Source organism: Arachis ipaensis, chromosome B3, assembly GCF_059453495.1.
Source record: "Arachis ipaensis isolate K30076 ecotype BB chromosome B3, ASM5945349v1, whole genome shotgun sequence".
NCBI classification, from domain to species: Eukaryota; Viridiplantae; Streptophyta; class Magnoliopsida; order Fabales; family Fabaceae; genus Arachis; species Arachis ipaensis.
In genome coordinates this window covers 36,709,831-36,781,919 of record NC_142438.1, presented here as the reverse complement: position 1 = coordinate 36,781,919, position 72,089 = coordinate 36,709,831, and the positions used below count along the sequence as shown (strand labels likewise).

General features: G+C 37.6%; 3 protein-coding genes, 1 long non-coding RNA gene and 1 other non-coding gene across 10 annotated transcripts; 4 read left to right on the top strand and 1 right to left on the bottom strand.

Annotated features, from left to right (window-relative positions):
- Nucleotides 1-11,865: 11,865 nt before the first annotated feature.
- On the top strand, nucleotides 11,866-12,411 carry LOC148570311 (uncharacterized). Its single transcript, XM_088506967.1, has one exon. The coding sequence runs from the start codon at nucleotides 11,866-11,868 to the stop codon at nucleotides 12,409-12,411; it is 546 nt and encodes a 181-aa protein (XP_088363093.1).
- Nucleotides 12,412-20,558: 8,147 nt separating this feature from the next.
- On the top strand, nucleotides 20,559-21,203 carry LOC148570310 (uncharacterized). The gene has a single exon (XM_088506965.1). The coding sequence runs from the start codon at nucleotides 20,559-20,561 to the stop codon at nucleotides 21,201-21,203; it is 645 nt and encodes a 214-aa protein (XP_088363091.1).
- Nucleotides 21,204-36,540: 15,337 nt separating this feature from the next.
- On the top strand, nucleotides 36,541-40,714 carry LOC107634374 (uncharacterized). 5 transcript variants are annotated; one of them, XR_015907571.1, is made up of 8 exons: nucleotides 36,541-36,839; nucleotides 37,021-37,259; nucleotides 38,456-38,567; nucleotides 38,923-39,034; nucleotides 39,322-39,403; nucleotides 39,521-39,574; nucleotides 39,717-39,786; nucleotides 40,365-40,714. It is a non-coding gene; the product is annotated as an uncharacterized LOC107634374 (long non-coding RNA). The 5 variants fall into 5 exon arrangements; XR_001618870.3 differs by lacking the exon at nucleotides 39,322-39,403; XR_002359193.2 differs by having other exon boundaries at nucleotides 39,322-39,574.
- A 6,493-nt stretch (nucleotides 40,715-47,207) lies between these two features.
- On the bottom strand, nucleotides 47,208-47,315 carry LOC148570309 (small nucleolar RNA R71). Its single transcript, XR_015909051.1, has one exon. It is a non-coding gene; the product is annotated as a small nucleolar RNA R71 (small nucleolar RNA).
- Nucleotides 47,316-62,869: 15,554 nt separating this feature from the next.
- Nucleotides 62,870-66,805, top strand: LOC107634372 (uncharacterized). Of its 2 annotated transcripts, XR_015907136.1 has the most exons (5): nucleotides 62,870-64,837; nucleotides 64,956-65,052; nucleotides 65,308-65,366; nucleotides 65,548-65,642; nucleotides 66,129-66,805. XR_015907136.1 is itself a non-coding variant. In XM_016337889.3 (4 exons), the coding sequence occupies exons 1-3, from the start codon at nucleotides 64,623-64,625 to the stop codon at nucleotides 65,359-65,361; spliced, it is 366 nt and encodes a 121-aa protein (XP_016193375.1). In that variant the 5' UTR covers nucleotides 62,872-64,622; the 3' UTR covers nucleotides 65,362-65,366; nucleotides 65,548-66,805. The 2 variants fall into 2 exon arrangements, 1 of the variants encoding a protein (XP_016193375.1); XM_016337889.3 differs by having other exon boundaries at nucleotides 62,872-64,837; nucleotides 65,548-66,805.
- Nucleotides 66,806-72,089: the final 5,284 nt, after the last annotated feature.

The window sequence follows — 72,089 nt, the reverse complement described above, 5'->3', positions numbered from 1 at the left end:
TAACACATGTTGCAGACCAAACTTACTAATTCATGAGTAAATTAAGGGTAGGTTTCTTAAACGAATTTTTTGCAACTCAGCTTTGCATGTTAGTGATTTTGCTTCCATTAATTTCTTTTAAATAACTTAAATAGATGGATGTACTTAGCCAGACATTAATATATAGTGCATAGTTATGTTGTAAATCTTACCAACTATGTGGTCACTTCATCAAAGTTAAGTTTTCGAGGATAGTGCTGTAAGTGATGCATAAATTTTCTGTCTTCTAAGTTAGTCACAAAACGTGAAACACACAACATGTATTGACTAATAAAGCACATAATCAATTGAGAAACTAATGAGTGCACAAGGTTCACTCATAAAGAAGGTTATTGGAAGGAACCAATGGATCCGTGTGGAGTTTTGAGCCAACATGCATGCAAGAAGAATTAGCACTTGTAAACAAACCAAAGAAACATGGTTTAGGCATTAAGTTCATCCAAGTTTGTAAGTGAGTTGGAGTTTGCTTAGACGAGTTGTGTAAAGTTTTTGGACTCATGTCATCAACCACGGGCTTCTTAGGCTCCAGAGTTCTAATAGCACCGCTGGTAATGGCATAGTGTGGGTTCAGAACAAGGAGTTTGCTATAATTTTCAACGTCATTCAGCATGATTTATTTCGATAAAATCCAACATGAAGTAAAAAATGAATGGCTATAACAAAATGCATTAAAGCTTACTCTTTATCAAGTTTTGTGTTTAATATGTACGCAACAACGCACAGATCAAGCCCAACAATCTTCATGTCGTTAGTGGTGAAGAAAGTTAGCACCATACCCTGCAATGAAATTCATGCATGTCGTTGTTAACATTAACATAGAATCCATTACAAGTTTTTAGTGCATACGAGTTACTATAATTAAGCTATGCTTGTGATTAGTATCTACGCAAGGATTTTTTTTCCCAATCTCCTTCCCTCACTAGCTCCTATCGACATGCCGAATTTGTAGGAAGTTTGGTTGCTCTGCATATTGAAGTCCTGGGATAGAGCTTCTACTAACATAAGTTTTTTCTCCCTTGTTTCAGATCACTCTGGAAAACAGCATCCTCTTTCCCCTAGGCTTATCCCCCTTAGTGCTTGGTGTCGATCTAGAATAGGTTCAGTGTTGTTGTGCTTGAAACAAAGTTTGCTGCCTTTGGGACTAGAAGGTGGCATCAGAATCGACAGGTAGTCGAGGTCATCTGTGGTTGTGATGGGGTTAGTTGTTTTCTTCTACTTGTAGGTCCTTAAGGTGGCTTTTCTTTTTCCCATGTTCCCTTCAGTTGTGGTAGTATTTCTCAATTTCGGAGAGTTGCTTCCAATGTGGGATGATATAGCTTGCTGGTTAATAACCTCTTTCACTAGGCACATATATTTCTCATTCAAGAGCTTATAGTTATGAATGATAGACCTCACATCTGCGATCACAACATGGATTTTACTGACATGTTTGGCCAAACACGCAATGCTGTTTAGGTTAGAAGCTTCCTATGACCCTTCCCCCTGCAACAAAACCAGGGTTCCAAAGTTAAATTATAACAGATGTGTTTAATAAGTTAGGGTATATTGACTGAATCCATGAAACAGAATATATAATTTGATGCTTACTTGTTCGCTGGCCCTCCAGCAAAGTTGTGCGGCGACTCTAGATGGCCTGGGCGATGAGCATGCATCGGGAGCAACCGGAGCCGGCGACAAAGCAGGGTTCTTGATATGTTCAAAGTCCATTTGGGAAGCAGCGTATGTAGTTAAAATTCTTGCTCAAAACAACCATGACGGAAAAATTGAGAATGTTATTGGAATTTGCTAGTATTCGGCATGTCTTGTGGTTAAAAGTGCGGTAGGAATATGCGTTTCCACGACAGATCAACATCGCTAAAAAATACAAGATCACAAAAATCCCAGCAAATGAAACTATCACAGCAGCTACAAGTTTTGAGCGTGATAGCTGCCAGCGGTGACGAGACACGGCGCAGAAGCACATCACATCCCTAGAAGCATGTCATTCGTTCAAATAGGGGAGAGATTTTCTTAAACAATAGGATTGGTAAAAAAGTTCTCCCATCGTGTGTTGGTGGGGTTAAGGGGTTTCAATTGTTTTATCTGGGACACGCAAGAGAATAAAAACAAGATATAAGGTTATAAGGTTAAAGACAGGATAATCTTATGCAAAAAAAAAAAAGGAAAATATATGTGAAACAATTTGGTAAGTTATTAAAGAGGGATACCCTCTCCTGAGCCACAAGCATTACAAAAAAAGGACTGAGACCCACCATAATAATTTGGGCCCAACTTGACATGAGCTTTAAGGGTCAGAAACCATCATTCGAGACAGAACTTTAGAGACCTTTGATTATGATATTAGTTACCTAAAATAGCATACAAGTGAACCGTTTAATATTTCCTTTGGTAAGAAAAAATAAGAGTTACTGTGAAATATTTTGGGCATGGCCGTAAGAGACACAGTAACAATTTGTTGAAAAGATACACCCTCTCCTGGCCTAGAATTAGAAAAAAAGATCGTCGAAATTAGTTCGACTTGCACATTCCAGTTGGACCATTATGACTAAAAAAGCCCAAAACAATGTGCAGCGTTAACAAATATGAAACGAAAGATTAAAAAAATTATAAATTTTTTCTACAACATTTTCGGTCCAAGCTAAAACCATCCTTGAGACTCAACTACATTCGTTCGGAAAAAAAAAGTTAGAATTTTTTGCATACTTCACCAGTTCAATGGTGCCGGAATACGGTTTTATTACCCCCCAAAATTTTATCAAATAAATATTGACAAAAGTATTTTTTAAGATTACACATGCAGTTAATAGGACATTAATCTGTGAGATTAGTTAGAAGATAATGGCTATGCTTTTGATATTTGAAACTAAAAAAATAAATGTAGGTGAGGCATTTATTGTTTTCATCCGAAAAAGGTACCGATATACAGATCTGAAAATGTTATCTTACAATGCAAAGCCAACATATTAAATGAAAAAAATAAATGTGGGGCTCATTACAAGGATGCTAGTGTGACCTATCAGTTGATGTATGTCCCACCATGGGTAAAAACAGAGGGTGTTCGGGAAAAGAACACAATAAAGCTATCATTCTTTGGCATGAGTATCCTTTGTAGTCAACATTCTCATAATGCAGTTGTCAAAATACTAGTAAGATAGAATGCATGTAGGCACCTATTTGAAGATGGGGATTTGTTAGGCTTGGCTATCACAACCTTCACGGGTGGACCTAACGCGTAATGTGGTAGATCACATGCTCTTTGTGGATGAAAGGGAATCGAAACTTTCTTCTGATGTTCACACTTAGAGAAAGTACTTGGGTTGTATATATGTAACCACATTGTAGTGTAAATCCTTTGGAGCGATCATTGGTTGAGAAACTCCATAGCTACCACTAAGGAAATGAAATAGTGTGAATGCTTGTCTCTTCTTTATTTACTTATGGCTGAGAGTTTATTACAGCTCTCTAGTAGGGGTGTTCGCGGCGTGGTTTGGTTCGGTTATTCAAGAAAAATTCATCTGATCCGATGTTATATTAATTCTGTGTTTTAGTTTGGTTTGGCTTTTTTACCAAAGCCAACCAAACCAAACCAAACCAATTAAAATCCATTTGGTTTGGTTTGAGTTTTCGATTTTCAATTCATTAAAAAAACATGTCTTACTTATTCACAAATGGAACCATAATCAACCAGACTAAAAAAAATCAAGACACAACAAAAAAAAACAAGAAGAGACTGAATTAGAAATAAAATCAAAATGAATCAGAAAGAACAAATAAAACCAGAACAAAAAAAATCAAAAGAGAACAAATTCAGCAAAATCAGAATCAACAGAATCTAAAGTGCTGGTTGATTTCAGCAGCTACATTTCTTCCACCTTTCACCTCCTTCCCCCAAATGCACTTGTTGATTCCAAGTTCTGAAAAAGCAAATCCATTCAAAACAATAAAATTATAACAGAATCATAAAAATCTTCTCAACTCATAATGATAACAACAACATATGATCAAGGAAATAGAACCGTACAGATAGAAATTAAAAAATCATAATTATAACAATAAACTTACAAACATAACATCAAGAATTATTGAAACAGAAATTCAAAATAGAATTGATAAAATAAAACCCTAATAAACAAAACAAAAAATAAATAGAACAAAAATCAAACTCTGATAAACAAAACAAAAAACAAATAGAACAAAAATCAAACTCTAATAAACAGATAAAAAATCAAACCCTAAATCATCACTACAATTTCAAAAAAAATAGAATCCATCAATGAAGAAATAAAATAATAATAATCAACAACAAATACTCAATAGATTTAACAATAATCAACAACAAAAAGTCAACAAGAAAATAGGTTGAATAGAAATCGAATCAACCTGACCGGGAGGCTCCATTCTTGAGGAGTTCGTGATGAAGATAGAGAGTGGCTGAGCTAAGTACAGGACGACGGCGTCTAGTGCGTGCTGCTGCGATTCGTTAAGGATAATGGCAGTTGATGGTGCGTGGAGGAGACAGCATGCTGTTGGAGAGGTGGTGTGCGGAGTCGTTGAGGATGAGGGAGAGCGAGAAGTACTACAAGCCTACATGAAAGGGAAAAGGAGAGGAAAGGACCGCGATGGTACTGTCCGGCGGTGTCGATGGCAGAGAAGAAGGAGGAGGTTCGACGCTAGAGAGAAGATCGAGGGAGTTAGGGTTCTGGAGTGGTTGCGACTAGTTTATGCAATTTGGTTTAAGGACGGGGGCTATTTTTATATTAGGGTTCTTAAGAACACTGGTTCAATTTGGGTTTTTTTGTTAGAACCGAAAATTAAATTGCAAAAAACTGCAAAAAATAATTTTTTTTCGATTTTTTGGTTTTTATTTTGTTCGATTATCGATTTTTTTTGTTCGGTTGGTCGATTTTGTTCATATTGGATCGGTTTTGAACACCCTAATCTCTAGTGTGGAAAAACCTTAGGATAATCCAATGTAGCACATTAACATCCAGTCACTAACATTATCCGACTGTGGAGAGAATACAAATTGATGTGATATTAGCGAATAACAATTGCAAATGAGTTGATATGCTCTTGAATTGATACAGATTCCTTTGTCATAATTGTTTCCGATTGTTATCGAATGTTCCATCGAGAGATCCAAGCTTTGAATATAGGTGCATAGTACTTTGTCTCTCTTCATCAGTGATAGCAAAGAATTATTTCTATACGAATGGTTAAACTTTCACTATCAATATAGTTACATTTATCAATCAAATCTTACAAGCAAAAGAAGAACAACCCAATATCGAGCACAAAACCCTAGTATCTCAACATGAATGAAGAACCCTTAGGGTGAGGACAGGCACGGACCCAGTAAGAGCCATGAGGGGGCACTTGCCCCCACTGGGTTTTCTTTTTCTTTTTTAAAAAAATAGTTATATATAATAATGTATCTCTACTTTAAATTTTAAATGATCCTATTACAAATAAATTACACTCAATTGGTTAAAGTTCCAAATTAACTTTTTTATTTTCTATTATTTTGACAATTATTTAACCTAATTAAATTTAATTTTTGTATTGTCACTCTTTTATTTTTATATTTTTAACATTTTTTTCTATTTCTTGTCTAGTAGTCATCTTCTGTTCATCAAAAGGTAAATTTTAAATTCTCCATATTTTTTTTATATAACTTTCTATGATTCTATGTATCTTCCAATTTCATTATTTTTATTTTTAATATTTTCAATTACAAATTTTAATTCAAACAATTATAGTTTAAGTATTAATCTAATATTTCTCTTCATGACTTTATATATTTTATTTTATTCTCAATTTATTCATCTTTATTACTTATTTTTTATCTTTTGTTCTATTATATGTACTTGTATTGCATATAAAATTTTAAAATAAATTAATTAATTTACTAATTTAGAATATATTTTTATTTTTGAAAATAGTAAAGACAAAATATTTTAATTATAATACATAATTAAACAAATGAATAAAATCTTTCGTCTAACATTATATCAAAATTAAATTAAAAAATATATAACAAATTTAATTATTTTAAAAAGAAAGAAAGAAAAAAATTGTAAATCAAAGTTATATTATTTTATATAAACATACTTTTATATACAGATTTAATTTTTTTAGTATTTATATATAATTTTAGTGTTAAATTATAAATACTAGTGTGTCATTAGTTGTTAATGTGTCAATTGAGTTAATTTTTTATTATTAAATGTGTATAAAAAATTAGTTAAAATAACAAGTTATCTATAATTTAATTAAAATATTTTAAGTTCAACTTTTAAAAAAAATATATTTTTTATAAATTATATATAAAGAATAGTATTTTAAGAATAAAAGTGTTCATTAATTTTTTTTAATTTTTATATCTTTATATAATTAATAATGTTTAACAAAATTTATTTTAGTGTATATATTTTTATCTCCACTCCTAAAATTTTATGGATCCGTCACTGGGTGAAAAAATACTTCTTACTTATTAAATGGAATAGTGCCATTCACGATGGTCTCATTCATCAGTCTAGGTTGTCATGTTACATAAATTCTATGTACGTTTCTATCTTCAATTTATACTAAACTTTGTTTGCTTTGCGAGATTTAAAATTTGAACATATGAATAAAGAAATATTTAATATCACATTATGCTTTCATTTTACTTCAATAATAAAAATTGTCTGTTAACTACATTCCATGAAAAACCAACACTATATATCGTCGTATCAAGAGGTTTTGCTCGTGCGAGTATAATTAACATGAGTAAAATTGGAATAAAATTGTTAATTTTTTAATTTAAGAATTTTAAATCGTTATTTTTTTAATTAAATATTTAATTAACTATACAAGTATGTAATATTATAGTTAAATCTTTACAATAATACACGTATTTTAAGTAGAGTGGAATTAAATTCATTATGGTTATATCTTGGATATTCACTATTCAATTTATGCACAACTTTTCAGTTGTGTCATATTTCAGGTACACATGGGGTATTTTTTTTAACTTATATAATATTCTGGGTATACAATACTCAATTTGCGTTTTTAAAAATTTCTTTGTCACATTTCTGAGATGTGTACGCATATTTAAAATTATAAATTATCTACATATTACACATTTTGATAAATATTGTATTTATTTAATTTAAATAAAAGAATTAGTCATTATTCGTCCATTCAAATAGGAAAAAAACGTACCGAGGTATACCCTCGCAAAAATCACAGGGTATTGCTACACATCAACAATACAGTGCCTAAAGTGAGAAACAAAAGGGGATAACCCCTTTCCATAAAACTCATCTTTCTCCATTGGGCATTAACCTCGTTGTGAACCACATCCAACCATCTGCCCCATATCATGTCTTTCAACCCTGCCCAAATCGAGAAGGCAGCATCCATAGACCACATCATGTACCCCAAGGATCTGACAACGCCATTCACCAACAAAATGCACAATCAAATGCTCCAAATGATGACATGTGTGCACTCTCCTTAGCTGATCGCCACGACAACGATAAACTGTTCATCTCCCTTACGTGATAAGTATAAGTAATACGTCCAATGCCGGCGAGTTGTGTTGACTTTCTTTCTTTTTTCTCTTCATTGTTGATATGTGTATGCCACATGTTCAATTTACTACAGGGATGCAGTTTGTGCTTGAACATGATTGGAGTCAGGTCGTTGTTTGGAAGATCCGGCAAACGACTCTGCGCCTGCTTTTTTCTGGCCTACATCATTCACAGCCACAATACCAGATGCAGACATGAAACTCAGAATCTAGGGGCACCGTTCATTGATTCCTCGTGGCCATCCCTTTTGGGTCACGAACTGGCTACATTACTGCTGTCGGGAGATATTCCACAGAGGAGGACTTGGCGCGATAGGATGTGGTGGCACAACTAATCCGAAAACTAGTCAAGGTTACCGGAGCAGACATCAACCATGACATGTTGGAAGACTTAAGAAGTCTCAACTACGAGCTCCAATGGGAGGTCGACAACCTAAGAAGTCGCTACCGTGACGTGTCTAGCTCATACAAGTGTTTCCACTGCCTCCGCTATGGGCCGGACTGGGTTTTGTCAGACTCGGATAGCCACAAGTGGCAAGTTGATGTCAGAGGATTATATCGGTTCGGAATTTCTCAAAATAAGAATTTCTTCCATTCCAAGTATAGTCCAAACCGACAATGGATCCTCCCAATCAAAGTTTAATTTTCAAATAAAAATAACTGAGTAATTAAACCTCGGGTTGTTCTCCCTAGGAACTAGTGACAAGAAGAGTACAATTTTGGTTGTGAAAAGCAAGGAGTTTTCAATGATTGAATAAACAATTAAGAAATAAAAGAACACTCAAAATTGCAATGAATATACTAATAAAGGAATAAAAGAACTATGTATGTAATATGAACAAATAAAAGCTTAAAAAAATGGAAATGTGGTTCAAAGCATACATGGAACCTTGACTTGGGATGAGTTATGGAATCCTTTCTTTGTCAAAACCACAACTATGATAATTATGATGGATTAATCTCACCTAGTCAATTCTTAACATCGAAGAGTAAGTCAAGTGAGCATAATTGTTATTAATCCACAAATCCTAGCTAACTTACTAATTATCTTAGTAAAAAGCTAGCGTTAGTGGAAACAATAACAACTAACAACCCAAGAATTATCACTAAATGTCAGATATTATGACTCTAGTATTCCATATACTCATTTTCCCAAGTCAAGGAATGAAATTCTACCTCATAATCAAAATTGGCATTTCATCAAACACATGATAGGCATATTCACAAAACATGAAAAAATTGTAAAAATACTCAAAACTATGAACAACCAAGGAACAAAATCAACATGGCAACTCAACAAACATAAAATAACCATCAAATATCAAATTCATTAACTCAAACTCGAAATTGCAAAACTATGTATATATTGACAAAGTGCATTAAAATGTAAGAAAGTGTAGAACAAGTAATGTAATAAAAGAGGAAATTAAGAAATACTTACAAAGGAAATAACTAGAATCCAAGATCAAAATTGGGAATTGTAAACTTGAAATATAAACCATAACTAAACTCTAAAGAATTGAGAGAAAACCTAAACTAAAACTACCTAAAACTACCCTAAGTGTGTTGTATGGTCTATGGTATTTAGTTGGTGTTGCTTGCCCCTTCATATATGCTTCAGCACCTTCAGAAATGGGCCAAAAAGCACTCAAAATCGCGATCCCCGTGACTTTTTAATGAAGTCACGCGCAGGGACTTGTGCGTACGCACAGAATGTTGTGCGTACGCACACGTAGCTGTGTGCTTCTCCTTTGTTTTCTTCATGTTTTCTCCCAATTGCATGCTTCTCTTCCACCCTTATCAAGTCATTTCTACCTATTACACCTGAAATCACTCATAAAATATGTCAAGGTATCGAATGGGATGAAAGTGGAATAAAATTGATTAAATTAGGCACAAAATAGCATATTTTTACAATTAGGCACAATTTAGAGAGAAAACACATAAGTATGCTATTTAGGTGAATAAATGTGGGTTTTTATGTTGAAATCCACTCAAATCAATCTAAAATTTATCGTCAAATGTGGATTCATCAATTCCCGCACACTTAAACAATAGCATGTCCTCATGCTAATAACAATCAAAGGAGAAGGGTAAAAGGGCAAGCAACTTATTTAATGCACTATTTACATGCATGCAACTATGCTAACTGCTATTTACCTATATCTATACTATGGTTCTCTATTGAGTTTGGAAAAAACAAACAAGAGATTTCCAATTAATCCAAAATAAATCATTAGGGCCAAGAAAAGGAATTAATGAAATATGATCAACATCCAAATATTTGATTTGAAATTTTCAAAAATCAATTCCACAACTTGCAAGAAAACCAAGATAAAAGATGGAAACATAGAATCGAGCAATCGAACCCCTCACCGGATGTGTATACACTCTAGTCGCTCAGTGTTTAGGGCTTAATCACTCAATTCTCCTTTAGTCATGTTTTCTAGGATTTGCTAGTGTTCATACACCGGTCCGAGCTACAAGGTCCGAGTTAGCCAAAGACAACATGATCGACCTCTTTGAAAGGTTGGCCCATTACCGACCTCATCACAAAGAGTTCGGAAGATTGCAACAGAGGCCCAAAACGAAGGATCACCGCCCAAATAAAAGCGGCTGACCAGAAAGATAAGGATCTCTCCCACCAAAGATAAAGATAAGATAACCAACTTATCTTAAAGGAAGATCATCAAACACTACTATAAATACACTGGAGCACCCAGGTATAATTCATATTCTAATTCTACAAAAACTTGCTTAAAACCCGTACTGACTTAAGCATCAGAGTCTCTTGTAGGTACCACTACCCTTCGGTGCCCAAGGAACAGCAGCATCTCCTGCGCCAACAAGTCAGACGCGGCAGCCCAGTCCAGATCAGAAGATCTCATTCAAGATCGACCTCTCTGTTTCAGGTAATCCTCGGAACATTGACGCCATTGCTGGGGAACCTAGAAGTCATCCTATCAACATGGAAAGCAACCATGTCAACGACCATAACACTGGATTGGAAGAAGGAACGCCACTTAAGAACACGGGTGCCACACCAACCTCCCCAAAGGACGCACACCAATCCAAGGGAAACAAGCAACCTCAGAATGCAGAAATCTTAGATGTCATCCGTGAACAGTAGGATTGCCTCAAATAGCTCGAACAAGAAGCTGAACGTCAGCGAGAAGCCGAGCGAGATCTCCGGAGAGAAACAAGACGACGTCGAGAGTTGGAAGACAAGCTCCTAAAGTTCGAAGCCGACTTCAAAACTAAGACCTCTCATCGTGAGGATAGCCCTCACAAGGACCAAGATCCGTTCACAAAGGAAATCATGAAGGCCAAAGTCCCAAAGGACTTCAAAGCTCCTGACATGACCCTATATGACGGAACGTCCGACCCAAGCCATCACCTCAGCAACTTCAGAAGTTGGATGTACCTCACGGACACCTCAGATGCAACTCGTTGCAAGGCCTTCCCGACCACTCTGACCAAGACAGCGATAAAGTGGTTCGACAGTCTGCCTTCAAGATCGATCACAAGCTTCGATGACCTTGCCAAAAAGTTCCTCGCCAGGTTCTCTATTCAGAAGGATAAAACCAAACATGCTCCAAGCTTGCTAGGAATAAAATAGGGAGATCAGGAAAGCCTCCGCAGTTACATGAAAAGATTCAATAAAGCATGCCTTGACATACAAAGTCTCCTAACAAAAGCGGCCATCATGGGACTCATCAACGGCGTACGAGAAGGACCCTTTAGCCACTCCATATCCAAAAAGCATCCGACATCTTTGAACGAAGTACAAGAACAGGCTGAAAAATATATCAATATAGAGGAGAATTCTCGATTAGGAGAAGCCTCCAAGATCGGATTCTCCTACCCACCTCGGGATAAGGATAAGGAGTCTAGGAAGAAAGAAGACCAATCCACAGAGAAGCCCAAGAAATACCATAACTATACCCTCTTCGGGTATCCCTTGTAGATGTCTACCGAGAAATATGCAACACTGAGAAGATCACGCGCCCTCGCCCGATTAAACACAAGAGAGGAGGAAGTCGGACAGAGTGTTGCGAATACCACTGAATCTTCGGGCATCCTACCAACGAGTGCTATGACCTGAAGAATGTCATAGAAAAACTGGCCCGAGAAGGGAGACTAGACAGGTTCCTAGCCAATAGAGCAGATGAACCAAAAAAGAGAAGAAGGGATGAAGAGGGTGGACGAGTTGAGCGCCCCCTCACACCCCTGAAAGACATGTTCACATGATCAGTGGAGGATTCATAGGAGGAGGGATCTCCAAATCATCCCGCAAAATACATCTTAAAGAGGTTTACCACATAGACGAAGGGGACAGGTCACCCGACCTCTCCACTATCACCTTCACCAAAGAAGATGCTGCGGGCATCATCCCCGGGCATGACGACCCCATGGTCGTTACCATCATACTCGCTAATGCCAATCTCCATCGAACATTAGTCGACCAAGGAAGCTCCGCGGATATCCTGTTCAAATTTGCCTTCGACAAGCTCGATCTGCAAGAAAAAGAGCTCAGAGCATACCCGAATAGCCTATTCGGGCTCGGAGACACCCCAATCCAGCCCCTAGGTTACATCCCAATACACACAACCTTTGGAAAGGGAACCCGCTCCAGAACACTGAGCATTGACTACATTGTAGTTGATGTAAGCTCCGCATACAATGCCCTTATAGGTCGGACACTTAATCAGCTCGCGGCAGTAGTTTCCACTCCGTACCTATATATGAAGTTCCCCACTCCAGAAGGGATAGCCACCATCAAAGGAGACTAAAAACTGGCACGGCACTGTTACAATGAAATCCTGAATCTAAAGGGTGACCCTAGAGGAAAAGAGTCCAATACCATTGAACTCGGCAGAGCCCGGGCTCGAGAAGAATTCCGTCCGCAACCAAGGGGTGAAACAGAGGAAATCCAAGTCGGGGGCACCGAAGATAAAACAACAAACATAGGTGCAAACTTAAAAGGAGACCTAAGGGAGCTACTCATACAACTACTAAAAGATAATGCCGACCTCTTCGTATGGAAGGCTACGGACATGCCCGGCATCGATCCCGGACTAATATACCCTGGATCTTGGCCAGTGCAATAGAAGCATAGGAAGCTCGGCTCGGAGAGATCGCAAGCCGTAGAGGAACAGGTATAGGCCTTGCTAGAGGCAGGTTTCATAAGGGAGGTAAAGTACCCATTATGGCTAGTCAATGTCGTACTTGTCAAAAAGTCAAATGGGAAGTGGCGGATGTGCACTGATTACACCGACCTCAACAAAGCCTACCCAAAAGATCCCTACCCACTCCCGAATATAGACACACTAGTCGATGCTTCATCAGGATATAAGTACCTCTCCTTCATGGACGCTTACTCGGGATACAACCAAGTCCCGATGTATCAACCCGACCAGGAGAAAACCTCATTCCTAACTCCAAGAGCAAACTACTGTTACGTAGTCATGCCCTTCAGACTCAAGAACGTAGGGGCTACAAACCAAAGGTTGATGAACAAAGTTTTTGCCATTCACATCGGAAATCTGATGGAGGTTTATGTAGATGACATGCTGGTAAAGACACAAAGAGAGGAAATGTTATTATCCGACCTCGCTGAAGTGTTCGACACCATAAGAAAGTATGGGATGAGACTTAATCCCACAAAGTACACTTTTGCGGTAGAAGCTGGCAAATTCTTGGGCTTCATGCTTACCCAAAGGAGGATTGAAGCAAACCTGGATAAATGCCAGGCCATACTCAGCATGAAAAGCCCGACCTGCGTCAAAGAGGTACGACAACTCAACAGAAGATTAGTGGCTCTATCTAGATTCCTAGCCGGATCAGCCTTGAAATCTCTCCCCTTCTACGCAACACTAAGGAAATAAAGGAAGTTCGAATGGAACCCATAATGTGAACAAGCCTTCCAAGACTTCAAGACATTCCTGGGACAACCACCCATCCTAGCCCGACCCCGGCAAGGAGAGGAGCTTATCCTATACCTCGCCGTGGGAAGCCGGGCGGTAGCCTCAACCCTAGTTAGAGAAGATGAGAATAGACAACAACCCATCTACTTTATCAATAAGGCTCTACAAGAGGCTGAACTAAACTACCAAAAAATAGAAAAGTTCGCATATGCCCTTATACTCACTTCCCGACGACTCTGACCATATTTTCAAGCCCACGCCATCAGAATACGGACCAACCAACCCATAAAAAGTATTCTACAGAAAACTGACTTAGCTGGAAGAATCCTACAATGGGCAGTTGAGTTGTCCGAATTTGATCTTAAGTATGAAGCTCGGACAGCCATCAAGTCTCAATACCTGGCCGACTTCATCACAGAATACACCGATACTCCAGGCACCTCCGCTAACTGGAACATCTACGTTGACGGCTCATCAAACAAAGCCAGGAGTGGAGCCGGAGTAATCCTAGAAAATAATCAGGGGACCCAACTCGAGCTCTCCTTAAAGTTCGAGTTTCCCGCATCGAATAACCAAGCCGAATACGAGGCCCTACTGGCTGGTTTGAGGCTGGCTAGGGAAGTTGGAGATCAAAAGCTTACCGTCTTTAGCGACTCGTAAGTAGTCACCTTGTAAATAGAAGGGAGCTATCAGGCTAAAGATCCCACCATGAAAAAATACCTAGACAAGACTAAAGAGAAACTCAGGAAATTCATGGGATACGAGATCCGGCAATTACCTTGGGAACAAAATGCCCGAGCTGACGCACTCTCAAAACTAGCCAGCACCAAACCAGGGGGCAACAATAGAAGCCTCATCCAAGAAACATTACAAAATCCGTCAACTTCGGAGGAACAGAAGGTCCTAAACATATCGGACCAAGACCAAGGATGGATAAATCCCATAATTAACTACCTCAAATCTGAAATACTTTCCACAGACAAGAAGGAAGCAAAAAGGCTCATAAGGGAGGCACAATACTACACTTTGGTAGACGACACCCTATACAGAAGAGGGATCTCAACACCCCTCCTCAAGTGCGTCCCGACCTCTGCCACAAAAGAGGTCCTGGAGGAGGTTCACAGCGGCATGTGCGGCAACCACCTTGGGGCACGAGCTCTTTCCAAAAAGGTACTCTGAGCTGGTTTTTACTGGCTGACTTTACAAAAAGAAGCAACAGAGTTCGTCAATACGTGCCCCCCATTTTAGAAGCACGCCAACTTCCATATATCCCCACCCGAAGAACTCATCTGTGTCACTTTACCCTAGCCATTTGCAAAGTGGGGGCTGGACCTCCTCGGACCATTCCCCAGGGATCAGGGCAAGTCAAGTTCCTCATTGTAGGTATAGACTACTTCACAAAGTGGATTGAAGCAGAGCCATTAGCCACTGCCACCGCCCAAAGAATTCGGAAGTTTCTATATAGAAACATTGTCACAAGGTTTGGAGTCCCATGCTCCATCACCACAGACAATGGCACTCAATTCACCGACACGGGCTTCAGGAACTTGGTAGCCGACCTGAAAATCAAGCGCCAATTCACCTCTGTAGAACACTCACAAGCCAACGGACAGGTGGAAGCCGCTAACAAAGTCATATTGGCCGGGTTAAAACGGAGGCTACAGGACGCAAAAGGAGCTTGGGCTGAAGAGCTCCCGCAAGTCCTCTGGGCATATCAGACAATGCCACATTCTACCACCGGGGAGTCACCCTTCCGACTTTCTTATGGAATAGAAGTAATGATCCCCATAGAGATAGAAGAAAGATCCCCTAGGGTGGTCCTTTACAATGAAGACGCCAACTCCCAAGCACAAAGGGAAGAGCTCGACCTACTTCCAGAAGTCAAGAAAGAGCTCGGATTAGAGAGGAAGCGCTAAAGCGTCGAATGGCTTTAAGATATAATCGGAAGGTAATCCAGCGAAGCTTCACCACCAATGATCTTATCTTAATCCGAAATGATATCGGAGCAGGTCGGTCAGGAGAAGGGAAGCTAGCAGCCAACTGGAAAGGGCCATACCGAGTTACAGAAGTACTAGGAAAGGGTTACTATAGGGTGACCGACCTTGAAGGGCGGGAGCTACCAAGGTCATGGCATGCCTGTAACCTAAGAAGATACTATAGCTAAGAAAAAAGATCTTAGGCCAAGGCACACTCTTTTTCCTTAAAGGTTTTTTAATGAGGCGCCATGCCAAGATCTAAAAGCTGCCCGAGCTAGAAGGGTAAGCACTCACATGTACACACTCTTATTTATATTTTTATCTCATTACTTGAATAAAATTTGTCGATTCTCTAAAAAAGTTTCCTACCAAAGACGCATTAATTTACACTCAAAAACACAAAATTCAACACCCGACCAAAAGAGGTCGACAAGGTAAAGTGATAAAAGCTCGAGTTAATGCAAGAAGTTATAAAAAATAACCCATATAAAGTGACCTGACGAGGTCATACTAGAAATGGGATTACTAAAAATAACTTGAGAAGGCCTGACAGAGAAGTCGGACCAATGAAAGGATCACTGAAAGGGGAACAACACCATACAAAGGCCAAAAAGGTTAAAAAACCTAGGCCCAAAGTGCTCAGCTAAAAAGGTAAAAGCCCTGAAAAGGAGCTACTTAAAGCAAGAGCACGATCTAAAGACGGAGCTAAAAAGTTGTCCAAACAAACTATAAAGAAAAGGTTCCCCATGGGAACGCTACCTAAAAAGTTCTTAGAAACTGACTAAAAGCCCGGATAGCAAAGGAATAAAGGTCGACGTCAGCTAAAACAAGGCACGATCCAAGAGACAAATACTGCCTTGAAAAGGGGAACAAACTAAGGAATCCCAGGGTATAAAGAACCCATGAAGGGATCACGTCGCTAAAAAAAAAAAAGCACGGAGACTATATAAAGGTTGAAAGAACAACCTCCAAATAAAAGTACCTCATCACAAGCTAAACCAAAGCATCACCCAAACAGACTGAAACGCAAGAAATTAAAACATTAAAGGCTTAAAGGCTTTCTAAACAACAACCCAAGAGTTTAAAGTGTTTTTAAAACAAAAGTTGCCAAGAAGCAACTAGGAAAGTATCAGAACAGTCAGCTAAAAAGATTTGCAAATCCAGAATTTAAAAGGTCCACAGGCCGGACCACAACAATACATAGTAAAGAGAGATACAAGAGAAAATTATAAAGGATCCAAAGTTGCGTCAGCAGCTGCATCCTGAGGAGAAGGAGGGATCGTCGAGATAGGGGTGGCTCCAACAATTCCATCCGGGCCACTCAGGATCTCCAGGTCAGGCTCAGGCTCAGGAGGGACAGATAAACCCCATTTGTAGAGTTTATCTTGTGCTTAATTTATGGGATTTTATGACCTTTTACCCACATTTATTCAATGAAATAGCATGGTTTCATGGTTGTCTCCTTATTTGTGCTTAGATGTGAAAACATGCTTTCTAGTTCCTTAATTAGCTAAATTCAATTCACCTTTGATTCCACTAGATGCCTTGATTTGTTTGTTAAGTGATTTCAGGTTGAAAAGGCTATGAATGGATCAAAGGAGTGAAGAGGAAAGCATGCAAAGTGGAGAAATCAAGGAAAAGCAAGGATTTGTGATAAGATCAACGACGCGCACGCGCAGCAGACACGCACGCGCAGCAGACGCGCACGCGTGGATTGTGAGGTCGCATGGCGACGTGTACGCCAACATGACGCGTACGCGTGGATGGAAATTGGTCATTGCCAATTCTCATGTTGTGGTTAGTGATTAGGATAGAGATCCTTGACCACCAAACCTTGCCAAGGCCTCTTTAGTTGTTAGTTTATTTTCATTTCCATTTACTTTTCATGTCTCTTATCCCAAAAACCCCCAAAACATACCTTATAACCAATAACAAGACACTTTATTGCAATTCCTAGGGAGAACGACCCGAGGTCCAATACTTCGATTTATAAATTTAGGGGTTTGTTTTAGTGACAAACAATTTTTTGTATGAAAGGATTAATGTTGGTTTAGAAACTATACTTGCAACGAGACTTATTGTGAATTCTAAACCACACAAAAGTCTAATCATCAAAATGGCGCCGTTGCCAGGGAGTTGCAATGGTGTTGTGTTATTGGTTATTGTATATATGTGAATATTGTGAATATGTTTGCCTTTTGCTTCTGTTCTGAGGGTTACCTGAAACGGTAGGTCGATCTCGGATAAGATCTTCTGTATTGGTCGGAGATGACGTGTCCGGCTGGCTGGTGGCGGCCGGAGCTGTTGTGTTCGACTCGTTGGACTGGCTGCACTTCTGATCCTTGGTCACCGGAGGGTGGGGGGTACCTGCAAGAGACTCCGATGCTTAAGTTAGCACGGGTATTAAGCAGGTTTATTGTAGAATCAGAGGATGAGTTATACTTGGGTGCTCCAGTGTATTTATAGTAGTGTGGGCTGACCTTTCCAATAAGATAAGTTAGTTATCTTATCGTATCTTATCTTTGGGTGGGGTCAGCTTATCTTCAAGGGAACCGCCTTTACCACTTTAGGCTTGGACTGCCTTTGGATTTGGGTCGTGTTCCTCTATTTGGGCCCTTTATTGGGCTTTCCCGTCGATTTGGCCGACCTCTTTGAGAAGAGGTCGGGTAGCCTGACCTGAAGAGGTCAGTCGCTTTGTCGCCAATCATCCCAGGTCGGATAGCTCGACCCAGGGTGTGAACAGTGCCCCTGCTTGAGCTCGGTCTTTTTTGCTGAGGTCGAGTTCTTGACTTCGGTCCTTCTCTAGTGAAGCCGAACTCAAGCATTTTGTCGATTCCTTTCTTTGTAGAGCCTTTTTGAATGTGGAACGTTTTCCTTTAAAAGCGCGCGCTTTTATATCGGCGCTTTGGGAACGTGCGAGGGTTTAATACCCTCATTAATTGACTTCAAATGCCCTGTTTCCCATGGTTTTTATTTTGAACTTTGCCATCAGAAACGGTTTCTCTTCTTCGTTCCTCTTCGTAACTTCTCCCTTTACTCTCTCATTTTCCGTTTTTCCCTAGAGTTTCGCAGTTTCTTCCTGCGACCCCTGCTCTACTACCGCTTTCTATAGAAAAGGAGTGATTCTGAATTTCACCCTCCGTCTTCTTCCGGCAAGTTTTTTCCATTCGAGGGGTGGCTCTGTCGCTTCTTGCTTCTTCAACTTTCTTTCGAGGTTTTCTTCTATTTTCCAGGTTCGATTTTTCCTCCTCTGTCATTTTTTATGTCTGAATTTGATTTTGTTTGGAGAAAGTTTGGATCTTTCTGCTTTTACTGCGCCTGATTGTTGCGTGTTTTGGAGTTTCTTCGTCTTTTGTATGAATTTTTTTGTCTTTCCTGTTGCTTGATGCTTTTAGGGCTTTTGCATGTTATCACCATTTCTGCTTGTGCTTTCGATGATGGTTTTTGTTTATTTCTGGAGGAAAGGCTATGTTTTTGACGATTCTCTGCTTGGCATGTTTGGTGTTGTCGAAGCTTTTTGTAAAAAGATAGTGGCTTTGATGACTTTTTGTATATTTTTTATTTGGGGGATGTTGAGACGTAAGCTATAGATTTTTCCTGAGAACCTTGCTTTGTCACTGCATCCAAAGGATGCCCCAGGACTTTGGTTTGAGTCTTGGGATTTTCCTTTTCTGTTTATTCGTCTGTATCATATTAGTCGAGTTGCTTTGCCCCTCCTCCGAGATATTTTTTAGTAATCCAATCTTCTTTTCTTTTTGTAGGATTAGTTGGCCTCATGTCTTCTCGCAATAACATTGTAGAGATGTCTTCCAAAGTTTCCGAGGGGATGTCCGATTGGCTGGACTCCCTTGTCCTAATGTGTGTCTCTGTCGTGGATGCTGAATTTTGTGTAGAGCTGAGGAAACGTCATAGGATCTGTGGTAACAGTGCTCGGGAGAGGGATTATGAGCTTGTAGCTCCTGACTCTGATGAGAGGGCTTGTTTTCCTACTTTCGTCGAGGGGGAGTGTCCCTTCTTCTACGCCTATGAATATTTCTTCATCCAGTTGGACGTTACTTTTCCTTTTACTGCTTTCGAGACCGACTTGTTGTGGTCATGTAACATTGCTCCATCCCAGCTTCATCCAAATTCCTGGGGTTTTATCAAGATATTTCAACTGCTTTGCCAAGAGTTAGGCATAACACCTTCTCAAACTCTTTTCCTCTATCTTTTTGTCTCGGCCAAGCCCGGAGGTTCTTCCAAAAAGAAAGCTTCCTGGGTTTCTTTCAGATCGGCCCAGGGGCATAAAGTTTTTGCTATGTATGATGAGTCTTTTAAAGATTTTAAGAATTATTTCTTCCGAGTCCGTGCTGTTGAGGGGGTCCGCCCCTTTTTTCTTGATGAGAATGACGAGCCTGCTTTTTCTCTAGAGTGGCAAAAGAATGTGAGAGTGCCACGTTATACATGGGAGATGCTTAATGAGGTTGAGCGGGCTTTTGTAGTTGTTCTTGAAGATTTGTGGGGGGAACCACCCCATCTGGATACAAAAAAAATTCTTGAGTGATCCATCTTTGGTTCGAACTGCTTTGGGTACTGTCTGACTTGTTTCTATACTTGTTTCTGAGTTTTTCTTCTCATATGTTGTAACTCGTCATTATGGTTGATTCTGTATTTTTAGAGATGTCGAAAAACAATGATTCCATGAAGGCCTACAAGAAGGCAAAGAAGGCTGCTGCTGCTCAAAACATCTCGGCCAAGGCGGCCAGAGAGGGATCTTCTCAAGTTCCAGTGAAGCCGCTCGTGCCGAGTTCTCCTGGGCCAAGGAAGGTGATCCCCGCTCCTCGAGTTCGTCTGACTGATCCTCCATAGACTTCTGCCATTACTTCTGGTACTCCTCCCAACAAGAAACAGAAAACAATTGAGGCCTTTAACCTTGACGCCCCTGATTTTAATGCAATCGAGTTCGTAGATCAGCAAATCGGTCCCTACGGTACCCTCCCCATGGATGATGTGTCAATCCTTCGCCATATGGATTTTATGACCCAAAACAGTGTTAAAATGGCATATATGGGGGCTGCCCTATACCGAACTGCTCAGAATCTTCCTCTCCATGCCACCAAAGAATTTATGGAAGAGGCTAAACAGGAGTTCGACCAGATGAAGGGCCTAAAGGAAGAGCTTGAGGTAAAGGTAGCCAAGTTGGAGAAGGATCTGGAGAACGAAAAGGTGAGTTCCCTTGCTCTGGCGGCTTCTGTGCGGTTGGCCGAGGACACGGCATTGAGGCATAAGGACAGTTATGTGACATCTTATCGGGAGGTGGTGCGCCTGAGGGAGGAGTTGGAGAATGCCCGAGCTGATTACTCCGAGCTCCAAGGTCATCTTGTTGGCAGCGTAACTGCTGCCTATGAGAACTTGAGGGAGCAGGTTCGGATTATTGCTCCCGAGGCCGACCTTACTCTTTTCAGCCTGGACAATGTTGTGAGGGATGGTAAGATTGTCCCTGATGACCAGGATGATGATGATGTTGAACCTCCCCCTGTGTCTTCTGCCAAAGTGTCAACCTTTTCAGTTCCTCCAGTTGTGTCTGATCCGGATTGCCAGATTCTGAACCGGGATGATGGGACCGTGGATGCTGTGCCTATTCAGACTCGCCTTCCTTCTCCTTGTACTGATGCTGTCGAAAAGGCTCCCGATCTTTGCTGATTTCTCTTGGATATTTTGTGTAAATACCCCGACTTGTGGGCTTCTGAGCTCTTTTTTTGTAGTTTGAATATTTTGCTCAACTGTGGATACTCTTTTGGGTTGCTTGTTTAGCAACTTTGTTTTTGAAAAACAACAAGTAGTTTTCAAGCTTTTGGGGCTGACCCTGAAGCTCGTTATAATATTGTATTTTATATCCTGCTCGTTTGCGCTTGTCTTAGCACTTTTTGGAGATGTTGGAGCCTTGCTTCTCGGCCTCTTTGGATCGCTTTGCACCTGTTGCTTGCGGGTTGACTCTTTTGAGGTCGTGAATGGGCGGGTCCAACTTGTTTCTCGGTTTTCTTGCTCTTGCTTGTATTTCTAGCAATCCATAGCCGATTTCTTTACGTTGGTCCTCATCTTAGCTACCTTTGTAGTCCTCTTTTTTGGACCTTTGCTAGGTCTCTTTCAGGGACTTCTTTATAACTTGTTTGTGGGAGGTTGACTTCTTTACGTCATCTTTTTCTAAGTTATTTTTATAATCTTCTTTCTTGGACCTTTGTCAGGTCTCTTTCGGGGATTACTTTTATAACTTTGCTAGTTGTAGGAGATCGACTTCTTTGCGTCGTCCTCTTCTAAGTTATTTTGTAATCCTCTTTCTTGGACCTTTGTCAGGTTTCTTTCAGGGATTACTTATATAACTTATTTTGTAGGAGACCGACTTCGTTAGGTCGATCTCTTCTAAGTTATTTTGTAATCCTCTTTCTTGGACCTTTGTCAGGTCTCTTTCAGGGATTACTTATATAACTTATTTTGTAGGAGACCGACTTCGTTAGGTCAATCTCTTCTAAGTTATTTTGTAATCCTCTTTCTTGAACCTTTGTCAGGTCTCTTTCAGGGATTACTTATATAACTTATTTTGTAGGAGACCGACTTCGTTAGGTCGATCTCTTCTAAGTTATAGCAATTCCTTTTTTATAGGGTTGGCCAGACCTCTTTCCAGGGATTTGCTGATAACTTGGGTTGACTTGGTCCGACTTCTCAACATCGGCCAGTCTTTAAGTTTATTATTTAGCAATCCATAAGACCTCGTCAGGTTCTTTTTTTCGGATCACTTTCGATAACTTCTTGCATTATTCTATGTTCATCTTTGCCGATTTGTAGAAGGTGGTTTCTGTCGACCTTTAGATGAATCACGTTTTCATATTTATTGGTTTTTTATCGTGATCGTGCAGTGAATCTATTTTTCACTTTCTGCCGATCTGTTGCTTTATAATCGGACGATGAATGCTTCAGATTAATGCGTCTTGAGAATTTGTAGAATATCTAAAATATTTTTTATTCAAAAGAAAGCGCAAATATATACATGTTGGAGTTTTTCATCCTTTTAAGTCGGATAATATCTGGATCTCAACTTGGTGCCTCATTAAAAAACCTTTTCAGGAAAAAGAGTGCATCCTATGATGAGATCTTTTACCTTTTCTAGCTATAGTACCTTCTTAGGTTGCAGGCGTGCCACGATCTGGGAAGCTCTCATCCATCAAGTTCGGACAGCCTGTAGTAGCCCTTCCTAAGTACTTCTATGACTCGGTAGGGTCCTTTCCAGTTTGCTGCCAACTTTCCTTCTCTGGGTCGAGTTGTTCCAATATCATTTCGGATTAGGATGAGATCATTCTCCACAAAACCTCTTTGCACTACCTTTTGATTATATCTTGAAGCCATTTGGCACTTTAGCGCTTCTTCCCTGATCCGAGCTCTTGGATTTCCAGAAGTAGGTCGAGTTCTTCTCTTTGAAGTTGCGAGTTGGCTTCTTCATTGTAGTGGACTACTCTAAGCGACCCTTCCTCGACCTCTATTGGGATTATTGCCTCCACTCCGTATGTTAATCGGAATGGTGATTCGTTTGCGGTGGAATGTGGCGTGGTTCGATATGCCCATAGGACCTGTGGAAGTTCTTCAGCCCAAGCTCCCTTCGCATCTTGTAGTCTCCGTTTCAACCCAGCCAATATGACTTTGTTGGCAGCTTCAACTTGCCCATTGGCTTGAGGATGTTCGACGGAGGTGAACTGGTGCTTTATGTTCAAGTCGGCTACTAATTTCCTGAAGCCTGCACTTGTGAATTGAGTGCCATTGTCTGTGGTGATGGAGTATGGAACCCCGAACCTTGTGACAATGTTCCTATATAGGAATTTCCAGCTTCTTTAAGCAGTGGCGTTGGCTAGGGGCTCTGCCTCAATCCACTTTGTGAAATAGTCTACTCCAACTATGAGGAATTTGACTTGTCCTGATCCCTGGGGAAAGGGTCCGAGAAGATCGAGTCCCTATTTTGCAAATGACCAAGGCAAAGTTACGCTGATGAGTTCTTCTGGCGGGGCGATGTGAAAGTTGACATGTTTCTGGCATGGGGGACATGTCTTTACAAATTCTGTAGCTTCCTTTTGTAGAGTTGGCCAGTAAAATCCCGCCCGGAGTACCTTTTTGGTGAGATCTTGTGCACCGAGATGATTGCCACAAATACCGCTGTGTACTTCCTCTAAAACTTCCCTTGTGTTAGAGGTCGGCACACATTTTAACAATGGTATTGAAATCCCTCTTTTGTATAGGGTGTGGTTTATGATGGTGTAGTACTGAGCCTCCCATTTTAACCTCTTTGCTTCCTTCTCATTTGTGGGGAGTGTTTCTTTTTTGAGGTAATTAATTATGGGGGTCATCCATCCTTGATCCTGACTTGTTATAGCTAGGACTTTTTCTGCTTCCGAGATTGACGGGTTCTGTAGCATTTCCTGGATGAGGCTTCTATTGTTGTCCCCTGGTTTGGTGCTGGCTAGCTTTGAGAGTGCATCAGCTTGGATATTTTGTTTGTGGGGTATGTGGCAGATCTTATATTCCCCGAGTTGTCCGAGCTGTTCTTTGGTTATATCCAAATGCTTTTTCATGGTGGGATCTTTAGCTTGGTAACTCCCTGTTATCTGTGAGGTGACTACTTGTGAGTCGCTGAAAATGTTGAGTTTTTGAGCTCCAACCTCCTTAGCCAGCTTCAAACCAGCTAGTAACGCTTCATATTCTGCCTGGTTGTTTGAGGCCGGGAACCCAAATTTGAGGGAAAGCTCAACTTGGGTTCCTTGGTTGCTTTCTATTATCACACCTGCGCCGCTTCCAGTCTTATTTGAAGACCCGTCCACGTAGAGATTCCATTATGTGGGGGTTTCCAGGGTATCTGTGAATTTTGCAATGAAGTTGGCCAAGTATTGTGATTTGATGGCTGTCCGAGCTTCGTATTGGAGGTCGAACTCGGATAACTCGACTGCCCATTGTAAAATTCTACCTGCTAGATCTGTTTTCTACAATATCCCCTTTATGGGCTGGTCGGTCCGAACCTTAATGGTGTGGGCCTGGAAGTATGGGCGAAGTTGTCGAGATGTCAGTATGAGAGTGTAGGCGAACTTTTCTATTTTTTGGTAGTTCAGCTCGGATCCCTGCAGCACTTTACTGATGAAATATACAGGCTGTTGCCCTTTGTCGTCCTCTCAAACCAGTGCTGAGGCTACTGCCTGACTTCCTACTGCAAGGTATAATACGAGTGGTTCTTCCTCTCGTGGTCGAGTTAGGATAGGCGGTCGTCCCAAGAAGTTTTTGAAATCCTGGAAGGCTCGCTCGCATTCTGATGTCCATTCGAACTTCTTTCCTTTCCTTAAAGTGGCATAGAAGGGGAGAAATCTTATTGCTGATCCTGCTGAGAATCTGGATAAGGCTGCTAATCTCCCGTTGAGTTGTTGTACCTCTCTGACACAAGTCGGGCTCTTCATGTTGAGTATAGCCTGGCATTTGTCTGGATTTGCTTCAATTCCTCTTTGTGTGAGCATGAAACCTAAGAATTTGCCCGCTTCTACTACAAAGGTGCACTTTGTGGGATTGAGTCGCATGTCATGCTTCCTTATAGTGTCGAACACTTGGGCCAGGTCGGACAATAATGTTTCTTCGCTTTGTATCTTTATTAACATATCGTCCACGTAGACTTCCATGATTTTTCCGATATGATCTGAAAAGACTTTATTCATTAGCATTTGATAAGTAGCTCCTGCATTCTTGAGGCCGAAAGGCATCACAATATAACAGTAATTTGCTTTTGGCATTAAAAACGAGGTCTTTTCTTGATCTGGTGGATACATGGGAATTTGGTTGTATCCGGAATATGCATCCATAAACGAGAGGTATCTATATCCGAAGGAAGCATCTACCAGGGCGTCGATACTTGAGAGTGGGTAAGGATCTTTTGGGCAGGCTTTGTTGAGGTCGGTGTAGTTGGTGCACATTCGCCACTTCCCATTTGATTTTTTCACCAAGACAACGTTAGCTAGCCATAGTGGGTACTTGACTTCTCTTATGAATCCTGCCTCCAGTAGTGCTTGTACCTGTTCTTCCACAGCTTGGGATCGTTCTGGCCCAAGTTTTTTTCGTCTCTGCTGTACCGGCCGAGATCCTGGATAGACCGCCAACTTGTAACTCATTAGCTTGGGTCTATGCCTGGCATGTCTGCAGCTTTCCATGCGAAGAGATCGACATTATCTCGTAAGAACTGTACTAGTAATTCTTTTGCGTCTCCCTTCAGGATCGTATCAATATTAGTTGTTTTGTTCGAGGTATCCCCGATCTGAACTTTCTCTATTTCTCCTTCGGGTTGTGGACGGAGTTCTTCACGTCTCTGAACTCCACCAAGCTCAATTGTATGGAACTCTTCTCCTCTACCTCTGAGGTTTAGACTTTCGTTATAACATCGGCGTGCCATCTTTTGATCTGCTTTTATCGTAGCTATCCCTTCTGTAGTTGGGAATTTCATGCATAGATGTGGAGTCGAGACTATTGCGCCGAGTTGATTTAGTGTTGTCCGACCTATTAGGGCATTGTAGGCTGAACTCACGTCGACCACAATGTAGTCTATCTTGAGTGTTCTGGATTGGTTCCCTTTTCCGAAGGTTGTGTGTAGCGACACATATCCCAGTGGTTGTACTGGGATATCTCCCAGTCCGAACAGGCTGTTCGGGTATGCTCTAAGCTCCTTTTCTTCTAGGCCGAGTTTGTCGAAGGCAGTTTTGAATAAGATGTCGGCAGAACTCCCTTGGTCTATTAATGTGCGGTGGAGATTGGCATTTGACAGTATGATGGTGATGACCATGGGATCGTCGTGTCCTGAGATGATACCGGATGCGTCTTCTTTGGTGAACGTGATTGCAGGGATGTCGGGTGCTTCCTCCTTTCCTTCGACATGATATACTTCTTTGAGGTATCTTTTGCGGTATGATTTGGAGATTCCACATCCTGCAAATCCTCCATGTATCATATGGACATGTCTTTCTAGCGTACGAGGTGATCGCTCAGCTCGTCCGACGTCTTCATCTCTTCGTCTTTTTCTTTGTTCATCATCTCGGGTGGCTAGATACCGATTTAGTTTTCCTTCCCTTACTAACTTTTCTATGATGTTTTTTTAAGTCGAAGCACTCGTTGGTGGAATGTCCTCGGACCCGATGATATTCACAGTACTCGTTCCGATTTCCTCCTCCTTTTTTGCCTTTGAGTGGTCGAGCTGGGGGTATCTTTTCTGTGTTACAGACTTCTTTGTAAATATCCACAAGGGACGCCCGAAGAGGGGTGTAATTATGATACTTTTTTATTTTTTTGCCCGTTCGATCTTCCTTCTTCTTGGATTCTTTATCTTTATCTCGGTAGGTGAAACCGGATTTCGAGGCTTCTCCAAGTCGAGAATTTTCTTCCATGTTGATGTACTTCTCTGTCCGCTCCTGTACCTCGTCTAGGGATGTGGGATATTTCTTTGATATAGATTGGCTGAAGGGTCCTTCTCGTAGGCCGTTGATGAGGCCCATGACGGCAGCCTCTGTTGGTAAGCTTTGTATGTCTAGGCACATTCTGTTGAATCTTTCCATGTAGTTGCGGAGACTTTTCCGATCTCCTTGCTTGATACCTAGTAGACTGGGGGGCGTGCTTAGCCTTGTCTTTTTGGATGGAGAATCTGGCCAGGAATTTTTTGGCCAGGTCGTCAAAGTTGGAGATAGACTTTGGAGGTAGGTTGTCGAACCATCAAATTGCTGTCTTCGTGAGAGTCGATGGAAAAGCTTTGTAGTGAACGGCGTCTGAGGCGTCGGTGAGGTACATTCTGCTTCTGAAGTTGCTGAGGTGATGGTTGGGATCTGAAGTGCCATCATACAAAGTCATATCCGGAAGTTTGAAGTCTTTGGGGATTTTAGTCTTCATGATTTCCCTAGTGAATGGATCCTGATCTTTGCGAGAGTTGTCTTCAGGGGTGGTCCGGGTAGTCTTTGCTTTGAGATCGGCTTCAAGTTGTAGAAGTTTATCTTCTAATTCTCGAGGTCGCCTTACCTCTCTTTGTAGATCCTTGCCGACTTCTTGCTGGCAGGAAGCTTTCTTTTTCGAGTTGCTTTAGGCGATCTTGAAGGGCTTCTATTACTCCCGGATGTGATGAGTTTTTGTCTCCATTAGATTCCAGAGTGTCCTTTGGTGTGGCACCCATGTTTTTGTGCGGTGTTCTGTCCTCTAAATCTGAGTTGTGGTCGTTATCCTGTTCGTCTGCCATGGTGATGGGATGACTTCCAGGTTCTCCGGCAACGGCGCCAATGTTCCGAGGGTTACCTGAAACTGTAGGTCGATCTCGGATGAGATATTCTGTACTGGTCGGAGATGACGTGTCCGGCTGGCTGGTGGCGGCCGGAGCTGTTGTGTCCGACTCGTTGGACTAGTTGCACTTCTGATCCTTGGTCACTGGAGGGTGGGGGGTACCTGAAAGAGACTCCGATGTTTAAGTTAGCACGGGTATTAAGCAGGTTTATTGTAGAATCAGAGTATGAGTTATACCTGGGTGCTCCAGTGTATTTATAGTAGTGTGGGCTGACCTTTCCGATAAGATAAGTTAGTTATCTTATCTTATCTTATCTTTGGGTAGGGTCAGCTTATCTTCAAGGGAATCGCCTTTACCTCTTTAGGCTTGGACTGCCTTTGGATTTGGGTCGTGTTCCTCTATTTGGGCCCTTTATTGGGCTTTCCCGTCGATTTGGCCGACCTCTTTGAGAAGAGGTCGGGTAGCCTGACCTGAAGAGGTCAGTCGCTTTGTCGCCAATCATCCCAAGTCGGATAGCTCGACCCAGCGTGTGAACAGCTTCTTTGTTAGTTCTTGCTAGTTTTAGGATTTAATTTTCTTGCTTCTTATTTGATTTTATTTTTATTTTCTCGACAAATCAAGATGATGGAGAATCGACAAATCATCAAGAGGAACCTTGCCATAAGGGGCAATCAGCTCTGTGGCAAAGGCCACACCGTCAAATTCCTTGTCATCCAGATTATAAGGGCCAACAGTCCTCGGCTTCTTGGGAGGAGGACCAGCTGAAGTAGGAGAGGAGGTCGCACTAGAGGTCACCACAGGTGGATCCGTAGAAACCATCCGAACTCGAGGGGTCGGGATGATTTTCTTCGGCCCCATGGGGATCAGATTCCGGCTTCTTCGGAGGCAGTTGTGAAGACCCCTCCCCCGACGTCTTCTTCGACAAGTTCGACGCAGCCACTGCCTTTTTTGCCTTACGGAATAGTTTCATTGAATCAGAAGAGCTCACCATTTCTGAAAGGAAGCCAGGAAAACAGTTACATAGTAGAAAAAAGGACAAAGATCACAATCAATAAAAGAAAATTCTCTATGAAAAAAGAGGTCGGACACTACCTAGCTCAGAACGGAGAAGAGTAGGATCCCCTAAAAACTTCTTAGTGTCTAGATGAGGAGGCTCCCCCCCAATGCTCCTCTAAAACACCCAAAAAGGCCTGTTCTACTTCATCTAAACTCTCCCAGGGATACTTGAGGACTACAGGGTCTTTTTGCCACCATAAAGGAAAGGTCGGCTCATCATTTTCATCCAGAAAGAAAGAGCGAGCACCCTCAACAGCTCAGACTTCAAAATAGAAGTTCTTAAAGTCACGAAAAGAGTCATCAAATATTGAAAAAACTTTCTTTCCCTGGGTAGCTCGGAAGGAGATCCAAGAAGCCTTCTTCTTGGCCACCCCGGGTTTGGTCAACACAAACAGGTAAAGAAAAAGGGACAAGGTAGGTCGGACACCCAGCTCTTGCACAATAACTGAAAAATCTTCATGAAAGTCCAAGAGTTCGGATGAAGCTGTGACGGGGCCACATTACAGTTCCACAAAACTTTAGTCTCAAACACAGTAAAAGGAAGGGTAATACCTAGTTGGCTAAAGAAATAGTTATAGGCATAGAAGAAAGGACACTCTGCCCGAATTAAGGGAGGGAAACTAACTCTCTCCTCAGGATCGGGCGACACCAGCTCGTAATTCTTCTCGTCATCCCTACTACTACAGATTCTGTGAAATCTCCTAAGTTTCTCACAATACTCTGGGTCGGCCACAGTAACACACATCAACACTATAGAATCTAACCAGTCAACCATACCAACGGGGACCTTCATAGACATTTCAACAATATTTCTACGTGAAGACATAGAAAACTACACCTACAGAAAGAAAACGGAAGAAGGGTCACTACCAAGTAATTCGAACAGAATCAGAAATACAACAGCAACTAACAAGCGCAATAATAAAAAGGGCACCCAAGGCTCGGGGATCACCACTAAACCCTAGGGGCACCCTTTGGAGGCAATGTAAATACAGAAAGGAAAGAAACACAAGGAAAAGCAACAGCCCTAACCCTTCCAACAAAAAATACAAACCCAGAAAAGATCCAACCTTTTCAAAAAGCTCAGCAAGATCAAAACTTTGTGCAAAAAAGAAAAACATGCAACAGTTAAGCACAAGGAAGAACTACAAATTAAAAGCGCAAAAGGGTGCGAAACAGAGTACTGATGAGCGGATAATTTATACACTTTTTGGCATTATTTTTGGCATTGTTTTTAGTATATTTTTATTAGTTTTTAAATAAAAATCACATTTCTGGACTTTACCATGAGTTTGTGTGTTTTTTTGTGATTTCAGGTAATTTCTGGCTGAAATTGAGGGACTTGAGCAAAAATCAAATTCAGAGGTTGATGAAGGACTGCAGATGCTGTTAGATTCTGACCTCCCTGCACTCAAAGTGAATTTTCTGGAGCTACAGAACTCCAAATGGCATGCTCTCAATTGCGTTGGAAAGTAGACATCCAGGGATTTCCAGAAATATATAATAGTCTATACTTTGCCCGAGTTTAGATGACGCAAACTGGCGTTCAACTCCAGTTCCATGCTGCATTCTGGAGTTAAACGCCAGAAACAGGTTGCAAAGTGGAGTTAAATGCCAGAAACAGGTTACAAATTGGCGTTCAACTCCAAGAAAAGTCTCTACACGTGTAAAGCTCAATGCTCAATCCAAGCACACACCAAGTGGACCCCAGCAGTGGATTTCTGCATCATTTACTCATTTCTGTAAACCCTAGTAACTAGTTTAGCATAAATAGGACTTTTTACTATTGTATTTACATCTTCGGATCATCTTTAGTTTCATCTTTAGATCAAGTTTGGGAGCTGGCCATTCGGCCATGCCTGAACCTTCATCACTTATGTATTTTCAACGGTAGAGTTTCTACACACCATAGATTAAGGTGCGGAGCTCTGCTGTTCCTCATGAATTAATACAAAGTACTATCATTTTTCTATTCAATTCAAGCTTATTCTGATTCTAAGATATTCATTCGCACCTCAATATGAATGTGATGATCGTGACAGTCATCATCATTCCCAACCTATGAACGCGTGCCTGACAACCACTTCTGTTCTACCTTAGATTGAATGAGTATCTCTGGGATTCCTTAATCAGAATCTTCGTGGTATAAGTTAGAATCCATGGACGGCCATTCTTGAGATCTGAAAAGTCTAAACCTTGTCTGTGGTATTCCGAGTAGGATCTGGGAAGAGATGGCTGCAATGAGCTTCAAACTCGCGAGTGCTGGGCGTAGTGACAGACGCAAAAGGATCAATGGATCCTATTCCAGTATGATCGAGAATCGACAGATGATTAGCCATGCAGTGACAGCGCATTGAACCATTTTCACTGAGAGGACAGGATGTAGCCATTGACAACGGTGATGCCTAACATACAGCTTGCCATAGAAAGGAGTATGAATGGTTGGATGAAGACAATAGGAAAGCAGAGGTTCAGGAGGAATGAACGCATCTCTATACGCTTATCTGAAATTCTCACCAATGAATTACATAAGTATCTCTATCTTTAATTTACGTTTTATTTATATTTTAATTATCAATTCACTATAACCATTTGAATCCGCCTGACTGAGACTTACAAGGTGACCATAGCTTGCTTCAAGCCGACAATCTCCGTGGGATCGACCCTTACTCACGTAAGGTTTATTACTTGGACGACCCAGTGCACTTGCTGGTTAGTTGTGCGAAGTTGTGACAAAGAACTAAGATTATGAACGTGTGTATTGAGTTTTTAGCGCCGTTACCAAGGAATGGAACCGTCACGATTTCCGCGCACCAAGTACCAACCTGCAAAGAAGAAAAGAAGCGACGACGGATGCACAAACAAGACACGAAAATCCCACCAACAGAGCACCTTGAAGCTCCAAAGGAAGGAAGAGAGACTGGGACAAATCAAAGAAAGCAAACCAGAAGAAAGAAATCCTCTTTCCAGAAGAATGAAAACGAAATAGAGGAAGGCAGAAGAAAGAACTGAAAAAATCAAAATCTCTTTGATTTCAAATGAAGGAGGGAACGAAACGGCAAAAAAGGAATTAAAAGCCATATTAAAAGGCTTTAAAAGTGCTCGCTTAACCCCAAAACTGACACACTCAAGAATGACGCGGCATTTAAAGCAAAAAACGCTTTGCATTTTGAAAGACATTACAGAAACACGAAAGCTATCCGAAGTTGGAGCAGACCGGACGCGATGCTTGAGCACGACTTCCCCCAAAGAGGTCGAAGCTCAGAAACAAGCACAACCTCACGGAAAGATCGAAGCTCAAACAGGGGCACTGTTCATACACCGGTCCGACCTACAAGGTCCGAGTTGGCCGAAGATAACATGACCGACCTCTTTGAAAGGTTGGCCCATTACTGACCTCTTCACAAAGAGTTTGAAAGATTGCAACAGAGGCCCAAAACAAAGGATCACTGCCCAAATAAAAGCGGCTGACCAGAAAGATAAGGATCTCTCCCACCAAAGATAAAGATAAGATAACCAACTTATCTTAAAGGAAGATCATCAAACACTAGTATAAATACACTAGAGCACCCAGGAAAGCTCGTACTGACTTAAGCATTGAAGTCTCTTGCAGGTACCACCACCCTTCGGTGACCAAGGAACAGCAGCATCTCCTGCGCCAACAAGTCGGACGCAGCAGCCCAGTCCAGATCAGAAGATCTCATCCGAGATCGACATCTCTGTTTCAGGTAACACTCGAAACAGCTAGTTATCTAACAATCAACAAATACTTGATGCATGAATGCAAATATCATGAGGTCTTTGGAGGGTTGTAATGGGGTCAGGGTAAGGGTAGGATTTATATGGTTAAGTGGACTAGTAAATTGGACCTTTGATTAGCTCAAGTATCCCACTTAATCCTATATCAACTTATTTACAAAAAAGAGAACAACCTAACTTCTCATTTTTCTCCTATCTTACATTCACTTATGCATCTTCTTTCTATTCACACACATATGCATTCTTTATTTAGCATTATTATTACCATTCATTCCTTTTTTTTCTTTTTTTTCTTTTTTTTCTTTTTCTTCTTTTTTTTATATACACCAAAATTTCTCTTTTCTTTTATCATAAAAAAGAGATGCATATGTTTTAAGTAATGAATGCATGAGTGTTTGTCCATTTTTCCAAATTTTCTCAATGAACACCCAAAGAAAACTAACTACCAATGTTTTTCCACAAATCTTCTCCCACACTTTAGTAACACATACTACTCAACCCAAACTAATCAAAGATACAATTCATGGACATTAATGGTCTTTTGCTTAGGACAAATGGTGTGCTTAATATTAGAACAAAAGAGGGATAAAAAGGCTCAAAAGTGGGTTACAAAGGTAAATGTAAGGGTTGGCTATATGGGCTAAGTGAGTTCAATTTCAAAAATGGCCTCAATCATACTAAATGCATTCAAAACATCAAATATAGGACATAAAGATTCAAGCAAATCTAAGATCGCAACCGTTTAACAACTGACACACTTCATTCGCTGATTTCAAGTCGCTGATTAGCGGGCGAAATACATTTGTCGCTAAGTTGTCCCAAGTTTAATTTAGCGAGCGACTTGGCAACTACAATCTTATCGCAAAACAAAAGCTATATCCTACCTATTTTGTAGAAAATTACTCGCTAATCTCGTTGAAAATCTGTCGCAGAGTTATAACAAATCCAAAGCTAACCGAGAAAATATTAGAAGTAACTGGTCGCAATTGAGTCACTAATCAAAAGCTTATTTAGTGAGGAATTAGCGACTGCTTAACAACTGATAGACTTTCCTCACTTATTTCATGTTGCTACTAATTTGTGAAAAAAAATGTTAGTCCTTATTCTGTCCTTATTTCATGTTGCTACTAATCACTAACATCTATATATAATCCATAGAAAATTCATGAAAAGTTTGAACCAAATTTGTCAAGCACGATAATATAATTTATTACAATTTTATCACTAATCTAAATCTATTTTAAACGAGAGAATAATTAACGTCCCAAAGTCGTGGATATTTGACTCTAAAATCAAACTCGTAAAAATGCAAGCCTAAGCGACTTAGCTTGATTAACCAGAAAAAATAGTGAATTAAGTTGGCTGACTTTTGGGTCAAACGGATGCCTTTTTTTTTATATATAATAAGCTAGTGTGTATGTATATATATATATATATATATATATATATATATATATATATTGTAGACCCGACTTAAAATTCGACCAACCCCTAAAAAAAAATAACATGCACTACAAGAAAATCACCCATTTAGTAACACTTTTTTAAGCTACATTTAAAAAGCATAGCCTATTCATAAAATAGGCTACGCTTTTCTTTGTGTTACCTTTTTATAAGAGAATAGGAAACACAATTATGGCATTACTTGAAAAGTGTCTCTTTAGATATTAAAAAGATCACTTATAAAGTGTATCCTTATCTTAATATTTATGGATACACTTTTCTAACAAAAAAAGAACGTTTTTGAAGAGTAACCTATATTGCGTTTATTTATAGGCACGAGATATCGAGAAGGGACATTGAGATACAAAGTCGTATTTGACAGATGAGACATAGACAGAGACATTATGTCTAGAGACACTGAATTAGTGTATCTTGTATCTATCCTGACAGGAAGAACACAGGGGCACTAATAAGAGACACAACTTATTTTTTATTTTTTTATTATTCTTATTAATTTTTTCTAATTATATTTTTTATTGTTCTATTTTTCTTCCCATATTTTTTGAATGAAAAATAAAATAAATTAGACTTTCATAATTTTTTCTAATTTATCACCAAATAAATACAAGAACATTAATTTTTTTGTATCTGTTATTCGTGCCATGTTTTCATTGTTTTGTCCTGTCTAGTTCTCATAATCAAATGCAATCCTAGGATCCGTTTGGATTGACTTTTGAAAAAAAAAATATTTATTTTTTTCATCTTTTAAAAAAAAAATTTAATAGACAAAAAGCTATTTCATATTTGGATAAACTTTTTAAAAAAATTCAAATATTAAAAACGTCTTTTGCGGTTTTTTCTTTTTTCCAAAGTTAGGAGTGAGACTCGAATCCGCGACTTCGAAGTGAGTATGGGGAGACTATGTGTGTGTTTAGATTGACGTTTGTCAAATTAGAATTTGAATGAAAGTGATTTTATAGAATTAATTTTGGGTAGAAGTAAGTTTATGCCAACATAATTTATGTTTAACAATTCTAAACTAAAATTGATTTTGATAAAATGAACATTATTTAAATAATATTAGTTAAAATTATTTTTAGATAACTAATTAATTAATTACTAAAAAAATATAATATTAAATTATAATATTATTTTTTTAAATATATTTAATCTTTTTTTATACTTCTTTTTAGTATATTTTTTATATAATATTTTTTATAGTACTATATTTTAGTATGTTATAATGTTTTATTATTATAATAAAAATTAATATTTATTTATTAAATTAAAAATAACATATAAAATAATATATTTTAGTATTCTTGCTCGCAACCCGCCGACTGTACAAGTTCAGTCCCACCATTGAATTCGATTGCAACACACCGAAGCCATAACCAACTACTTCATCTTTCAAGCTACTCTTTCAAATGATTCGTCTATGACATCATTCCAGCTACCATCCTATCTTCCTTTGGATCTTGTTTCTCCCTTCAAATCTTTTTTTGAGCTACCACGTTTTTTACCTCCATCACGTGGTCATGAACATCGAAACTGTTTTCAATTACCTTCGCTGCGTGCCACGGAATGGAAGGGGGTCGATCTGCCAACACCCCTTTCGATAAGTTTCCGCTCGAAGCTCTACCAACTCATCTTAATAAACTTATTTTTATTATTGTTTTAGATTCTAACTTTTTATTAATTATATTTTTATTATTATTTATAATTATTTTTTATTTAATTTATCATTTCTAATAGGAACAATAATACATATTATAAAAAACTAGAATAATAAACAGTACACAAGAATTACAATGATAAATTTTACAAATAGTAACAAAAAAAATATTCTGTAACTATTTTAATAATCTCAGTATTATTTTATTTAGTATTATTTTGAACGATAAAATTTTATTACTTATGACTCTATTGTTATGTATAATCAATTTTTTATTTACTTTGTTCTTTTTAATAAAATCAATAATTATACTATAACAAAATTTAATAAAAAGTTAATAAAAAATAAAAATCAAAATATAAAAATAATTATTAAAAATGATAAAAAAATTATGAAAAAAACTATTAAAACCAATAATCATCAACAATAAACATAAACGCATGTTAAGTGAACGTCTTTTTAGGATGCAAAGTCACGTATTCATTTAGAGAAAAATAAAAAGTTATCAAACATTAAAAAATACCGTTAACTCACTTTTATCTTTTTCAACGTATTTAGCAGATATATCTTATGCCATTTGAACTCTAATTCATTGACAAAGTAAAGTATTGTTAATTTTTAATAACAATATTTTAAAAAAAAATGTATTTAAATAGATTTAAAATTGAATAAAAATATTTTATTTAATTTTTTTTAATTTAGAAAAATCAATTCAAATTACCACATATTCTTTACGTTTTGGTGTACACTTCAAAATATTTCTAATGTAAAGGCGCTAACACTTAAGTTTTCCTTTTCACAAACCCGCGCCCTTCTCCTTCATTCAGAGATTAGACTTCCCCTTCTTCTTCGCCACTTTCACCATTCTTCTTTGCCTTCACTCACCACCACTCACCGTCGCCATTCTCCTTCGTCTTCACCTTCGCTCACGACTCACCTTCTCCGCTCCTCATCTTCACCTTCGCTCACCACTCACCGTGCTCACCATCATCATCTCGTGCGATCAGCGTCGCTGCTTACCATAGTCGTCTGTGTGCTCACCGTCGTTGTTCACCATCGTTGTTTGTGCGCTCACCAGGTAATTTTTGTCTGTGAAATGTGAGAGTTTTAGGGTTCCAATTTTAGGGTTTTTAATTTGGGATTTTAGCTTTTGAATGTGTATTGTTTATGAATGTGTATTGGCTTCTGAAATGGCCTTATCTAATTTAAGGAAGCCATTTGACTGTTTTTAATTTGGGGCTTTGTATTGCTTTCACTAGATTTGGATAAATTTCTTTTACCAAGATTGAGAAGGAAGATTCTTGGTTCTTGGAGTCGTATCAGAAGAATCCTGGTCAAGCTGCGACTTTCGTGAAGCATATTCAAGAAGGGATTGAGATTGCGGCCAGAGATGAGAATGCTCTGCTTTTGTTCAGTGGGAGAGAGACTCAGAAAGATGCGGGACCTCGCAGCGAGGCGCAGAATTACTGGGCTGTAGCAGATTACAAGGGATGGTTTGGTGAGTTTTTGCTTTTTCTGGTAACTGTTTTTGTCATCATAGGAGTTGAAATTGGTTGTGTGCTCAATTTAGATATTATATCTGTATATAGATAGTTAGACATCTTAGCCTTCATTTGGAGATTGTCTTATGATAGAGATAGATTGGCATTGTGGATACAAGTCTATATATGTGCATGACATTAGTCTACTATAAGTTATATTTTGAATAGGTTGTTGTCGTATAAATAAGAAGCTTGATCTATATTCAAGGTTATCCAGTTCATGAAATCCACCTAACTAGTGAGGTGAGCTTTAAGATTAGGCTCATTTGTTCTCAATTCTATTGAGCCTAACCTGAGCCGTGTTAAGTGGGGACATATTTTCTCCGTTTCTATAATTCTATTGTCAATGTGACTTTGTAGTTTGTAAGTTTTGATAGTTACCGAACAGGTTAGGGGCAGAGAGAATAAGAGATGTCTTGTGATTATCGAACTCTAAGATGTACATAAGATGTATAGCCTTTAATGTTCAAATGACATATCTGATTAGGAAAGATATTACATACCCGTGCACATAGCCAAAGGAACTAGGCATGAGATTGAGTGGTTATGCTATTTTTTTTCCTCTTATGCTTTACAAAGAAGCTTTAAATATCTATCAAATGTGGAGTTTACTAAACTGAATACGTGGTAGATTAGCTAGCAAATTGAGCTGTTATATAGTTGCACTACTGCAACTCATCTGAGAATTGTGGATCAGATATTGAATTGTCGTTTTCCTTGTCTTATGCAAATTTCTAGTTTTGTAATTGGGATATCATTTGTATTCTTTTAGCAGATTTTCAAGTTTCATAATTCACAATATAAAACAATTTTGGTATACTACAAATCACCAATCCATGCATAAATAGGATTAGTGTATATATGAAGCATGCAAACTCTCAAAGTCGTTGAGTTGAGAGAAATTAATCTCAATTTCTAACTTTGATTTTAATCCATTATCTTAAATCAGTTGTTTCTGTTTGAGTCCAATATTGGTTATTTTCAACTAATCTAAATCAGATCATGTTCCTTTAAAATAGCGAAAGTAAGGAATAGATACATGGACCTTGTTTTTATTCTACTTTTTGGTTTCATTATCTTTTTAAGTCTTGTTGTAATTCATCTTATTTTATAAGATTAGCATATATGCTGAGAGATATTTAACTCATTTTAGGGTTCATCGAGCTGGGCCGTGGGAAAAAATATATTGTGAACCAAAAGAAGTAAAGGCTGCAATTGTTACCTGTGGAGGCCTCTGTCCTGGTCTTAATGATGTCATTAGACAGGTTAGCTTGTGATCAATTTGGTCTTTTATTCCAAATCTCCTCCCTGTGGAGTGGCCTTAGTAAAGATTGCATTGTAGCTTCTTACTCCCTTTTTACTCATTAGCCACTATGATAGATATCTCAATTTGAAAATGCGAGTCAAGACCTACATTTTTTGTAGAAGTCATTTGCATCAAGTCATTAGTGCATTATTCTGTATCCAGTCATCCTTTTTTTTTTTTTTGTGAATAAATTTAATTGTTACATGATTCACAGCATGTTATCCAGCACATGAATTCCTATATTTGTTTCTCTTTTTTGGACATTCTGACATGTAACCTAGACTTAACTTTTTCCCTTTGTTTTCTTTTGGCAGGTTGATGAGCTTGTTGTTCAAGCATTTAAAGTCAAGAATTTAAGCAATGAGGGGAGAAAAAGAAATCAAGTCTTTCTCCGATTTCTTGTTTGATATGCATTCATCTTTTAAGGTCAAATCTCTATCTTCTATTGCATACTCCTGTTTTTGTTCATATTTCAAAATTGAATGCTAGGGGTTTGTTGTTTCCAAAAGCAATCTTGGGTTGAGGTGCAACTAAGTGTATATATATATATATACTCAAAGATATACATGCAGCCACTGTCATGTTTATTTTGCCTAATATTTTAGCTATACAATTAGGAACATAGATACAACACAACTAACAAAACATGGAAACTATATTATATATACTTAGACATGAAATATTTGTCTATTGAAGATTAACATATTTTTCAGTGCCTGTTGCATTGTTATCTGCCTTATTGCTAGCGATGATTTTATAAAGTTTGATGTGATTTTGGGAAGCGAGAAAATCAAGGCAAGTGCATTTTAAACTTAAATGTCAGCTGCATTATGCAAACATTGTTCAAGGCATTAACAATTTAACATATTGTCGTATGTTGTTAATTTCTGATCTTTTTGTTTCATGCAATAGGCTCCAGTACTTTTCCAGGAGATTGGCCATTCATTAAACCCTTCCAATAGCTTGGTATTTTCTTTTCTTTTTCCCTTATAATCTTGTAGTGTGATTGTTATCATTAGTCATGAACTAGGTATAATATGAAGTTGGTTCCTTCATGAAAATGTGTTTAGTTCTCTTTTTGTCTCTTTTTAAATGTCTTTAATTTCAGGTGTTGAAAGTTCTCTCGGCATCTCCTTTAGCTTATTGGAACTTCAATGTCATTTGTCTCGGTTGTTCAGGTATCCTAACACTTCTTTCTCATTTTTTTTTCTCATGTTGCATATATGCATGTGTTTTGTGTTGTTTGCTGTCCAAATTTTGTATTATTTAAAAATGTTCTTTTGGTGGCTAATATTATTTTTTTGGTGGCTAATATATATATAGATACCCTTACCATTTTTTGGTTTTTCATGGCATTTCTTCCTATTGTTTTTTGTTTCTTGATTTGTTCTGTTCTTGCATTTCCGTGTTCTTGCTATTGTTTGTTCTTCACTGCTATTTATTTTTTGTTCGTGGCTTTTTGCTATTGTTTGTTGTTCTTGATTTTCTGTTCTTAATTTGTTGTTCTTCACACTGTTGCTAATTTTTTGTTGTTGATTTTTAATTTGTCGTTGTTCACTGTTGGTTGTTGCTATTGTTATTTTTATTTTAAATTTGTTAATTGTTATTGATTTTAATTTATTGGTTCTATTATTTTTGTTTTTGATTTAAATTTTTTTTATCTTCACTACTGTTCGGATGGCTGTTATTTTTTGCATTTAATTTGTTGTTGATTAAGTAATGTATTGATGTTCTGTTTTTTGGTTTTTGATCACAGTATAAGTGACGACATTGGTAAAACTGAAGGTGAAACTGGTGGACATGTTCTTTGTGCAATTGATATGCCAAGTTTTAGGTGTTGTTTGTAACTGAGTCTTTTTCTTTGTTAGTTTACTAATTTAGTCATGTTTTTTAGAGCTATTGAATAGATAGAATAACATTTGATCAAACCCAAAGGCTTAGTTATTATTGTCTTTAAACATGGTTTGAACTTTTTAAATGTGTATAATTTTGATGAAATAATTTTATTTGTATGCGTTATAATCTTTTAGTTCAATTACTAAAATAAAAAAATAATATACTATTTATTTTAGTATAGCGACATACTCGCTGTTGATGATGGTGATAGATTAAAGACTCAATTGCGACTGAAACATTTATGAGATACCTATTGATTTGTTACTAGTTCAAAAATGAATTTGCAATGATATTTGCTATAGTATTGCAATTAATTGAGTACATATTATTTTTAGCAAATTAGCGATTACTTCATAACTCTACTTCTCATTTAGAATAGCTTTGGTTTAGCGACAAAATTCTTACAAATTTGATTAAGGATTTTCAAAGATTAGCTATAGATTTGCTGTAAAATGTGACAGATTTGCGATCATATTAGTGGACAACTTGCGATGAATTAGGTTGAGAAAAATTCCTTGCTAATTAGCGTCAACTAAGCATTCTATTTTGTCTACGAAGTTAGTTTGGATTTAGCGATGATTTTGCTACAGTAGAGTTTGTCGCTAATTAGCGACTACCTTTTAGTCTATTTCTTCTATGGAATTAGCTTGATGGATTTGCGACTATTTATTCGGTAGCTAAAATATTTTTCGATGAATTAGCGACTATTGTGTTTGCCTCGCTAATATGCGACTTGTAATTAGCGAGGAAAGTATTAGTTGCTAGGCTGTAGCTAATCCGTCACAAATTATATTTTGCGTTAGATTAGCGATGATTTTACGACTATTTTTGTGGTAACTAATCAGCCATATTCTTGTCGTGTAAAAGACTGTGTGTTTTTTAAATGTGCGCACTGTTTAGAACCCAACACATTGGTTTGGTAAAAACGGCAACCACATAATTAAAAGAAATAGCATGTGTTCCTCAATTAAGTAGCCTATGGTGCAAGTAAAGAATAAGCAAAAGTTAAGGCACAAACAAACCTAGGTAACCATAACTAAAGTGAATTGAATATTTGAGATATTGGATATTGAAATTGTGCAAGTGAAAGCGCAAAATTTGATATAGAAGCACAATAAACAATAACTAATCAATGGTGAAAAAAAAATTACTTATTCATCTTGAAACATAATGAAATAGTCACATGGTAAAGGTACTTGTTGCAAAAAGTGATAAGCTTGATAAAAATCAAGTTAAATCACTCAAACAAATGCAAAGCATAAAAAAGAAATAAGTATCAGACATGTGATGAATTTGATATGAAAATCATGATGAACAAGTAATTTCAACTCAATTCACTTAATTCAATATGCACTTATAAATAATTTGTCCTAGGATGCAATGGAAACATGAATATTCAAACCCATTAGGTACTAGTAAATTTAAGCAAAGTATAAGTGCATTGATGGAACTCAATTTCATATAACATCAACAATGATCTAAGGTGCACAATTCATGATGAAGTTGCTAAACAAGGATATAGTCTAATGCATATGGTAGCTACAACATATGAATCAAACTCAAAATTCATTTAGGCAATCAAACAAAGACTTAATACTTAGTACATATATTCATCCAAAATTAAGCCAAAATTCAAATAAAAAAGCAACCCAATCAACATCAGTTAAACACTTGTAATTTATTTAATTAACAAACAACTAAACCAAAACTAATATAATTACTAAAATGAAAATGAGATGCAATTAAAACTAACTAGAACAAGTAGAAAATAGGGAAAAAGTAAGATAAGGGAGGGATGGAGGGGACGAAAGTGCGTTAGGGCTTTATTCAAAGAGAAATCAAAAGTATGCCCAAAACAGCACGTGTGCGTATGCACAAACATGTGTGCGTACGCACACAAGGTAAAAAAGAGGGGGATGCGAACGCACAAGGGTGTGCGAGCGCTTCCAGCAGAGAGGGAATTAAGAAGTGTGCGAACGCACAAAGTGGTGCGTACACACAATAGACTTTTATTTGAAAAGGATCATTTGTGCATGCGCACGCATGTGTGCGTCTGCACAGAGAGCAAAAATGGCAGAGATGCGCACGCACAGAGGGCTATGAGCGCTCTCAATAGAAGGGTTGCAAAAGGGTGTGCGCGCGCAAAGACTGGTGCGCTCGCACAAAGTGCAGGATTTAGGGTTAGTGTGCGTACGCACAAGTTCGTGCGCACGCACACAGGGCAGAAAGGACAGGGATGCACACGCACACAGGGGTGCGAACGCTCCCAACAGGGGCTGTGCAGACAAGTGTGCGTACGCAGAGGATGCAAAATTTGGTGATTGTGTGCGTATGCACAAGGGTGTGCGCACGCACAATGCCCTGTTTTTCCAAAAAAATTTCTTTTAAAATCTAAGATATTGAACCTTAGCTCAGTCAAAATTCAACCCCAAAACATCCAGAAATCCATAAATTCATGATCCATACAAAAATGAACCTATCTAAGCTCAAAATTAAACTAATCCTAAATTAGCTAAAAGAAGCAAAAATGCAATAAAACAAGACTATAAACAAGGAGAGGGTAAGAAAGATGTTACTATGGTGGGGTGTCTCCCACCTAGCACTTTTATTTAAAGTCCTTAAGTTGGACTTTTGGAGGAGATTCTCATCAAGGAGGCTTGTGCTTCCATTCCTCCTTGATCCTCCACCCATGCTTGGTCTTCATTTGTCCTCTAGGGTCCCACACTTTGCTTGTTGACACCTCTCCTTGTTGATCCTCAAGCTTCCAATGGAGTGACCATATTCTTGAATTCTCACCAAGGCTCCAAATCCTCCTTTGAAAACCGCTCAATTGTTCCTTGCACCACCCTTGAGACACAAATCTTAAGGGTGCAACCTGATGAGCGGATAATTTATACGCTTTTTGGCATTGTTTTTACATAGTTTTTAGTATGATTTAGTTAGTTTTTAATATATTTTTATTAGTTTTTAAATAAAAATCACATTTCTGGACTTTACTATGAGTTTGTGTGTTTTTCTGTGATTTCAGGTATTTTCTGGCTGAAATTGAGGGACTTGAGCAAAAATCAGATTCAGAGGTTGAAGAAGGATTACAGATGTTGTTGGATTCTGACCTCCCTGCACTCAAGGTGAATTTTCTGGAGCTACAGAACTCCAAATGGCGCGCTATCAATTGCGTTGGAAAGTAGACATCTAGAGCTTTCCAGCAATATATAATAGTCCATACTTTGCCCGAGTTTAGACGACGCAAACTGGCGTTCAACGCCAGCTTCCTGCCCTATTCTGGAGTTAAACGCCAGAAACAAGTTGCAAAGTGGAGTTAAGCACCAAAAACAGGTTACAAACTGGCGTTCAACTCCAAGAGAAGCCTCTACACGTGTAAAGCTCAATGCTCAGCCCAAGCACACACCAAGTGGGCTCCGAAAGTGGATTTCTGCATCATTTACTCATTTCTGTAAACCCTAGTAACTAGTCTGATATAAATAGGACCTTTTACTATTGTATTAGACATCTTTTGATCATTTTTAGATCTCTAGACCTCCATGGGAGGCTGGCCACTCGGCCATGTCTAGCCTATTTTCACTTATGTATTTTCAACGGTAGAGTTTCTACACACCATAAATTAAGGTGTGGAGCTCTGCTGTTCCTCATGAATTAATGCAAAGTACTATTGTTTTTTTATTCAAGAACATGATGAATATGATGATTATGTGACGCTCATCATCATTCTCACTTATGAACGCGTGCCTGACAACCACTTCCGTTCTACATGCAAACAAGCTTGAATGCGTATCTCTTAGCCTCCTGATCATGAGATCAGAGTCTTCGTGGTATATGCTAGAACTATTGGCGGCCATTCTTGAGGTCCGAAAAGTCTAAACCTTGTCTGTGGTATTCCGAGTAGGATCCGGGAAGGGATGGCTGTGACGAGCTTCAAACTTACGAGTGCTGGGCGTAGTGACAGACGCAAAAGGATAGTAAATCCTATTCTAGTATGATCGAGAACCGACAGATGATTAGCCATGCAGTGACAGCGCATTGGACCATTTTCACAGAGAGGACGGGATGTAGCCATTGACAACGGTGATGCCCAACATACATCTTGCCATGGAAAGGAGTAGGAATGATTGGATGAAGACAGTAGGAAAGCAGAGGTTCAGGAGGAACGAAATCATCTCTATACGCTTATCTGAAATTCTCACCAATGAATTACATAAGTATCTCTATCCTAGTTTATCTTTTAATTATGTTAATTATCAATTCTCTATAACCATTTGAATCCGCCTGACTGAGATTTACAAGGTGACCATAGCTTGCTTCAAGCCGACAATCTCCGTGGGATCGACCCTTACTCACGTAAGGTTTATTACTTGGACGACCCAGTGCACTTGCTGGTTAGTTGTGCGAAGTTGTGACAAAGTGTGATTCACGTTTGAGAGCACCAAGCCTTTGGCGCCATTGTTGATGATCACAATTTCGTGCACCAAGTTTTTGGCGCCGTTGCCGGGGAAGGGAATGAACAACAATTTCGCATTTGTTTTCGGCAACAACAGTGCCAAGTTTGGTCCGGCAACAACACCAAGTTTTTGGTGCCGTTGCCGGGGATTGTTCGAGTTTGGACAACTGACGGTTCATCTTGTTGCTCAGATTAGGTAATTTTATTTTATTTTTAAGATTTTTATTTCTTATTTTCGAAAATAATACAAAAAAATTTTTTTTCTTCTTTTTCGTTTATCCCAAAATAATTTTCGAAAAAACCAAAAAAATTCTTATAAAATCATAAAAACAAAAAAAATTTATGTTTCTTGTTTGAGTCTAGTGTCAATTTGTAAGTTTGGTGTCAATTGCATCTTTTTAATTTTTCTTAAATTTTTTTGAAAAATTCATGCATTGCATTCTTCATGATCTTCAAGTTGTTCTTGACAAGTCTTCTTGTTTGATCTTTAATTTTTCTTGTTTTGTGTCTTTTCTTGTTTTTCATATGCAATTTCAATTTGTTAGTATCTAAAGTTTGAAAATTTCTAAGTTTGGTGTCTTGCATGTTTTTCTTTTCTTAAAAATTTTCAAAAATAAGTCTTGATGTTCATCTTGATCTTCAAAGTATTCTTGGTGTTCATCTTGACATTCAAAGTGTTCTTGCATGCATTAGGTGTTTTGATTCATAATTTTCATGATTTGTTTCAATTTTGTGTTTTTCTCTTTCATCATTAAAAATTTAAAAATAAAAAAATATCTTTCCCTTCTTTCACTCATAAATTTCGAAAATTTGAGTTGACTTTTTCAAAACTTTTTAAAATTTAGTTATTTCTTATGAGTCAAGTCAAATTTTCAATTTAAAAATCCTATCTTTTTCAAATCTTTTTCAAAAATAAAATCTTTTTCATTTTTCTTTTATAATTTTCAAAAATTTCAAATTGATTTTCAAAAATCTTTTTCTCATTTTGTTTCATAATTTCAAAATCTTTACTAATAATTAATGTGATTGATTCAAAAATTTTAAGTTTGTTACTTGCCTAGTAAGAAAGGTTCAATCTTTAAACTCTAGAATCATATCTTTTTAGTTTCGTGTTAGTCAAGTAATCAACTTTAATTTTCAAAATCAAATCTTTTTAAATTTCTTTTTCAAATCTTTTTTTCAAATTAAATGTCAATCACATCTTTTTCAAAATCAATTTCAAAATCTTTTCTAATTTCTTATCTTTTCAAAAATTAATTTTCAAATCTTTTTCAATTAACTACTTGACTTTTTGTTTGATTTTAAAAGTTTACTATTTCAATCATATCTTTTTCAAAACTACCTAACTAATTCTCTCTAATTTTCGAAAATCACCTTCCTCTTTTTCAAAATTTCTTTTCAATTAACTATTTGTTTTAAATTTTAGTTTAATTTAATTTTATTTTTCTTTTTAAGTTTTCGAATTTTAACTTTAATTTCAAATTAAAAACAAAAAATACTTTTATTTTAATTTATTTAATTTTCGAAATTCTCTCCCCCTCATCTCTTTCTAATTATTTTATTTATTTACTAATACTTCTCTTCATCTAAAAATTCGAACCCTCTCTTCCTCCTGGTGTTCGAATTTCTCTTCTTTTATTCTTTTCTTCTTCTACTCACATAAAGGAATCTCTATACTGTGACATAGAGGATTCTATATTTTCTTTTCTGTTTTCTTCTTTTTCATATGAGCAGGAACAAGGATAAGAATATTCTTGCTGAAGCTGATCCTGAACCTGAAAGGACTCTAAAGAGGAAGCTAAAGCACAACTCTCTGGAGAAAATCTGACAGAAATTTTTGAAAAAGAAGGAGATATGGCCAAAAATAATAACAATGCAAGGAAGATGCTTGGTGACTTTACTGCACCAAATTCCAATTTACATGGAAGAAGTATCTCAATCCCTGCCATTGGAGCAAACAATTTTGAGCTAAAACCTCAATTAGTTTCTCTGATGCAACAGAACTGCAAGTTTCATGGACTTCCATAAGAAGATCCTTTTCAGTTCTTAACTGAATTCTTGCAGATCTGTGATACTGTTAAGACCAATGGGGTTGACTCCGAGGTCTACAGGCTTATGCTTTTCCCGTTTGCTATTAGAGACAAAGCTAAAATATGGTTGGACTCTCAACCTAAAGATAGCCTGAACTCTTGGGATAAGCTGGTCACGGCTTTCTTAGCCAAGTTCTTTCCTCCTCAAAAGCTTAGCAAGCTTAGAGTGGATGTTCAAACCTTCAAACAAAAAGAAGGTGAATCCCTCTATGAAGCTTGGGAGAGATACAAGGAACTGACCAAAAAGTGTCCTTCTGACATGCTTTTAGAATGGACCATCCTGGATATATTCTATGATGGTCTGTCTGAATTATCTAAAATGTCATTGGACCATTCTGCAGGTGGATCCATTCAATTAAAGAAAACGCCTGCAGAAGTTCAGGAACTCATTGACATGGTTGCAAATAACCAGTTCATGTATACTTCTGAAAGGAATCCTGTGAATAATGGGACGCCTCAAAAGAAGGGAGTTCTTGAAATTGATACTCTGAATGCCATATTGGCTCAGAACAAAATATTGACTCAGCAAGTCAATATGATTTCTCAGAGTCTGAATGGATTGAAGGAATCATCCAACAGTACTAAAGAGGCATCTTCTGAAGAAGAAGCTTATGATCCTGAGAACCCTGCAATAGCAGAGGTGAATTACATGGGGGAACCCTATGGAAATACCTATAATCCCTCATGGAGAAATCATCTAAATTTCTCATGGAAGGATCAACAAAAGCCTCAACAAGGCTTTAATAATGGTGGAAGAAACAGGTTTAGCAATAGCAAGCCTTTTCCATCATCCACTCAGCAACAGACAGAGAATTCTGAGCAGAATCCATCTAGCTTAGCAAATATAGTCTCTGATCTATCTAAGGCCACTCTAAGTTTCATGAATAAAACAAGGTCCTCCATTAGAAATTTGGAGGCACAAGTGGGCCAGCTGAGTAAAAGAGTCACTGAAACTCCTCATAGTACTCTCCCAAGTAATACAGAAGAGAACCCAAAAAGAGAGTGCAAGGCCATTACCTTGCTTGGTGTGGCCGAACCCAGAAAGGAGGAGAAGGACGTGAATCCCAGTGAGGAAGACCTCCTGGGACGTTCAGTGACCAATAAGGAGTTTTCCTTTGAGAAACCAAAGGAATCTGAGGCTCATCTAGAGACCATAGAGATTCCATTGAACCTTCTTCTGCCCTTCATGAGCTCTGATGAGTATTCTTCTTCTGAAGAGAATGAAGACATTACTGAAGAGCAAGTTGCTAAGTACCTTGGTGCAATCATGAAGCTGAATGCCAAATTATTTGGTAATGAGACTTGGGAAGATGAACCTCCCTTGCTCACCAATGAACTAAATGCATTGGATAGGCAGAAATTACCTCAAAAGAAACAGGATCCTGGTAAATTCCTAATTCCCTGTAACATAGGCACCATGACCTTTGAAAAGGCTCTATGTGACCTGGGGTCAGGAATAAACTTAATGCAACTCTCTGTAATGGAGAAACTTGGGATCTTTGAGGTGTAAGATGTCAGAATCTCATTAGAGATGGCAGACAACTCAAGAAAATAGGCTTATAGACAAGTAGAGGACGTGTTAGTAAAGATTGAAGGCCTTTACATCCCTGCTGATTTCATAATCCTAGACACTAGGAAGGATGAGGATGAATCCATCATCCTTGGAAGACCCTTCCTAGCCACAGCAAGAGCTGTGATTAATGTGGACAGAGGAGAATTGGTCCTTCAACTGAATGAGGACAACCTTGTGTTTAAAACTCAAGGATCTCTTTCTGTAACCATGGAGAGTAAGCATGAAAAGCTTCTCTCACTACAAAGTCAACCAAAGCCCCACAGTCAAACTCTAAGTTTGGTGTTGGGAGGCCTCAACCAAACTCTAAGTTTGGTATTGAACCCCCACATTCAAACTCTAAGTTTGGTGTTGGGAGGTCCCAATAATGCTTTGAGCATCTATGAGGCTCCATGAGAGCTCACTGTCAAGCTACTGATATTAAAGAAGCGCTTGTTGGGAGGCAACCCAATGTTATTTAATTACATCTATTTTATTTTTATTTTTATTTCGTGTTTTATTAGGTTGATGATCATGTGGAGTCACAAAAACTACTGAAAAATAAAAAATAGAATGAAAAATAGCATTAAAAACAACACACCCTGGAGGAAGAGCATTCTGGCGTTTAAACGCCAGAAACAAGCATCTGTCTGGTGTTTAACGCCAGAAACAAGCACCAAGCTGGCGTTTAACGCCAGAAACAAGCATCTACCTGGCGTTAAACGCCAGAAACAAGCTACATTTGGGCGTTTAACGCCAGAAACAAGCAGCAGTCTAGCGTTAAACACCAGGATTGCACAGCAAGGGCATTTTACACACCTAATTGGAGCAGGGATGTTAAGTTCTTGACCTCACAGGATCCCCACCACTTCTTCTCTCCTCTTCACACCTTTTCATAACTCTCTTTCACAAATACCCTTCACCAATCACCTCAATCACTCCTATATAAACCCCTCATTCATTCTTCATTTTCACACAACACATCCCTTTCTTCTTCCCCTTGGCCGAATACACACCTCTCTCCATCTCCTCCATTTTTCTTCTTCTTATCCTTCTTCCTTTCTTCTTTTGCTCGGGGACGAGCAAACCTTTTAAGTTTGGTGTGGTAAAAGCGTTGCTTTTTATTTTTCCATAACCATTTATGGCACCTAAGGCCGGAGAAACCTCTAGAAAGAGGAAAGAAAAGACAAAAGCTTCCACCTCCGAGTCATGGGAGATGGAGAGATTCATATCAAGGGTCCATAGCTCAGTGGTAGAGCATTTGACTGCACAACAAGAGCATGAGGAATTCCCTCACTAAGAAATCCCTGAGATACCTCAAGGGATATATTTTCCTCCACACAACTATTGGGAGCAACTAAGGATAGGAGCACCAAAATCACTAGGGATGGAGCAACAAAGACAAGGAAGAGACATAGAGGAGCTCAAAAGCACCATTGGTTCTTCAAGAAGAGGAAGACACCACCCTCACTAAGGTGGACCCGTTCCTTAATCTCCTTGTTCTTATTTTTCTGTTTTTCGTTTACTATGCTTTATGTTTTATTTATGTTTGTGTCTTTACTATATGATCATTAGTATTTAAGTATCTATGCCTTAAAGTTATGAATGTCCTATGAATCCATCACCTCTCTTAATTGAAAACTGTTCTAAAAACAAAAGAACAAGAAGTACATGGTTTCTAATTCATCCTTGAAACTAGTTTAATTATTTTGATGTGGTGACAATACTTTTTGTTTTCTGAATGAATGCTTGAACAGTGCATATGTCTTTTGATATTGTGGTTTATGAATGTTAAATATGTTGGCTCTTGAAAGAATGATGAAAAAGGAGAAATGTTATTGATAATTTGAAAAATCATAAAATTGATTCTTGAAGCAAGAAAAAGCAGTGAATACAAAAGCTTGCAGAAAAAAAAGAGAAGAGAAAAGAAAAATGGTGAAAAAAAAAGAAAGAAAAAGAAAAAACAAGCAGAAAAAGCCAAAAGCTCTTTAAACCAAAAGGCAAGAGCAAAAAGCCAATAGCCCTTAAAACCAAAAGGCAAGGGTAATAAAAAAGAATCCAAGGCTTTGAGCATCAGTGGATAGGAGGGCCTAAAGGAATAAAATCCTGGCCTAAGCGGCTAAACCAAGCTGTCCCTAACCATGTGCTTGTGGCGTGAAGGTGTCAAGTGAAAACTTGAAACTGAGCGGTTAAAGTCAAAGTCCAAAGCAAAAAAAAAGAGTGTGCTTAAGAACCCTGGACACCTCTAATTAGGGACTTTTAGCAAAGCTGAGTCACAATCTGAAAAGGTTCACCCAGTTATGTGTCCGTGGCATTTATGTATCCGGTGGTAATATTGGAAAATAAAGTGCTTTGGGCCACAGCTAAGACTCATAAAGTAGCTGTGTTCAAGAATCAACATACTAAACTAGGAGAATCAATAACACTATCTAAATTCTAAGTTCCTATAGATGCCGATCATTCTGAACTTCAATGGATAAAGTGAGATGCCAAAACTATTCAAGAGACAAAAAGCTACAAGTCCCGCTCATCTGATTGGAGCTAAGTTTCATTGATATTTTGGAATTTATAGTATATTCTCTTATTTTTATCCTATTTGATTTTCAGTTGCATGGAGACAAGCAACAATTTAAGTTTGGTGTTGTGATGAGCGGATAATTTATACGCTTTTTGGCATTGTTTTTACATAGTTTTTAGTATGATTTAGTTAGTTTTTAATATATTTTTATTAGTTTTTAAATAAAAATCACATTTCTAGACTTTACTATGAGTTTGTGTGTTTTTCTGTGATTTCAGGTATTTTCTGGCTGAAATTGAGGGACTTGAGCAAAAATCAGATTCAGAGGTTGAAGAAGGACTGCAGATGCTGTTGGATTTTGACCTCTCTGCACTCAAGGTGGATTTTCTGGAGCTACAGAACTCCAAATGGCACGATCTTAATTGCGTTGGAAAGTAGACATCCAGGGATTTCCATCAATATATAATAGTCCATACTTTGCCCGAGTTTAGACGATGCAAACTGGCGTTCAACGCCAGCTTCCTGCCCTATTCTGGAGTTAAACGCCAGAAACAGGTTGCAAAGTAGAGTTAAACGCCAGAAACAGGTTACAAACTGGCGTTCAACTCCAAGAGAAGCCTCTACACGTGTAAAGCTCAATGCTCAGCCCAAGCACACACCAAGTGGGCCTCGGAAGTGGATTTCTGCATCATTTACTCATTTCTGTAAATCCTAGTAACTAGTCTGATATAAATAGGACCTTTTACTATTGTATTAGACATCTTTTGATCATTTTTATATCTCTAGACCTCCATGGGAGGCTGGCCACTCGGCCATGTCTACCCTATTTTCACTTATGTATTTTCAACGGTAGAGTTTCTACACACCATAGATTAAGGTGTGGAGCTCTGCTGTTCCTCATGAATTAATGCAAAGTACTATTATTTTTCTATTCAATTCAAGTCTATTTCTTCTCTAAGATATTCATTCGCACACAAGAACATGATGAATGTGATGATTATGTGACGCTCATCATCATTCTCACTTATGAACGCGTGCCTGACAACCACTTCCGTTCTACATGCAAACAAGCTTGAATGCGTATCTCTTAGCCTCCTGATCATGAGATCAGAGTCTTCGTGGTATAGGATAGAACTATTGGCGGCCATTCTTGAGGTCTGAAAAGTCTAAACCTTGTCTGTGGTATTCCGAGTAGGATCCGGGAAGGGATGGCTGTGATGAGCTTCAAACTCGCGAGTGCTGGGCATAGTGACAGACGCAAAAGGATATTAAATCCTATTCTAGTATGATCGAGAACCGACAGATGATTAGCCATGCAGTGATAGCGCATTGGACCATTTTCACAGAGAGGACGGGATGTAGCCATTGACAACGGTGATGCCCAACATACAGCTTGCCATGGAAAGGAGTAGGAATGATTGGATGAAGACAGCAGGAAAGCAGAGGTTCAGGAGGAACGAAAGCATCTCTATACGCTTTTCTGAAATTCTCACCAATGAATTACATAAGTATCTCTATCCTAGTTTATCTTTTAATTATGTTAATTATCAATTCTCTATAACCATTTGAATCCGCCTGACTGAGATTTACAAGGTGACCATAGCTTGCTTCAAGCCGACAATCTCCATGGGATCGACCCTTACTCACGTAAGATTTATTACTTGGACGACCCAGTGCACTTGCTGGTTAGTTGTGCGAAGTTGTGACAAAGTGTGATTCACGTTTGAGAGCACCAAGCCTTTGGCGCCATTGTTGATGATTACAATTTCGTGCACCACAACCCTAGTTAGCCTTAATCCACTATGTACCCCAACCTTGATTTCTTTCTCACTTAGCACTCCACAAAGTTTCCTAAGTTGACCATCTGTTTCCAACAAAGCATATTCATGTGAGTTAATAAAGTTAAAGGAGGAGATTGTTACCCACTTAAATGGTGTGTTGGATGATTGCTTAGGAAGGGAGACTTCCAATAGCCTTGAAATTTTCGCTCCCTTGCTCTCCTCTTTGATAACCTCCATTTCTTGTTCAATCCTCACCAATTCTTCAACCACTTCTTCAACTTCAATAAGCTCAACTTCATCCACTTGTGACAAATCATGCTTCAATTCTTCCTCTTCCACTTAGGGTTCCAAACCTTCCCTCTTCTCGCTTTCTTCAAATGAGGTTGGTTCTTCACATTCATCCATAAAATTGCTTTGATTGCGGCATGAATGTGGCGGGTTTAAGCAGGCTAAGACTTCGGTCAAGGTAGCCATGATGGCTTGATGACGCTTGACCGATTCTTGTTGCTCATTGTCATCTAAGACCGGTTGAGCTGGAATAGAAGGCTCATCATATGGGATGAAGTCTTCATAAATGGGGGTTGGTTCATAAGAGTGAGGATATTGATGTGGTACATATGAAAAGGTAGTTGGTCAAGGTGATTATGGGAGTAATGATGTTGGAGTGTTCATAAGGTGGGTTGTGAGATGGATATGGAAGTGGATCGCAAGGAGGTATTTGGTAATGTAGTGAGGCTTGAGGGTGTTGTGGTTGAGGATAATGTTGAGGGTAGGCTTCATAGGAATATGGTGGTTGGTATGCACTATAGGATGAAGTATGATCATAGTGGTATGGAGAAGGAGATTGCCATGGGGATAAACCATATGAATGTGGCTCCTCCCTTAAGTGATAGCTCAACCCTTGGTGCACACACCATTATTAAGATCGCCATTCCCTACAACCTTGTAATAACCAAACTCCAAGCCAATAGGGTGATAACTCATAGAGAAAAATAGAAGATAACCACAAAAGACATCAACTAACAAAAGAAATAAAATCCTAATTACTAACAAAAGCAAACAAACAACCCAAAAAGTATCTATTCACACTATTCACATATTCACAACAACCAAAATTATGGCACTCAATGCACTACATCCCCGGTAACGGCGCCAAGAACTTGATGTGAGGGGATTATACTGATTCGGAATTTCTCAAAATAAGAATTTCTTCCGTTGCAAGTATAATCCAAACCGGCAATGGATCCTCCCAATCGAAGTTTAATTTTCAAATAAAAATAACCGAGAGTAATTAAACCTCGGGTCGTTCTCCCTAGTAACTAGTGACAACAAGCGTACAATTTTAGTTATGGAAAGCAAGGAGTTTTTCAATTATTGAAGCAAACAATTAAGAAATAAAAGAAAACTCAAAATTGTAATTAATAGAATAATAAAGGAATAAAAGAACTATGTATGTAATATGAACAAGTAAAAGCTTAAAAAGATGGAAATGTGGTTCAAAGCATAAATGGAACCTTGACTTGGGATGAGTTATGGAATTCCTTCCTTGTCATAACCACAACTATGATAATTATGATGGATTAATCTCACCTAGTTAACCCTTAACATCGAAGAGTAAGTCAAGTGAGTATAATTGTTATTAATCCACAAATCCTAGCTAACTTACTAACTATCTTAGTAAAAAGTTAGCGTTAGTGAAAAAAATAACAACTAACAACCTAAGAATTATCACTAAATGTCGGACATTATGACTCTAGTATTTCATATACTCATTTTCCAAAGTCAAGGAGTGAAATTCTACCTCATAATCAAAATTGGAATTTCATCAAACACATGGTAGGCATATTCACAAAACATGGAAAACTTGTAAAAATACTCAAAACTATGAACAACCAAGGAACAAAATCAACAATGGCAACTCAACAAACATAAAATAACCATCAAACATCAAATTCATTAACTCAAACTCAAAATTGCAAAACTATGTATATATTGACAAAGTGCATTAAAATGTAAGAAAGTGTAGAACATGTAATAAAAGAGAGGAAATTAAGAAATATTTACAAAGGAAATAACTAGAATCCAAGATCAAAATTGGGAATTGTAAACTTGAAATATAAACCCTAACTAAACCCTAAAAAAATTGAGAGAAAACCTAAACTAAAACTACCTAACACTACCCTAAGTGTGTTGTATGGTGTATGGTATTTAGTTGGTGTTGCTTGCCCCTTCATATATGCTTCAACACCTTTAGAAATGGGCCAAAAAGCCCTCAAAATCGCGAGCCACGTGACTTTTTGATGAAGTCACACGCAGGGACTTGTTCGTACACACACATGCTGATTTCCTCTTGTGCATACGCACAGAATGTTTGCGTACGCACACATACTTGTGTGCTTCTCTTTTGTTTTCTTCATGTTTTCTCCCAATTGCATGCTTCTCTTCCACCCTTATCAAGCCATTCCTACCTATTACACTTGAAATCACTCATCAAAAGCGTCAAGGCATCGAATAGGATGAAAGTAGAATAAAATTAATTAAATTAAGCACAAAATAGCATGTTTTTACAATTAGATACAATTTAGAGAGAAACACATAAATATGCTATTTAGGTGAATAAATGTGGGTTTTTATGAAAAAAGCCACTCAAATCAATCCAAAATTTATCGTTAAATGTGAATTCATCACAAGTCAAAGGGAGTAGGTTCCAATGGGGTCCATATCTTCTTTGTAATTGTGCCCTTACCACATATGCTACGGTATGTCTTCTAACATTCCAGGTTTATCTCTTTCTACTAAGTAATTAGGGCAATTTACATAAATAAATTGTTACACATTTAAAATTACGCAATTACATTATTTTCAAAATGAAGACGCAAATACATTGTTTCATATATCTATAGAAACCGCTACTGTCAGTAGCGATTTACATAAACACAGAATCCGTTGCTACCAACCGTGGATTACGTTCAAATGTGGCAGCACAAAAACCGCTAGACCCTGTCGCGGTTTCTGTTTGTTTCGGGTTGGTCATAAACCGCTACTGCCAGTAGCGGTTTATGTGCATAGGGCTTCGTGCGTAAACCGCTAGAGGCTATAGCGGTTTACATTGATTATGAAAACAAATAGTAAAACTAATATTTATCTAAAAAATAATTACAAAATAAATAATTAATGGTATATACTATTTAAATAAAAAAATTTAATTTATCATTTCACAATATAATTTAAAAATATAAATATGCATGTAATAAATTTTTTATTTATATTTATTATTAAAAGTGAGACCAAATTACAAATAAAAAAAATAGAGTACTCAATATTAAATTATATAAATCAAGACTAATTTTTTTTATTCTCATCTCTTTTAAAATTTATAAACCAAGACCAAATAATATATATTTTCTGTAATTGTAGAAGTCTTATGTTAAAATTATATTTTATTTAAATATTTTAAAAAATTAAAATAAAATTAATTTTAAATTTTAAAATACAAATTTTTATATATTTATTAAATTTATGTTGATAGAGAGGTATAATTATTCTGATAGGTATTAGTAACTTTTTTTTAATTTATAAAAATAATTCATAAGAATATAAAATTTTATCAATTAATATGTATTTAAAAAATTATCTTTAAATCTTAACCATATAACTCAAAAGGTCATTGCATTTATATTTTCTAAGATTTTAAAAAATAAAAATTATTTATATTTTATAGTTGATTGATTGGATAAATAATAGTGATAGCATCATAATTTTGATGAATAAAATAAAAAATATAAATATGTATGTAATAATTTTTTATTTGTATTTATTATTAAAATGAGTGAGTACTCACCCTTTGATTTGCTATTATTAAAAAGAGTGAGTACTCACTTTTTGATTTGCTATTTAATAATAAATACAAATAAAAAATTTATTACATGCATATTTATATTTTTTAAATTATAGTATGAAATGATAAATTAACTTTTTTTATTTATGATATTATTTAAATAGTATATACCATTAATTATTTATTTTTTATTTATTTTACGCATGAAGCCCTATGCACATAAACCGCTGCTGGCAGTAACGGTTTATGACTAACCCCAAACAAATAGAAACTGCGACAGGCTCTAGCGGTTTTTGTGCTGCCACATTTGAACGTAATCCGCGGTTGGCAGCAGCGGATTCTGTGTTTATGTAAATCGTTACTGCCAGTAGCGATTTTTATAGATATATAAAACAATGTATTTACGTCTTCATTTTGGAAATAATGTAATTGTGTAATTTTAAAGGTGTAACAATTTATTTATGTAAATTGCACAAATAATTATTTTCTTTTTTTTTTTTAATTTAGGTCATTCTGGGCAAGTCTTTTCATTCTAACTTTTATGTTAAAGTAACTCCTTAACCTTGACTAATGTCTTAACTAGCGGCATATCAAATTTCCCTGCTACTAATGCATGCTTCCTTCACTTGCTATGATGAAAATAGAATTTAATTCAAATAAGATACTGCTATCTAACGCACGAAGTTAAAATTTAGAGGAAAAATCACCAAAACTAATAATGTCTTAAGACAAAATACATTACTTAACTCATTCTTGCGTTAGTATTCCTTTTTTGGTTCCAAAAATGAAATGAACTAAAATTGGGAAGAGTAAATTTGTACATTTTGGAAAACAACACATAAAGTAATCAATTTTCCTAAAAAAATATTGCTATTTAATCCAATGTTTATATATATTTTTTAAATGCATTTCATATACCCAATATCTCTGTACACATTGTTTCTTAATATGCAAATTACATATTATGTGCTTTAATAATATGATTTGACCAAATAATAATAATAATAAAAATCTTTTAAATTTGTATTCAATTAATATATCAAAGTAACAAATGATTGGAACATTTTCAAGTGTTTTGGTCACTTTAACTGAAACACTAATGTACCATGTAGGAACAACTTACAAGTATTTTAGAAAAATAATTACTTCTTATGAATTTTCTAATTATGTCAATTTTTGTCCTATTCTGAGACACTTGCTTTACTCGTAGTCAAGCTATGCATCAAGTTAAAACAAGCTTCGTTAGGAATAGTACAAAGATTAGATGTGTTGTCCCTTAAGATCCATCTCATTTACTACGTTCTTAGTTCAAATATACATATACACACCATCAGAAAATTGTTTATTACAGACGAATATTTCTGACAGATTTTATCCCACGGAAATACAGACAGATTTTGCAAAAAAAATTTCGTCGAAAACAAAGTAAAATGAATGACCATGAATTTACAGACGAAAAAAAAGAATTTATCGATATTTCTATCAGAAAAATTAGTATTTTTTTATGGAAAATTATTACCGACGGAAAATTCGTCTATATTTAAATCATCAAAATACTGGGTTTTAATTAAATCATTTTTATTATAGACAGAAAATCCGCCTGTAATTTAAAATATTCCGTCAGAAATATTAAAATATGGGTTCGGTTATGCGTTCTCCTCATTATTTCACAGAATACTCCCTGCGCCTCCACACCCATCCCCTTCAAATCCTTCATCGGCGGCACCTCTCGGCCTTGCACCACCATTGCCGATGCTCCGTCACACCTGTCCTCAATCTTTTTGTCATACCTATTACCTAATATCTCCGTAGTATTGAAACAGAAGGTAACCCTAATCTCTTCCACGCTGTTACCACTCTTCCTCTTCACTGTTTCACTAACACCAGCCTCTCCTTCATTTTGTTGTTTTTCATTGAGCTTCACAGTCGTATGTTAAACACTGCTATTGAAATTCTAAAAATACTAAATAGTATCTTCCAATAAAATAATGATCATGAGAAATTTTTATTTCTTAAAAAAATATAAACATTTTTAATAACATAATTTTTTTAAACGCAAATCACTTAATTACACATATAATCTATCCACATACTAATTATTGTAATGCATTGTAGTATAACATAATTCAAGAATTTTTTATTCTTTATAATTTTATTCGGTATTGAGATTATTTTATATTCCATTTCAACTAGTATATTATTAGTCTACGTCATATTCTTTTGCATACAAATTAAACTAATTGAATTACAATTTGTAAATTATATTATAATAATTACTCATTCTGTCCAAATCAAAATTACAGGAAATTATTGTGTAAAAAGTAGTTTTAAATTACAAAAAATTGCACAAATACGTTTCTTTATTTCTTCAAATGTGATACATATTTCTTCAATTTTTTGTGAGTTTTAAAATATAAACCACGCGTATAACTTCTTTTAGTTGACATAAATCAATTAAATAAACAGGATTAAGAAGAAAATATATGTATTATCTACCCTTTAATTAAAAAAATTAAATACTTTTAATATTTTTCTTTTATTTTTTCATCAAATGCAGGAGCACAATTGTTAACCCAACTATTTTTTTCCCAACAAATTAATGGATTACTCTAGAATAGATTCTTAAACACAACAAAAAACCATAAGCAACCCAAATATGTACCATATATATTTTTTTACAACAACATTATCTAAGTTGCACTAAATAACATTTCAGTAAAGTCCCATCCTCTAACAAAAAAAAAAAAAAAAAGAAAGAAAAGAAACGCTCCGTCCAAAAGAGAAAATATTTCGCATAAGCCACCTAAACAAAAAATATTGTCTCTTTCAACCTCACACAGAGAACAACCATCGTCAGCTACTTGAGATGGACTTTCGGTTGTCTTTATATCCCTGCTATACAGCCAGGTCAAACAACTTAACTAAGGCAACGTTGTTAATTCATCTCCCCGTTATGCAACCAGATCGGACGATTTATGGACGGAAATGACGCTACTTATGAATTTAACATTGGCAACATTGGTGACTTCTGGTTCTCATAGGAGAACTTGTGATCCATTTCATAGATGAACCACCTCCATTAATGCAGCATCTCCAACCACCAACTACGACCACCTCTGAAACTTACGCCCTTGGGTTACCCATTTTTGAACAAGCACTGTTAGTTCCATTGTTCCCCACTCTACAACATAGTATGAACCCATTACGATGACAAATCCTCGGACAACATCCATTACTCAGTGGGAGATGGCCATTCGAGCAACTACCATTGGTAGCCATGGGGGATCTCTCTATTTACAATCCAATCCCCATAATAACAACCAAGGAGTTGCCGTGCTTAAATGTTAAACAGAGATTAATGAAAACAACCTCTTCTTGCATGTGTCCTTTCTTCGTTGGCTGGTCAATGCATAGCCACCGGTAGCCATCGCATGTGCGACCACCAGAGATACAGCCAAATAAATATTATCAAAAGCTGCTGGAAGAATGTTCCCAGTCTTATTACTGCAAATTCATCAACGCTTACATTCCTACATATTCTCAAAGAAAACTATGAATATTTGAATCATAACTAATTTGTACTATCAGATTCCTTTAAAAGTAACCTATTAATTTTCTACTTTCTTTTTGTGAAGAATATATTGTGCCTTCATTAATCTTGAGATAACAAAGCAAAGGAACTCACTTCTTTTTTATGTCAGGAATTAACCTCTAGCCTTGCCAAAAGTGTTCGAGGAATCAACACATAAGAGGATTTTTCGTTTTTGGACAGGACCAAAGGTCAATAGGCTTACCTGATCCGGAACCCATCACCCAGCCCCAACAGATCTTCCCTCCCACCCGTTTCCTCATCTTTAGTCAGCATTAACACTATCTTGGCACTACTCCATGGCTGAACCGATTCTTAATCTCTGCCATAACCAGCTACTGTGACCTCTTCTGGTTGTAGCGTCCAATTTCTTCTTGTTTTTCCATCCTGGCATCGAAGGTCAACAATGAAACTTTTGGTGCCATCGTCGCTGCTCAAGAACATAAGACATCCACCATCAAAACACGGCGACACTACCGCCTTTCGTCACTACTGAGGTCCTCCAACTATTATACTGCTTCATGGTATCCATGGCTACCTCAGTCTCTTACAAAGGTAGCTAAGAGACCAGAATGAAGAAAAACAAATTCCTTGTCACCTCGATGACTTCTTCTCTAATATGTTGCTTGATTGAGCATTATTTCCTACTGTTTAGGATTGAATCATCTCTGTCGAGCGTCGCTGCCACCACAGGTGTCTGCAATACTCAAAGATAATCTAGGTGCTACCAAAGATTGAAGAACTGTGTTGATGGTGGTTAGCTCGGGCCTCCTTTGATCGGCTAATATTCTAAGAAGGTGGTTGCTCCCCTTCTAGTAGGTGCAACTGCTGCATCATCTACAATAAGAAAAAGTTGGTGATCCCCTGTTCTCTCTGCTTTAGTATGCCACAGCCAGCTCCCCCAATTCAAGGCTCTACGTGCTTTACAAGATAAGATTGCTTTGAGTTCACCTTGTATATTCCAACTCCAGTTTGGTTCCAGCTCCACTGCCAAGCACCGCTTTGCTATCAGATGGGCAAGGGTGTTCCCTTCTCTAAAGATCCAAGTAAATTCACATTTTGGTATGTTTACTGCCAAGACATGTATGTCTTAAAGAATTGGCTCCACCTCTTCGATGTTGGATTTTGATTTCAGAGCTTATACTAAAGCTAGGCTATCTGATTCAATGAGAATTAGCTCTATTTGTAGATTTTTTTGCTAAAATTAGAGCATTTCTGATAGCATAAGCTTCTGCTGCCAGGCTTGAAGATGCAATAATTCTCTCTGCTGCCTTAGTGAAGAGTTTACCAAAATTATCTCTAATAATCATTTCAATTTCTCTTTTTTGTAGAATCTTTCTGATATGTGGCATCCACATTCGCTTTCATCCAATCCCTCGGTGGAGGCTTCCACGTAACTTCTTTACTCCTACTATGTTGAGAGCTTTCCTTTGATTGAGTTGTTTCCTCTGCTAGCTTTAGTTACTTTTGTGAATTATGTCTCCATGATTTTTTCCTTTATGATTGTTGCTTTGGGATTTACTTCTGAATTGTTAACATAGCTATGTTCCTCTCTTTCCAAATTTCCCAACACATAAATGCAATTCTGGCCACCATTATCTCCTTTTCATTTCCTCGCTATGATCTTATGGTTTTGAATCTCTCCATTAGCCATGATCCTAAACTTGTAGTTGATTCCTTGTCTGGTGTGCATTGGCTTTGTCGTCCAAACTATGCCGCTCTTGTCCATAGACATAATAAGGGAGCATGTTCAACTGTCTCATACTCAACCCTGCATAAAATACAATTAAGACTTCTAGTGGATTATATTGTGGATAGTATTATGGATTAAATAGATTATGATTTACTAAGATTATATGGTGGATGACCCTCCAAATAAATATGTGATTTTATGTGAAACTTTGAGATTCCAAATGTCTTCTAAATCTATGCTGAGTGAAAGAGTATCTATTTCCATATCTTTCAATTCCTTTTTGGCAACATGATATCCAATTTTGACTGTATAATTACCATGGCTTTGAAAACTGAACTAGGCTGACCAGTTCAATCGGATTAACCGAAAATTGTCCTTCGGCCAGTCCAATTGTGTCAAAGAATCATCTAACAAAAAAGATGAAAAATCGGCCGAACTGACAGTTAATTGGTGAACTATTGGAATCGGTCCGATTTTTTAAGGTGTGGCCGCTTTGCTAAAAATGCTACTAAACGTCAAAACATCGTCGATTTAATGTTTTATTTAAAAAAAGAAATCAAATTTTGCAATTAGTAAACCTAAGCCTAAACCTATAGTCCCATCCCCACACATTAGAGAAGAGAGGCTCGAAAATAGCTAGCCCTAGTAGCCACTCATCACTGCCTTCCCTATCGTTGAACTACTTTCCATTGACCAGAGGGTGCTATCGTACTAGCGTTGTCACAGAAGCCTCACGTCTCCACCAGACTAGCCTTACTGTATCCTCCCACTACTTCTCCCTTGGCGTTGCTCACGTTCACTGAACCGTCTCTCTCTCTCTCTCTCTCTCTCTCGTCAGTAAGCACTTCTCCATTGCTTCTTTGAATTATTTTTCTCTGTTATATTCTAAGTTGATGGTGTTTTGTTGATTGTTAATTTTTTTAGTTAATTAGTGTTAATTGTTGTTAATTCTCTGAGTTAATCTTAGTTTGTTAATTTTCTGAGTTAATTATTGACTTATTATTAATTATTATTAATTTTTCTGAGTTTGTTAATAATTTATTAACCACCTCCTCTTCTTTATGATTGCAATTTATTAACAACCTCTTTTTCTTCATGGTTGTAATTTTCGCTATACTTTGTTTTATTCAAATACACTGTGTACAATTTGAAAGTTTGACACAAGTTTACTCATTTAAATATATGAAATTTGATTTGTTTGTTTAATTCTGTCAATTAAATTCCTCAATGATATGTCACACTAGTAGTTCCTTTGCACTAAAAAGAAACCTTTGTGGATATTTTTTCTAGTACGGGCGAAAAATTATTTTAAGAGTTCAGATCTTGAATAGTTGAACCAATGGGATTCTTAAGGAATATTCAGTTGAGTATCTATCACTTATTTAATAAACTATGAAACACAAACACTTCTTTAAGTTATCGTATCTATGTGTTAAACACATTTCGGATACGACATTCATCGACACTCGTCTGACACACGTGTCTACTGAGTCCAATCGTGCCTTAATAAAAAATAAAAAAATTTTCCAGACATACTTAGACACACCTAAATACCATCACGTATCAGCATTGAATAAAATAAGACAAGAAATAGTACATATTATTATTTATTAAAACAAGAAATATTTTAAATATAATTAAAATAAGACATAAAAATAATTAAAAATTAACTTATGTTTAAATATCAATAGAATATCAAAATATAATTACGATTTATTTAAAAAATTAATTTATGATAGATTCCTGCAAGCATGTGCATGCTTACATAAGGATTAAAATCTTCAATTGCTCTAGAAAAGGTTTGCTAATACAAGATTATCTCCTTGTTTTAGAAAAAAGGCCAATAACCACGCTTTTTTCTTGTCACGCTTTAAAAGCGTGGCCAAAGTGGTCAATGGCCACGCTTTTATGAGGGTGGCGATAAATTAGAAATTTAGCCACTTTTTTTTGCTACGCTTAAAAAGCGTGGCGAAAAGGGTCTACGGCTATGCTTTTATGAGGTTGGCGATTGATTCGAGATTTCTCCACACTTTTTTTTGCCACGCTTAAGCGTAGCTATAGAAAGAAACAAGTACGCTTTTAAAGTGTGGCGATAGAGTTTTGTTATAGTGACATTTTAAAAGCGTGGCCATTTCCTACAACTCTTTTGGCACGCTTCAAAAGCGTGGCCAAAAGATTAATTTTTTTTTTTAAAGTTACAATCAGTGAATTACATTACACACCCTCTTTGAGACTCTATCTTTCTCCTTCAAACCCTAAAACTCTTCCAACCCTTTGTATTCACCCTAAAGAAAAAGGCCCTTCTAAAGAACATCGCCAGAGAACATCGCTGGCGCTCCCTGTTCCGGCACACTAACCTTACCCCTTTTTAATTCACAAACCCTAACCTAACACCCACCACACTCCCCCCTTTCCCCTCACAACAGCGCCGCAGCCCCACTCCCTCTGTTCCCCTCTCCAACGCACACAACACAATACACACGCACCACCTCACCCACGCAGAAGAGGAGAGCTCGAGGAAGGAGACGCTGCCTTGCTGCCAGCTACATCGAAGACCATCCCGCCGCCACTGTCGAGTCAAACCCGAGAGACAGAGTGTGTGCGATGATGAGAGAGGAGAAGCCGTCACCAAACGCGTCGCCACCGCTGGAAGAGCTTCACTCTTCGCCGTCGCCGAGGAGGGGAAAGAGGAGCTGCTCCTGTCGCGCTAGTCACCGTCGTGCTTCCTCGTTGCCGATGAGGGAGCCACGAGAACCGTTGCCGTCGCGGAGGAGGGGGACGCATGAGAGGGAGCCGTCAGTGTGGTCACCGTCGCAGCTGTTGAGTAAATCTTTGTGCTTTTTCAGTAAATCTTCGATCATCATTTCATCATTTATTTTGAATATTACAATAAATCTGTGCTTTTAATTGTTATTACTCTTTTCCAATTGATTTTAGGAAATCGAAGTTTTACAAATTTGACAAGGAACGGAACCGATGGAAGGAGAGAACCACAGGTACCGTCAAGTTTCCGAAGAACAAGGTTACTAGCAAGGTTTGGCTTCTCATCTAAACAAAATTCATTTGTGCTTCTTTGTTTATGTTGTTTATTCTCTGATTCATTTGTGTGTCCCTAGTTCTCTGATTCTTCAATTCGCAAGTAGTTAGAGAAGTTTAAATGATAATTGTTTGAGCCTCATATAATAATGTCACGTGGTTCTTTTGCTGTCATTATAGTAGTTAAATCTAAGAAGGTTAATTGGTTCATTTGTGCAACTAAGTTTTGTTCTTTTTTTTTGTGTTTATGCAGAACAAAATCATTGCTGAGTGTGGTTCTTTAGCTGTAAGCACTCCAAATCATTGAAAAAGGTAATTCATGGATTCCATATTTTTTTCATTTGAAAATCATACTAGAACAATATAACCTGATATGAGAAGCTGTTAATGCTCTAGCTTGATTTATATTTATAAGAAATTATGAACTGATTGATTGAATAGCTTATCTGCTTTTGCTTTGCTGCTACTACCTGACTCTGTGTTCCAATCTTAGCCTCAGGTGCCTTCTTCCCGTATTTGCAAAACTTCTCTCAAGAGCTTCAAAAGCTTGAGGAGTATTGCATGAACCAGAAATCCATTGATTCGACGGTACCTATATATATAACCCTCTTATTAATGCTTTTACTTTGTTTAATTTTCTTCAGCACCGCTTGGTTCATCTGCATTTGACCTTATGAGTTCTTTTACTTGCATGAACTAATTGAAATCTCAAAATTGAGTTGCTTGATTCGTAGTACTAAGTTTGATGAGAAGAAAAATGAGTTGATACTTATTTAATTTTTATCATTTTATTTATTTAATACCATGTTTAATTTTTATTTGATTCTTATTATTCATAGTACAAGGTTTTCTATTGGAGCAGTGATAAACCACTATTTTATGGTTTATCTTGTGCTCAATTGAGTGGATTTTATCAATCTTTCATACACTTATTCATACAATTCGCATGTTTTACGTTTTCCTTCCTGATTTTGTGCTATGATTGGAAACATGTTTTTTTGGCCTTATATTTGCTAATATTAATATTCTCTTATTACCATTCGATGCCTTGATATGGGTGTTAAGTGATTTCAGAGATTACAAGGCAAGAATGGCTTGGAGGATGGAAAGGAAGCATGCAAAAGTGGAAGGAATACAAGAAGTTGAAGGAACTGCAAAGCTGTCAGCCTGACCCTCTCGCACTAAAACGGTTATAACTTGAGTTACAGAGGTTCAAATGAGACGGTTCTAGTTGCATTGGAAAGCTAACGTCTGGGGCTTCGATTTGATATATAATTTGCCATAGTGGCCTTACAGCTAGATGACGCAAACGCGTGCTCCACGCGGACGCGTCGCAGTGACGAAAATCAGCGTGGCAGATTTCGCCCCCAGCGATTTCTGGGCTGTTTCTGGCCCAGTTCTCGGCCCAGAAAACACAAATTAGAGGCTATAAAGTGAGGGAATCCATCCATTCATTCGACAATCACAATCAAGCTTTAATATACACAAATTTAGGATTAGATGTAGTTTTAGAGAGAGAGGTTTTCTCCTCTCTCTTAGGATTTAGGATTTAGGATTTCTCTTATTTTATGGTTATCTCTTCAATTACAGGTTCAATGTTCCTTTAATTTAATTTCTTTTTTACTTTTATTTATTCTAGTGCTTTGACTTGTCTATCTCTCTGTTTAATTATTTATGTTGCCAATTTGGCTTATGAACCATTCATGTTATGATTTTCTTAATTAATGCAATTTGATGTATTTCAGATTTAAGATTTCTTTCTTTTATTTATGTTACTGTTGCTTCCCATCTGAAGGCATTTTTATTCGAATAGATTTTCTTTTCTTTTGGTTTTGGTTAAGTAATTAGCAACACTTGAGTTATCAAACTCAGCTGTTGATTGAAATTGGAATTCTCTGCTGGTTAATTTGTACTCCAATAACTCTAGTCTTCCCAAAGGAGTTGACTAGGACTTGAGGATCAAATTAATTAGTCCACTTGACTCTCCTTTGTTTAGCAAAGATTAATTAAAGTGGGAGCAGAATCCAATTCTCATCACACCTGATAAGGATAACGAGGATAGGAATTAAGATTCTCATACCTTGCCAAGAGATTTTATTATTATTAATTTATTTTTTTTGTCATTTAAATTACTTGTTCCTTATTTTAAAAACCCAAAAATATACTGTTTTACATAACCAATAATAAATCATACCTCCCTGCAATTCCTTGAGAAGACGACCCGAGGTTTAAATACTTCGGTTATAAATTTTATTGGGTTTTGTTACTTGTGACAACCAAACTTTTGTAAGAAAGGAATTATTGTCGGTCTAGAAGCTATACTTACAACGCAAATTTATTTGTGAAAATTCTAGATCGTGCGAGAGTTTCGTTCTTCAAGCAGCTTGTAATCCTTCTTGGCCTGCTGATCGTCTCGTGATCCAAGTCTTAGATGATTTTAGGGAACCCGTGGTTAAGTTGCATATGTTTTAATTGTGCAGTGAGCGATTACGAAGTGGAATTAATTAATTTGTTTTGTTTGTGTTGATTTGTAGGAAATGGTGGAAATGGAATGTCAGAGATGGGCGAGCAAAGGGATAAACATAACGTACCAAATAAGAGAGAACAGAATGGGGTACAAAGTGGGTGCATTAAACACAATTTGATCATCTGGACACAGGCATCCTGCACAGGCACACACTTGCTCTCACACTCATTCACTCATGGGAAGAATTTCTATCAGTTTGTGCTCAATAACACTGCTATTTTCAATTATAATTGTAGTTATACTCAACATGCTTTATTGTTGTTGTTTACTTCTTGTTAGCGAGATAAATTTTACCATGAAAGCACTATCAGAAACTTACTGATCAGTTTTGCTCCTTTGTCCATGATATACATTTCATGACAATTTTCATTTATAAGGTTATATAACCTATGGCCATATCATAGTTGCTTGTTATTTTACTATGCAATTTGACCATAACCTAAGTAGTCCTGGTAGCAAATTGAGTTCAAAGTTGGACTTCATGCTGAGTTCTGTGTTGAAGTGGAATTTGATTAGCATCACTTGAAAGGAAAAGAACAGAATACAAGGCACTCTTTTTTTATTGATTTAAGCATCCATCACTCTAACATATGTTGTCAGTTTGTCACATTAAAATATTGGTCTTCTATTTTATGTTGTTTGTTATTCCCTTTAAGGTATTTACAGACATATTTTAGTTTGTAAATCCACTTCACATTGCATATGCATCATTCTGGCCGTTTCAATCATTAGCTTGACTTATTTACAAGCAACTTTTAGTATTATTATTATTGAATGGTAACCTTTCGATGGCTTGAAGTGTCGCTTACAACTGTTCTACTATGTCTACGGAGTAATTATTTATTTTATCCACCATCACCTAACCCCAATCCCTAACTATAATTAAATCACACTACTACTACTACATCTATAACTTAATTATTATCAAATCTAATGTTGTGTAATGTATTGATGCCTTTCTTGTTTGGATTGCAATTTTGGGAGTGATTCTATTTTTGTCTCTAAGGACATTTAGAAGTTCAAGCAATTCTACATTTGGGAATGTTATGATCTGATAAAGATGAAAAGATCTTTTGTTTCACAATTTTTTAGAATAAATGACCATTTGTACCCATGAGAGATGAAAACGCTGACATTTGTACCCATGATAGCCTGAAACTAAACTTATACCCATGATAGATGCCCTTCGTGTGACAAAAGTGCCCTGACTTGGATCTGAGCTTGGTTCGTAGGAATCCGATCCTACGTGGCACTCCCTCCCTTATCTTCAACCCCTCTCTCTCTTACTCACACACACTCTCTCTCTCTCCAAACCCCACTCTTCACTCTTCAAACCCCACTCTGGCCCCTTCTTCCTCAACACTCACTCCCTCACCATCCACTCCGTCCTTCACGCCGACAAAGCCATCCTCTTCTCCCTCCCCACCACCTCTGACCCCATCAAGGACACCCTCCTCACTCTCATGCTTTCCAACCACTCTTCCTTCATCGTCACCTTTTCAACCTCCCCTTCCTCTTCCGCACTCCAAATCCGGGATGGTACTTCTCAACCATCTCTTCATACCGGTCAACCAAGCCAGCCCAGTAACTGTGCAGGTAGTAAGAATTCTCAAGGAAAACAACATCATCATCGTCCCCCTCGTCTTCATCTATCAGCCACTCCACAAATCAGTAACACAAAAAATCAAAGTGAAGGAGAAAAGGACACGCGATTGAGGAACACAGATATGAACGTATTGGTAATATTTATTTCTCAAATAAATGTTCTAATTTTTAACAGCATCTCTCTCTTTCTCTGAATACAATTGTTCAATTAAGCTAAGCAAACGAAGCACCCTTTTTTGTACAGAAGAGAGAGAGAACAAAAATAACATAGAGATAGAAGACATGTCTGCCTTTGATACCTACAGCGTCGACTCCGATCACCACCAAAACCACGCCGACGAAGACAACTTCTCCGGATACGGCGGCTACTCCAACTTCTCCGGCGGCAATGTCCCCATCGTTGACCACACTTCTCCGTCTGCTTCACCAGACATCTTCGGGTTCAGCGATCTAGATCCAAGCTACTCCTAGTCTCCCTTTGAACTGGTGCATGTAGCAAAAAATGGTAACGATAAAGGCTACCACGATGACAGCGTTTTTGTCTCAGACGAACCAGTGCTTCCAGCGCCTACAGAGATGTGATCAGAGGAAGGTTACGCCCTTGGTGAGTGGCGCCAATGAGAAGTGAGAAATGATGAAAAATTTTGGGAATTTGGAAGATTTAAAAAACCTTAATAAGGATGAGGTTTTTGATGTTGACGATGAGAGGAGAAAGAGGCTGTTGAGGAAGAGGCAGAAACGTCGAGAAAGGAAAACGGTGGGTCGATGATGTTGATGGCTATGGTGGTAGCAAGGAACGAGAGCGGTGGTAGGGTTTCAGAGTTTGGAAGTGGGGAAGAGAAGATGGGGAATAAAATTATAAATTAAAATTAGATTATATTTAAAGGGTTTGGGGTTTGGAGTGCCACGTAGGATCGGATTCCTACGAACCAAGCTCAGATCCAAGTCAGGACACTTTTGTCACACGAAGGGAATCTATCATGGATATAACTTTAGTTTCAGGCTATCATGGGTACAAATGTCAGCGTTTTCATCTCTCATGGGTACAAATGGTCATTTATTCCAATTTTTTATATTTGTTTGTCATAGGTTACTTTGTTGAGCTACATTGGCTTTTGATATGATGCTACTGATTGAAGTTTTACTTTACCTTACACCACGTATAAGGATAACAAAGAGAAGGCGAGCAGGTCAATGTACTATTCCAGTTTTGCCTTAACGTGCATTCTCAGTTCCTGGACTTAAGAAGTTGTTAGGGACGTATTAACTGAAACCATCTTACGAAATTTTACTAACAGCAAGTTCAAAATGGGTCTACTAATTTTCATTGAATGTTATGTGCTGTCTGAATTTATGTTTTATTGTTGAAAATCTGGTGACCATTATTATATCTAGCTTTGTAAAACTTTCTGGTTTTAAATTGTAATTCTTTTGTAGGTTTGAGTATAATGCAGCAGCTGACTTGGTGAAGGAACTCGAATTTGAAGAAGTTGAAGGTATGCAGCAAAAGAAAATCTAAGATTAGCAAATGAACTTTCTGATTTTTTCCGGTGCAGCATTATGACAGACGAGGGCAATATGAAGTTGCTCTTTCCAAAATTGACGAGGCCATAGAACACACACCTACTGTTATTGATCTATATTCTGTCAAGGTTTGCTTATTAATAATTTTCTAAGATTAGTTTTTTTTTTTCAAGTCCTTTTATGTTGTAAAGCTTTGTATTTTAAGTTCACTTAACAGACTATAACTATAATGTAGTTGAAGCATAAGTTTCGGTTAGGTGGGTCAACTTTTAGCATTTGTATGTGGCACTAATTTACAACAAAGCTAAACTAAGTAAACTGAGACTGAATTTGGAACTAACCATGATTTCTTCAAATGCCTAGTATATTATTTGTCGCTTTACAGGCTATAGCATTAACAGTGGTATCTATCGGTGTTGTTGTGGCTACGGTGACTGATCTGCAATTCCATTTTTTTGGTGCATGTGTGGCATTGGCGTGGATTGTACCAAGTGCTGTAAATAAAATCCTCTGATCTCGACTGTAGCAGCAAGAGAACTAGACAGCTTTGTCGTGAGTAATTTTTATCATTGTTACTTCCTTTTAATGCCAATTTCTCTGTGCTTCCTATCTATTTCTTTGCATTAAATGATTTATTTCTTTGTTTTGTCTAATTTATGCATTCATTAACAGTCTGATATGGAAAAGAACACCTATTACGTTGATTTTCCTGGCTGCTATGATGCCCTGCTTAGACCCTCCGGGTGTCCTATCCTTTGGTTGGAACTTCAGAAACACACCCGTGATTTTTGGCTCGGCAATTCTTGGATTCTTGCTTCAGTGGTCTGGTGCTTTAGCATTAGGGTAAGTGAATGTTCTATTGATTAGTGATGAGCTCTTGCTGTGCTGCTGTTTTAATTTGTAAACAAGAAAATTGGATGATTATTGAATATTTTTTGCTGTTTTATTGAATTGATTAGTGGTTAGCTCTTGCTTTTTATTGGATGATTTCTGCTATTTTCTACTGTTTTAACTAATGTGCTATAAAGCATCTGCATTTTATTAGAAAATAGCAAAATAGCAAATTAGAGGTTAGAGATGTTGAGGTTGATAGTGAGGCTACTGTTATTAGGTGGCCTAAAGGTCATGCAACAAAGCTCACCTCCTTTCAAGAAAGTAATAGTGAAATCCAAACTTCATGTTCAGATATTGCAAAGTCCACCATGGACATAACCAAGTATGTCATCATTGTTATGTTCATATCATTCAATGAACTAGAGACATATAATTTAGTTGTTCTGATTGTGTGTTTTCCGATGAACTTCTATTTCATTGCAGGATTCAGAAAGAGGAAGCCAAAATCGTTGCATGGGAAAGCCAACAGAAAGCAAAGGCTGAAG

Bases quoted from the DNA above. Each gene is read 5' to 3' on its own strand.
- LOC148570311 (XM_088506967.1), top strand. From the start codon at position 11,866: ATGATCAGTGGAGGATTCATAGGAGGAGGGATCTCCAAATCATCCCGC.
- LOC148570310 (XM_088506965.1), top strand. From the start codon at position 20,559: ATGGCATATATGGGGGCTGCCCTATACCGAACTGCTCAGAATCTTCCT.
- LOC107634372 (XM_016337889.3), top strand. From the start codon at position 64,623: ATGATGAGAGAGGAGAAGCCGTCACCAAACGCGTCGCCACCGCTGGAA. The intron at 64,838-64,955 runs GTTGAGTAAATC...AATTGATTTTAG, and splicing joins GTGTGGTCACCGTCGCAGCT to GAAATCGAAGTTTTACAAAT. The intron at 65,053-65,307 runs GTTTGGCTTCTC...GTGTTTATGCAG, and splicing joins AGAACAAGGTTACTAGCAAG to AACAAAATCATTGCTGAGTG.